This window comes from Rattus norvegicus, chromosome 3 (genome assembly GCF_021556685.1).
Source record: "Rattus norvegicus strain SHRSP/BbbUtx chromosome 3, alternate assembly SHRSP_T2T, whole genome shotgun sequence".
Taxonomy (NCBI): domain Eukaryota; kingdom Metazoa; phylum Chordata; class Mammalia; order Rodentia; family Muridae; genus Rattus; species Rattus norvegicus.
Window position 1 is genome coordinate 10,267,822 of NC_141536.1, and position 71,852 is coordinate 10,339,673.

Below are 71,852 nucleotides of genomic sequence, written 5' to 3' on the forward strand. Positions count from 1 at the left end.
GCCTACTACAATGATGAGAACCATTGGAAGCCTGTGCTCTGGGCCACATAGGGTTTGTTTGCCAGAGTTCAGAGAGAGATGGGCTCGGCTTATGATAAACAGCATGTAGTTAGAGTGTACTGATGAGTAATCTTGACATACAATTGGCTTATGAAATCATCACCCTGGTCGAAATGAGGAACATACCTGTCTTCTCTCTGAGCTTCCCTCAGGGTAGACAGCCAGCCTCCCAGCGCCCTGTGTTCCAGGTGACAGCTGTTTTGCGACTGTGGATTGGATCAGCCTCCTCTCTCTCTCTCTCTCTCTCTCTCTCTCTCTCTCTCTCTCTCTCTCTCTCTCTCTCTCTCTCTCTCTCTGTATACATGTGGGTGGTACATGTGCGTGTGCATGCATGTGGAATCCAGAGGACAACTTCAAGGGTCTTCAAGAACTCTCTGCCTCAATTTTTTTAATATTTCATGTGCATTAGTATTTTTCCTGCATGCATGTCTGTGGAGGGTGTCAGACGGTTGAGATGTTATGTGGGTGCTGGGAGTTGAAGCCAGGACCTCTGGAAGTGCTCTTAACTGCTGAGCTATCCCTCCAGGTCCCTACCTTACCTTTTTAGACAGGGTCTTTTGCTGGCCTCGCACTGACCTGGAGCTCACCAACTGAGTTCCAGGGATCCAGCTGTGTCTGCCTTCCAGCATGCCCACCATGCCCAGGACTGAACCCAGGGCCCCCTGCTTGGGCGCCACTTTATAGACTGTCTATCCCTCCAGCCAAGAATATTCAGTGGGGTTAAGAAGCCGCAGTTAACTTCCCTCAATGCCAGTAGCACCCGTGGCATCCTGTCTGTTTGCTACGTATTCCACCAAGCACATGTTGAAACTATTTGGAGGGAAATTTGCATATTGTGGAACATCTGTATACTTTTGTTTTCTTTTCAAATTATTCCCTGAACTATGTGGTGTAGCAACTGTTTACATAGCAATTACACTGTGCTGGGTGTTGTAGGTCACCAAGAGATGATTTTAAGCATCCAGGAGGATGTGCAAACTCTCTGTGCAAACAACAGGTGACTTTAAATAAGGCATTTGGGCACCCAAAGTTTTGGTTGGCTGCATTTTTTTTCACACGTGGTTCATTGGTTCTGAGTCACTTGCTCTGAATACTACCTAAGACTCACAAGGTTTCCTCTGAGTCTTTTTTAAAAATTAGCATTTCTATTGTTTCAATGTGAAAATGTCAGCTGGGCGTGGTTGTGTATGTGTTTTAATACTAGCACTTGGGAAACTGAGGCAGGAGGATCTCTGTGAGTTCCAGGCCAGCCTAGTTTACATGGCAAGTTCCAGGCAACCGGAAATACACAATGAGACCCTGTCTCAAATATATATATTATATATTAATGTGACATGTCCTTCTTCATAGAGTCATACATTTCAACTGGAGACTCATCCTCTCCAGCTTCAGTGTTGTTCAGGGAGCTTATGAAACCTTTGGGCCACATGATCTAGCAGAAGATGGGGACTTGAAGATGATGTCCGCTTTTGCTGACAGTCCACACTCTGTGTCCTGACTGGCCAAGAGGTGAAGAGTCTCTGTCTGCCATGCTCTCCCGACACCGTGGACTCTGCACACCTTCCCCTCACCCCACCCCTCATGATGAGCTGACATTGCAATTCGGAAAGCCTTCCTCCCTTAAGTTGCTTCTGGCATTTGGTCCCAGCAATGAAGAAGTAGCTGATACGATGCTCTGCTTGTGAAAGGGGTGGATTTTGGGGGCTTCTGCCTGTCAGTATTTGCCCAGTAGAAATGCTCCACCAGGAAACCGATTCAGACATATTATTGTTTGAGGTGTTTCCAACTCTCCTTTTATTTGGGTCTGTGGTCCATTTCTGGTAGATTTGCATAGGGTGCGAGGCAGAGGACGGAGGACATCTTTCATGCTGGGACATAGCAGCTTTTCCCAGCATCCCTTTCTCAACAGGAAATCCCCCACATCTTGGTCTAGCATCCATCTCTTCATCTGTGTATGTATTATCGAGTCTCCATTCTGTTTCATGGTTCCATTGTCTACCTTTAAATGAATACCCCATTGCCAGGTTAGTAATCTTGAGATGATAACATATAATTGTATTGATAACTCTCATCCCAGCAATGCAGAGCCCATCAAGTTGTGGGGCATTATTATCGTAGTGACAAATGAAATCATGTCACAGCTTTTGATTTCCTTCTCACCCCGCCCTCGGGGATTTTGGGGCAATTCTATATCTTGTGCTTTTCCATGAGAATTCTAGAAGTCAACATCAATGACGCAGAAGACTAAGACTGCTAGGATTTTAATTTGTACATTCGTGTGTGTGTGTATCAGGATGGCGTCTGTGCACACGCATGTTCACATCAGGATTAGGTATGTGTGCATGCATACGACGCCCACGTCAACCTCAGAAATCAGTGTCCTTTGCCAGGCTCTCACCACTTTTATTTGTATCTTTTTTGGGGACAGGATTTCTCCTTGGCCTGGATCTCACCTTGCCATTTCAGCTAGTCAGTCTATCTGGCAGCAAGCTCCAGGGATCCACCTGCCTCCACCTCCCAGCACTGGAACTGCAAGCATGTACCACCATACCCACATATTTTAAGAGGGTGCTGGGGATTGAACTCAGGACATCGTGGTTTTAAGCCAAACAGTGTTGTTATAAAAATATAAAAAATAAAAAAGCTGTCTTTTATCCCCACTAGGTCTACACTGAAGTGCCCCAAGATATCTGCTGGATATCTCAATTCTCAGTCAGTAAAGCCTCTCACCCACTTTGTTTCTTCCCACATCACACTGCCGAAGGCCTCTCTCTAAGCCATCAGCAATCTCTCTACCTATCTAGTTCCCAAGGCAGGTGTCCATGCCAGAAACACACATGCCAACTCTGTGGTGGCCCAGACCAGCTGCCCCACACTCCATTACACTTAAATCTACACTCGAAAGAACACACAACACAATAACCTTTGACCCAACTGATAAGATATAATTGCCCACCTAAACATACAAAGCCCGGTACTATCCATCCCTTAAGAACATTAGTAACAACTGTATCTTAACGACACCTTCCATGTTGTCTACCGGCTATCCACTCTCTCCTCCTCTTCTGTTCCTGTCTCCTCCTCTTCCTTCAAACTCTTCTCCCACCCATCCTTCCTTCTTATCCAATGACAGGCCTCCTTCTATCTTGTTCCTGCCCTCACCTGTACTTTACAATTTCAATGGGGAGAAGGTTCTGGTGAAGTCATCTGAGTCCTGAGCACTGACTAGGCAGCTGTCCTTGGGGCAGTGGAATTAGCATCAAAATACAGATAACTCGAGGGCAAACCACACCAAAACAGCTTGCCAGTAAGCTGTCTCTCTAGCCCCTGCTTTTGATCCTTAGTGCATTCAGTTCTCCACCACCAAAGTCATGTGAGCTGGGGGCATTTTTTTTTCTTTTTTGGTAGTTTGTTGAGCAAGTTTCCCTTTTCCATGACAGACCCTCTGGTGTCCCCAACTGTGCCTTGCTGGCCCCACCTTGTCAGGTTCCTTCTCCCTCAGTGTGAACAGGATGGGTGGCTTGCTTTGTTTGGTAGAGTACTGTAGGGTGATCTTGAAAGACCCCCAGAGAGGACCTTTCCCTCAGGAGGAGTCCCAAGCGCCCAATGACCGAGCCGAGTCCACTCGGATGCAATCAGCAAGAGGGTTTATTGGAAAACACAGGTACCTGCGGGCACACAGTCTCTTCGGAGGACTTGCGCACCCAGCAGCTCCAGCATGGGGCTTTTATAGGGATTGGGGAAGCAGAAGCGGGCATACAGAAGCAGATGCATAGTTACGGGGATTGGTGGATTCAAACGAGGCACATAGACATGTTCACATATGATTGGCTATTTCACATGATGAGGTAATACGGTATAGCTACACACATTGGCAGGTTTGGGGCGTCCTGGATGTCGGGGGCTGGGGGCTTATCTCTTCCTGCCAGGTGGCCTGTGAGTGGTACTCCTGGTCTGTTCTGCATTCCTTTCCTTTTATGGTCTGTTAGTTTTCACGGTGACTCGGCCCTAGGTATCTGGGCGTGCCTGGGCTCGTTCAAGCCTGTTGCAACTCTGAGTTAAGACTCATGGGGTGGGTCTTTCAATCTGGTGTGTGTGGGGTGTGTGTGTGTGTGTGTGTGTGTGTGTGTGTGTTCACATAAAATGGCAGCTCCTGTTTGGCAAGTCTTGCTGGTCTCACTTCCCGCTGACTCTGAAAGAGGAAGTAGCCCGTGTTAGTGAAGCCCATGGGGGCAGGAGGTACAAGCAGCCTTTAGGTACAATGGCATCTTCCAGTCAGCACCCTATGGAAGCTGAACCTGTCACTTCTTCAGCCACAGCTGGGCTCTGAGAAGCAGCAGACGGAGCACAGTGTAGACAGGTCCTGCTCCCCAGCTGATCTCAGAGATGAGGGAGTTTTGGTTGTCACCTTTGACCCTCAGTAGAGGACCCAGCAGAGTCATGGTATGGGCTTCAGACCCATGTGCAAGGCACAAGAGAGTGGAAATGTGCTGCTTCAAGCTTGTCCTTGCTATGACTGTCTACTGGTCACTTCCTGAGGGCTTCTGAGTGGGGGAATGGACTGCTATTGCAAATATGTTTCCATTTCTCTTGACATGACCATGTGCTTTTCCATTTCCTCCCGGTAAGATGAAGAACACCATTGATTTCCAAATGGTAAACACACCTCCCCTTTCCAGACTAAACCTCAACTGCCATGATGCATCCTTTTTACACACAATATTGTTGGGTTCAATTTGCTGAAATCTTGCTTGAATTGTTGCAGCCATGTTCACAAAGGTTATTGATCTATCATTACTCTTTTCTTGTGGTAATTTTTGTCTGGCATTAGTGCGGGGGAAGGCTGGCCTTGGCGAATGAGTTGGGAAATAGATGTAACTTCTTGATTTTCAGAAAATAGTGGGGGAAGAATTGCTATTATTATGTCTGGATGGCTTCATCCTTAAAGCCACAGGGGCCTGGGTTTCCTCCATGGACACTGTTCTCTTCATTGATCAAGAAACTACCTTTAGAGCAATGCCACACTGCAGGAGTGTGTGTGTGTGTGTGTGTGTGTGTGTGTGTGTGTGTGTGTGTGTGTGTGTGTGTCTGGTGTGTCTCTGTGTGAGTGTGTGTATGTGTGTCTGGTGTGTCTCTGTGTGTGTGTATGTGTGTGTGTGCACGCGCATGCATGCATGCATGCATCTTGACCATCTTGTCAATTCCTTTTATCCATTTGGGGTTTGTTCAGTCTCTGTATTTTTTCTTAACATTTTAGTTATTTTAGTGTGTGTATGATGGGGGGGGGGCTGTCCGTGTGTGTTCATTCACACATATGCAATGCTGCACACATGGAGACCAGAGGTCAATTTTTGTTCTCCCCTTCCACTGTGAGGATCCCAGGACTGGACTCAGATGTCACGCATGGTAGTAATGGCTTTCATCTACTAAGTCATCTCGTGGGCTCTAGGCTGTGTCTTTCCTGAGTTTGAAAGAAAATAAATTGCTGTTGAATTTATTGGCACAGACTTTTTAGTAATATCTCTATAAATTCATTTAATACTTGCAGAATATGTATTCATGTTATCTATCTACTCCTAGGAGTGACTGATATTCTCTCTGTGGCTCTCACTCTTACTCTCTCCTGCTCCGTCACTCCCTCCCTTCCTCTGCCTCCTCCAAACCACCCTCACCTCTCCTCTGCTGATCTTGGTAGTCAAGTTGACATATTGAGAAGAAGGCATCTCAACTGAAAACATTGCCTGCACTAGATTAGTCTTGGGCATGTCTGTGAGGGCATTTTCTTCATTTCCAGTTGATATTGGAGGGTCCAGTCCACTGTGAGTGGTACCATCCCTAGGCTGGTAAGTCTGGGCTACATAAGAAGGGAAGGTAAGCAATCCAGTAGACAGTGGAACTCCATCAATTTCTGCTTCAAGATTCTGTCTCAATTTCCCTTGATAATGAACTAACTTGTAAGCCAAATACCCTTTCCTCCACAGGTTGTTTTTGGCCATGGTATTTATCTCAGCAACAGAAAAGCAAAGAATATATATATTCTGTATTCTGTGCATGTGTGTGTCTCTCTCCCACCCTGTTTCTCTCCCCATTCTTCTTTTAGTTTCTCTCTCTCTCTCTCTCTCTCTCTCTCTCTCTCTCTCTCTCTCTCTCTCTCTCTCTCCAGGTTTGTAAATTTTATTGACCTTCTTGGAGAATCAGCTTTGGTTATATTGCTTTTACTCTACCATCCCTATCTTTCTCATTACTAGTCATCATCTCTCCCTTTGGATTTCATTTGCTCCTTATCCCGGTGTCTGAGGTAGAAAAGGACTCCCCCTCCTCTTCCTCACAAGCCTTTTCTGCTTTGACCTCCCAGGCTACTTCAGTGCTGCTCACCAGCTCTGAGACCTCATGGGCTTTTGTTTTCATTTGGTTTAAAATCGGTTGACATTTCTCTTTTGATCTTCTCTGCTCTCTGTGGTATTTAGAAGAAAGTTATTGAGTAACCAGATGTTCGGGGAATTTCTACAGGTTTTCTAGAGATCTTTCTTCTCTTGGTATTTAGAAAGTCTGTAGAGGTTCAGAACTTCCTCTGGGTGACTTACATCTGTCCCGTTAGTAGATACATTGTGTCACAAACACTAGCTGCAGAGCCTCCCTTCTCATCTCTTCCCCCTCCCTCCTCAGCCTCTGGAGGCCGCCTGCAGCAATGCTGGCAACATTTGGGCAGTTGGGCTGAGCTGTGGAAGGCATCTTCTGAGAGAGGCAGTGGAAGAGGGTGTGGGGTTGGGCAGGCCGGGACAGTGTGAACCTTGTGAACCCTCTGCCCCTGCTTAGAGCCTTGGCCTCCTCAGATGCAGGAGGGTGACAGAAATATCCCTAGGCTCCCACGATGGGAACTCGTCCTAGGGATTCAGGGGCTCCTTGGATTCCATTCTGCTCATGTGTTATTTTTGTGGGCAGTTTTGTACCCACCAAAGACTTCACATTTTCCTTTGTTGTTCAAAATGAATTCAATTTCTGAATACCTAATGTGGAACTTACAGTGACTAAATTCTGCCTTTATTTAAAAAGAGGGAGAAGGTATTTTTATGTGTGTGGTTGTGTGCTTAAAGGAGTTTATGGGTGTGGTGGTGCCACTCGGACCAGAGGACATGGTGTAGGTGGCTGTGAGCTGCCTCATTGTGGGTGCTGGGAACTGAACCTAGGCTCTCTGGAGCACGTGCTATAAAGCCTTAGCTATCTTTTGATCCCCCTTTCTCTAGGAAGATCCACGTAGGAACGCATCTCTTAGGTACTTCTAGTCTCTACTAGGCTTAGGATCTCAGTGGAAACCCTATGTTGAAGGCGCGTAGAGAGGAGAGATTGTTGTGGGATGCTGGGAGCACAGCCACCCTTCGCCATCCCAGGGACTGAGGAACCTAGGTCACTCACTTCTGTTTCTGACTGTCATAGCCTCAGAAGTGGGGACAAGAGCCTGAGTGCTGGTATCCCAGGCACTCTTGGCTGCCAGTGAGAATCCAGTCTCTCCGCAGGCCGGCACCATTGCTTTGCTGGGACGATGGACACTGGTTGCCTGGGGCAGGACATTTGCATCACTGAGGTGAAGTCTTCTGGCAAGTGTTGCTTCAAGGTCAGCACACAGAAGCTGTGTTCCAGAGGCAGCCAGAACAGTGCCTTATGCTGGTAGTCAAATGTGGTGGCATAAGAGTCGCCAGGTGGTGATGGTTTGGAAGGCAAGAAAGGGTCACAGAGAGCAGCTGAGGCTGCAGTTCCTGGAGAAGCTAATGGTGAAAGTGTAGCTGGCTGCAGCAAGAGAGGAGATACAGTACCATGGATGACCACCACCAACAGCGGTGGAGTGGAGCCAACTGGAGTCTAGAAGGCAAGTTGTATGTGGAGGACAGACCCAGAGAAATGACCCAAGCCCTCTGGAGGAGCCCAGTGTTGGGGTCCGGGAGTTGCCTTAACAAACCACACGAACACCGATCTCATTCAGACCTGGATAGTTTACTGAGCATTCACCCCAGGACTGATCGATCAGGGCTACAGACCAAACTTGGGAACTGACTTCCACACGGCTTTTAAGCCTGAAATCCACAATCTGTACCAAGTTATTCCACCCATCAGGATTTTGGAATAGGGAATATATTGGGGTATCATTATCGTAGTGACAAATGAAATCACGTCGCAGCTTTCAATTTCATTCTCACCCCGCCCTTGGGGATTTTTGGGCAATTCTATATCTTGTGCTTTTCCGTGCGAATTCTAGAATCAACATCAATGGTGCAGAAGACAAAAACTGCTAGGATTTGAATTTGTACGTTCGTGTGTGTGTGTGTGTGTGTGTGTGTGTGTGTGTGTGTGTGCGCGCACACCCATGTTCACATCAGGATGGTATGCGTGTAAGCATACGATGCCCACGTCAACCTCAGAAACCAGTGCTGCTGGGTGGTTGGGTCTGGCCCAAGCTTATTGTGGCTAATTATACAAAGCAGTTCTAGCTGACCTGTACTGTGATTGGTTTCCAAGAGCACCAAAGCACAGCGCATAACAGAATCTGCAACCCACTCAGGCATGAGAAAGTCTCCTCATACCAGTACATGAGAAAGTTTTCTTGTAACACTAGTAACCACATAAAATGGCTGGCTAGACAGTCAGCAGCTACCCAGACCTTAACCCCCAGAACATGGTGAGGAAATTCCACTGGGCATTGAATTACTTGCACGTTGAAGTTTGGTTTTGCTTTGTTCAGATTGGAACTATGCCCTGGTTCTGCCCTCTGGAACTAAGGGAGTATTTAAATTTGTTTTAATTTTCTAGGAACCCACGGTTGTGGATTTGGGATTTGAAAAAAGAGATGTTAGATTTTTAATAAGGAGACTAAACTTTGAAACTATTTGAATTAGTAAGACTGTAGAACTTTTTTATTTGTAAAATGCTTTACCTTGTGAAATTAAATTTCAAGTGCCTTCGATACCCCCCACCCTGGGTGGCATTCCCTGGGACACCTGCCCAGCTCTCTCCCCCTCTCCCTCTCCCCCTCCCCCTCTCCCCCTCCCCTTCTCCCCCTCCCCTTCACCCTCCCCCTCACCTCCACCTCTACCCTCCCCCTCACCTCCACTTCCCCCTCCCCCTCCCCCTCACCTCCTCCTCCCTTCCCCTCACCTCCACCCTCTCCCTCACCTTCACCTTCTCCTTCCCCTCCTCCCTTTCTCTCACCTCCACCCTCTCCCTCACCTCCACCCTCCCCCTCACCTCCACTTGCTCTTTTCTTTCTAGCTATCGACCCAGGAAGCAGTCCAACCCAGACCAGTCCCTCTCCTCCTGGAGGCTTCTGGATCCCCAGTGCAGCCCAGGACTCCATAAAGGACCTCAGGAAGGTAGGGAAGGGTGGACTAGTGGAGGGGTGAGTGGGTGAGTGGGTGAGTGGGTGAGTAGGTGAGTGAGTAGATAGGTGAGTGGATGGTGGAGTGAGTGGGGGGGAGTAAGTGAGTGGAGGAGGGGGTGGGTGAGTGGGTACAGGAGTGAGTGGGGGAGTGGAGGAGTGAGTGGGTGGGAGAATGACTGGGTGGGTGGGTGAGTGAGTGAGTGGGTAGGTGAGTGAGTGGGTAGGTGAGTGAGTGGGTAGGTGAGTGGGTGAGTGAATGAGTGAGTGGGTGGCTGAATTGGTGAGTGGATGGGTGGGTGAGTGGATGGGGGAGTAAGTGGGGGAGTGAGTGGAGTGGTGGGTGGCTGAATGGGTACAGGAGTGAGTGGGGGAGTGGGTGGGTGGCTGAGTTTGTTGTCAGTGTCTTAGGTCAGGTTGGCCAGGAAATCCTGTGGAGCCAAGGATAGTCTTAAGTCTCCATCTTCCTGTGCTCTGCAGGACTGAGCCAGGCACTGCGTAGTCCCAGCTTAGGTAACGTGGAGCTGGTCAAAGCCGGGGCACCCTGTACACTAAGTATGGGCTCTTCTTCCGAGCCCCAGCCCCAGGCCAGGTCTGGGTCTCTGAATGTGCACAGGCTCTCCTGGGATGCTGGCTTCTCCAGGAAGTGCGAGTGTTTGGAAGCTGTGATTAATTGAGGTTATATCTTGAGAGATGCTTGTTCAAAAAACATTTACCTTCACAAGTATGTGCCGTTGTTACAGGAGACAAAAATAAATGATTAAAGAGAAAAACACTTTTTAATCTGTCAAGCTAGAAAGTTTCTCCCCTAAAGTGTTGTTTTTAAATTTTTGCTTAACTGAGTGATGAGCCAAAAATAATTTTTATAAATAAATTCCAAATTTTAAGCTTTGATGTAATTTGTTTATGAGCATCTTAATAAGATTTTAAAAAATATTTATAAAACGGCCAAGATGTGTAGGAGAGAAATACCTTCTGAAACTAAACTACTAAGGTACGCACATGGACAAGTGTCTGTGGGTCCTTGGTTGGTGAGGGCGAAGTTGAGGTTCTTTCCCCACCCATGCTCTCTGGTCCCATGTGCTACCTCTTCTCCAAATCATAGGTTCCTTGGCTGGTTTGTGCAAACTGGGTTTCCATCATTACAACAAAAGACCAGAGGCCATTAACCTCTACCATGCTGGCTGCCTTCCACTTCTACAGGAAAGACTTATTTGGGCTAATGGGTTCAGAAACTCCAGTCCACAGTCAGTTGGGCACATGTCGACCCAGTTGGCATGTGCAGGGGAGCAAGCCACTTACATTATGATCAGGGAACGAGAAGGAGAAGGAGTCCCACAGAATGCTTGAAGGGCACATATCCAGTATTAAAAACAGAACAAAACTCCAGGTAGACCCCACTTCTGGGCTTTCACACATGGGCCTCTGGGAGACATTCCACATCTAAAGCGTAACACCTGTCCAGTGACTCGGTATCTGGGGGGATCGATAAGAAGTACAAGAGGCTCCTTTGTCAGCTCAGTGCTTGATTGGGTTTGGGAAGCACTCCATTGCTCCTCTGAAATGGGATCCCATTTACTATGGCTTAGATATAAAACACCATCACGGCCTCATGCATTTAAATACTCTCTTCTCAGTTCACGGTATACTTTTAAAAGGTTCAAAAGTTTACAGGTTGTGAAGCTTACGGTGGAACCCGGATGGGGTGAGTTGATTGCTGGAGGCAGGTGTTGGAGTTTGCTTTCTTTGCTTGACCTAAAATTTTTTAAAGATTTTTTTTTAGGTCTGTGAATGTTTTGCCTGTATGTGCTTGCAATGTCTATAGAGGCCAGAAGAGGGCGCCATATCCCCTGGAACTGGAATTATAAATGGTTAGGAACTACCATGTGGGTTCTGGGAATCCAACCTTGGTCCTCTGGAAGAGCAATGAGTACTCTTCACTGCTGAGCTGTTTTCCAGTCCCAAGGGCCTTGAGGCTCCATAGTTTACCTGCTTCCTGTTTCCTTTCCTTGGCTTCCAGATCCACCCAGACACCAATAAGCAGTCCCATGTCCCTGCAGACTTCCTAACATGTTGGACTGTAGCCTCGCCTCCTAAGTCATGATAAACTCTTCCTCAAGTTGCCTCTTGTTAGGTGTTTGGTCAAGAGAGAAGAAGAGTAAGAACAGACCGGTCCAGGCAGTGTTGGCAAGGCCTCAGGAGAGAGGCACACTGTGTGCCGTGAGGCTCTTTAGAGTCCACCGCTGATGGAGCTAACTCACTAGCTGGCCTCTCCTCACTCCATCTCTCCTGCTGTGGCAATGTGTGCTATGTGGACCACTTTCCTAGCCCTTGGCTTCTCCTTTCTCTAATCAACTTCCACCTGAAGTTGACCATTACCCGTCATTTCAGGAAGTATGACAGTGGCCCAAGTGTTAGCAACAGAAGTGAAAACCCAAGCCTGAAACAGCCCCCTGCTCCCCGCCATCCTCCAGGACAGCAAAAGTGCCCCCTTCAGGAAACTGCTTCAGGCCCCTGACTTCTCTTTTCCTCCCCACAGATTATACAAATTAAACCTCTGGCACACATCACAAGCTCCGGCACCCACAGGCACCACACCTTCCTGAGAATGCTCCTGTTTCTATGAGTCTTCTGCACCTGCTCTCCCCAAGACGAGGGCGTTTTACAGTAGCACCCCACAAATTTTCCAACTGGAAACTTCAGGGCAGAAGGAAGGATGAGCTGATTTTTTTTTAACCAGCGTGGCCCAAGTTTTCCCCACAATTCTCCAGAGTCAGGATGTGCTCCCCACCTATCAGGTTTGGGTGTATTTCTAAGTGTGTGTGAGTGTGTGTGTGTGTGTGTGTGTGTGTGTCTGTGTATGTGTGTGTGTGTGTGTGTGGTGTGGTGTATGCATGTGTATGCACAGGTGTGTGTATGTGTGGTGTGGTGTATGCATGTGTGTGCACATGTGTGTGTGTATCTGTGTGTGTGGTGTGGTGTATGCATGTGTATGCACAGGTGTGTGTATGTGTGGTGTGGTATATGCATGTGTGTGCACAGGTGTGTGTGTGGTGTGGTATATGCATGTGTGTGTGTGTGTGGTGTATGCATGTGTGTGCATGTGTATGTGTGTGTGGTGTGGTTTATGCATGTGTGCATAGGTGTGTGTGTAGTGTGTTGTATGCATGTGTGTGCATATGTGTGTGTGTGGTGTGGTGTATGCATGTGTGTGCACAGGTGTGTGCTAGTGCATTCACTGAAGTGTGCACATGAGAAGATCAGAAGTCACTGTTCGATGTCTTCCTTCCTTTTTGAGCCAGGGTCTCTCACGGTGCCTGAAGCTTGCTGCTTGACTGGCTGGCCAAGGAGCGCCAGGAGGGCCGCCTGCCTCTGCTTGCTCAGCGCTGACATCACATCACCATCATACCTGATTTTACGTGGAACCTGGGAACTATTTCAGGGCCTCAGGTTTACCCAGCAAGCCATCGCTCCAGCCCTGGGCACTTCACTGTTGGAGCACAAATGCAGACAGCTCACATACCAATCCACACCCAGGACACCCACCTAGGGGAAGAGGTGTAACTTTATACGACTCCTGCTTCCGTCGTGCTGGGGACTCTCTGGTCAACAATGTTTGTGGGAGATGCCTTCATACAGAACAGGGCAATGTGCTCACTTTGATCTTTAGTCCTCTTCCTGTGGGAAGGACAAATTCCTAAACCCATCAGGCAGGCAGAAGATGGAGCCTCGCTATGAATGTTCAGCCGACATTTAATGGCTCCTGACTCTTTTATGCCCCGTAGAAAATCCCAAGGCACGCTGCCAGGCTGTACCGGGGGCAGAGGTTGCGGGGAGGATTGTGGGGAGAATGCAATGGTGACCCTGGGGTTTCTGTCACAATACTCATACGCTCTCTTGCCGGTTCATGGAAGACTTCATAGCAGGTCTCTTTTTGCTTTCAACCTACAGCCCAAACCTCGGTGCTGATAGTGGGCTGCGTTAGAAGACTCGTGTCTGATCAATGTGTTGCCGGCAACAACTTTGAGGGCGGATGCGTGGAACATCCTTTATGGTCCCCAGGGGAGAGCTGGAAAAACAGGATTCTAACAGAATGTGTTTATTTTTCTTGGCGGCCTGGCTAGGTGTTACAAGGAAAAGAAGAGCTTAGCAGTTGGCAAGCAGGCATAAAGCCAGCTGAAGGCTCCAGGAGGCCGAGGGCTTTCGTGATGGAAAATGCCTGCACAGTTCCAGATTCTTAAAGAATGAGAAGGAAGGTTTCAAGTGGCTGTAGGTAACCAGCCTTTTTATATAGTGACTCGGCCTTGCCATAAAAAATCCCCCCTGGCTGGGAGATAGCTAAAGGCTGTTATGCAAACCGGAGGGACTTGAGTTAGAGTCCCGGAAACATGGAAAGAGCCAGGCATCGTGGTGCACACTTGTGATTCCAGTGCTGGGCTGTGAGTTTCTGGCCAGTCAGAAGGCCTACTTAGCACATGCCTTAGGGCTTCATTGCTCTGAAGAGACACCATGGCCGAGGCAACTCTTACAAAGTAAACATTTCATTGGGGCTGGCTTACAGTTTCAAGAGGTTCAGTCCATTATCATGGCAGGAAGCATGGCAGCCTCCAAGCAGGCATGGTGCTGGAGAAAGGACTGAGTTCTCCACCTTGATTGGAAGGCAGCCAGCAGGAGACTCTCTCTTTTGCACTGGGCAGACCTTGAGTACTAGGAGCCCTCAAAGCCTGCCTACACGGTGACACGCTTCCTCCAACAAAGCCTCACCTAGTACAGCAAGGCCACACCTGATAGTGTCGCTTCCCTGAGCCAAGCATACTCAAACCCCTACAGCATAGTCTAGGGGAAGAAAATGAAAACATCTCCAAAAAAGAAAGAAAGAAAGGAAGGAAGGAAGGAAGGAAGGAAGGAAGGAAGGAAGGAAGGATGGGGGACCTCAGAGGAGCAACACCTGAGACAGTTCTCTGACCTACTTATGTGAGCGGTAACCTAACACACTTTACATGCATGTACTTCCTCCTGCCTGAGCCTGGATCATCTCAGGGAGACGGCCTCAGGACAGTAGATACAGAGAGAAGCAGGGAACACGGCCCACTGACTTAACAACTATCTCAAGGGAGCCTGGGTGGGGCTAGGGGAAAGGACTACATGTTGGGCCTAATCTGCTTGTCATGATCGGCTCTGACCATGCCCGGGCACCAGCAAGAGTGCGTTTGTGTCTATCCCGGAGTGACAGGTGCTTTGTTCAATGCACTGCATCTGAGAGGAGGCCAAGTGGAGGAGATGGGCGCCCCTCTGAGCAGGCCCGGAGCTCGCTGGGCTTTGTGCCAGTGCTGCCTCCACTGTGTGCCTCAGCTGTTCTTCAGTGGTTCTGAGCTACTTCTGCGGTTGTCATTGTCATAGCGACTTGTCAGCCTGCAACATATGGGTGGGGGGGCGACCAATGGTGTGATTCCTGGAGCTGTGCGGAGACTCTGTCCCTCCTACCCACCACCCACCACGCCATGTGTCAGGAGTCCCAGCCAGTAAGGCGGCAGAGCTGGGCACCATCTGAAACCCCATCTGTCCCAAGTCGGCAACTAGGACTCATGGAGCTTTGTACTGCTGTGGTATGGAGTCCCAGCCCCTCCGTGGAGTCGAAGGGAGAGTCACCACATTTCATAATAAAAACTGAGATGCTGCCTCTGGGTCTCCTGTCCACCCAGACCAGGGGCCTCTCAGCGCCTATGACCCATATCCACCAAGTCGTTGCAGCCTGCAGGCACAGGCTGCTTGGCAGGAGAGCCTGTCTGGGCAGGGAGGCCTTCCCACAAAGGAGACTGCATTTTCAGAGGAGATCTTTGTGTGGGCCTAGGTACCTTCACAGCAGGATGTCCAAAGCCACACACTGGGCTACAAAAGGAGGTTTGCTCAGGTTGGCAGCTCAGATAAGGGACTTGAGATCAGAAACATACCCTAACCAAGCCTGGCCAAGCTCCCATCACAGGGCATGCTTGGCTGTGGATACAGACGTGGCCATCCACACTGTTCTGCAAAATGGCAGGGGGTAGACGTTCCGGGTCATGAGAACAGGAACTGCCTGAAACCTTAACCTGGTTCGTGTAAGCTCGGTTTCAGTGACTCCTCTCTGGGAGGATTTCCCTACCCAGTTTCCTTCTGGGCATCACATCCCTGTAAAACAGTGGTTCTCACCATGTTGGTGGTGATTCCTTTGTGTGTGTGTCAGGGGCAGGAGGGTAGAATGACCCTTTCAAGAGGTCACCTAAGACCATCTGGAAACACAGGTACTTACATCGCAGTTCCTAACAGCAGCAAAATTAGAGTTATGAAGTAGCAACAGCAATAATTTTATGGCTGGGGGTCACCACGACACGAGGGTCGCAGCATTAGGAAGGTTGAGAACACTGCTCTAAAGTGAGCTTTTCTCTGGCAGCCAGAGGATCAGTCAGCTCTTCTTTGCCCCATAATCATCTGCGGTACTGAAGGTCCTGAATGCCCATCACATCCAGGAAGACTCAACCAAAACAAACCAAAACAAACCAAAACAAACCAAAAACCCAAAACGAAAAATGTCGTAGCCCTTCCAACCAGATTCTAAAAGCTCATTGGTTAAGAGCACCGGCTGCTCTTCCAGAGGTCCTGAGTTCAATTCCCAGCAACCACATGGTGGCTCACAACCATCTGTAATGGGATGTGATGCCCTCTTCTGGTGTGTCTGAAGACAGCCACCGTGTACTCATATATGGTAAATAAGTAAATCTAAAAAAATAAAATAAAATAAGGTGGGATAGAGGAGGACACCCAGTTTGGCCCCAGGCCTCCACGTGCATGGTTGCACATGTAACTATACTGTATACACACAAAGGCCTGTGGCAGGACATCAAACAGGCCACATGTCCAAAGGACCCCAGCCACCCCTTCAGTGACTGGTGACAGAGGATATCTGCCCCCTGACATCGGGACCTGGCAGTTGGGGCCTGGCAGTGGCCCGGTGTAAGCTGAATCTGGCTGATCCCACAGCAGTGACCGTGCGTGTTTTCCCAGTCAGCATGCCCACCAGAGAACTCGCTCCTAGGAGAAGACTCGAGTGCAGAGAGAAGCCTGCAAAAACCCGCACGTGGAATGCTATCTATGCAGGCTCCAGGTCCTCGATAAGAGAGCGGCCACTTCCTCAGGTGACTTAGTAGCTATTTAAAATGCTAAATATGCAAACACTTGTAACCTGGAAAATAACTGTAAAGTTGAGAAATAAAAGCCACCAACTATATTACATAAAATTCATGATTATGTATACATAAAATAAAACTTTGTATAATTTCACAGGCATCGGATAAAATAAAATGCTAGGTAAAATAAACCTTTCAAAAAAACTTAAACTACGATTCAAATCAGAACATAGAGCTGTCAATGTCCATATTCTTTAATGAGATAGAAGGGGTCAGGGGAGGCCAGATTCCTTCTAAAAACAAATGGATAAGACCCAGAGGGACGGAGAACCAGAAGGGAACAAGGACCCAGAGGGAAAAGGAACTCAAGGGGAGACTGGACCTAAAGAACAGGGACCAGAAGGGCAGGGACCCAGTGGGATCAGGGACCCAGGGGAGCAGGAACCCAGGAGCACAGGACATCCAAAGGGACAGAGACATAGAGAAAGCAGGGATTTGTGGGAACAGAAACCCAGGGGATACAGAAATCAGGGAAACGGGCAACCCTGCAGAAGAATACCCATAGCCCAGAGTCCTGATTTAACTGAGTCAGGACCTTCAAAGACTTCAAGCTTCAGGAAGTAATGCCAAACCCTCCTGGAACTAACAGTGATGTCCCTATCGAAGACCTAGGTGCCAAAGGGGGACTCAAAGGGACATCTTAAGACTGAAAACCAAAACCCCAAGAGTTTTTCACATGGCAGGGACTCTCTACCTGAGGAGCAAGGCTTTCATCTAACTTCCTGGTGGAAACAAATCTATTGAATTGACTGTGCTTACTCCAAGTGCTTGGCCTTGAGGTGTGAATTAGGAGAACATCCTCTACCCGACATACCCAAGGCCCCCTATTCTACCCTCAGCTCTGCACAAAGATAATCACATAAATCAAAATAAGGTGCCAAAAACCAAAACCAAACAACTAAACAACCACAACAGCAGCAGCAGCAGCAGCAACAGCAGCAGCTGCCAGTGGAGAGTCCTACCACAAAGGAAGATAGCAGTTATATTAAAGTACTGGAGATGCTCAGCTAGTCAGGGCTTGCCTTGAGAACACAGAGACTAAGTCAGGTAAGGTACCCAGAACCCATATAAAAATGGGTGCATCAGGGTTGGGGATTTAGTTCAGTGGTAGAGCGCTTGCCTAGCAAGTGCAAGGCCCTGGGTTCAGTCCCCAGCTCCGAAAAAAAAAAATGGGTGCATGGATTGGAGTGACGGATCAGCATCCAAGTTCAACTCCCAGCACCCACGTGGTGGGTCACAACCACCTGTAACTCCAGTCCCAGGGGACCTGATGCCCTCTTCCAGGCGTGCATGTGATGCATAGACATGTATGTAGACGAAACACCCATACATAGAAATAGAAAAATAGACAATCTAAAAAAATCATTTTAAGTGGATGCAGTGGCATGTAGCTCTAATCCCAGAGCTGAGGAGGGAGAGACAAAAGAATTCCTGGAGTTTGCTGGCCAGTCAACCTGGCCTAACCAGCAAGCCCCAGGTCTTAACAAGAGATTCTGTCTCAAATTATACCCATATATCTGTTTATCATCTGTATCATCTATCTATCTATCTATCTATCTATCTATCTATCTATCTATCTATCTATCTATCTATCTATTTATCTATCTGTCTGTCTATCTATCTATGTATATATTTATGTATATATCTATATGTATCCATATATCTATGTGTCTATGTATCTATGTATCTATGTATCTATATATCTATATATTATATCTAATCATCTATATACCTATATATCTATCTATATAACTATAGTAATATTTCTATAGATAGATATCTATATAGAGATAGAGGGATAGATGGATAGATAGATTATGGATGGATGGATGATAGACAGACAGACAGATAGACAGATAGATGGACAGACAGATAGATGGACAGACAGATAGATGGACAGACAGATAGATGGACAGACAGACAGATAGCCAAACCAATACATAGTGTACGATACAGGATGACTGAAGAATAGCACTCTAGACTCACCTCTGAATTAATATGCATGTGCAGCACACACACACACCACACACACACACACACACACACACTAAATAAATAAATAAGTGAAAATAAAATGGGACAATTTAAATATGCTTATGCATAAAAAAGACAAGCCGAATTTAAAAAATAGCTATATGAGGGGCTAGCCTCAAGGGAAGAATTTGGTCTGTGCAATCATGAAGACCAGGGCTTGGGTTCCAGCAGTCACGGAACAAATTACACAAATCAGAAATGCATGTAACTCCAGCTCCCAGGGAGCCAATGCCTTCTTCTGTCCTTGGCACGCCCCTGCACACACATGTGCATATACTCATACTCACACACAAACATACATGCATACATTAATAACTAATTAAAATATGCACTATGATGTTGACGACTCCCACGTCTTGTGATGAGGACAGCTGCCATCTGTTGCTGCTAAGGAGGGTCTTTGTGGAGCTTGATGCATTCTCCTTGTGCTGAACTGGGACTCGCTCTGGTCTGAGGGTCTTTAACCCCAGGCCACACATCCTGCAGCCACAGTGTGCCTCCATGCCATGAAGGGCACCTGTGAGTGTGAGATCATGACTGAGCCCTTCCATGACATCAACCATGTTCACTGTTTTCTGATTGGCCACAGCATTCTGCCTGCTTCCATGGGCGAGCAGATGCCTCGCCCCCTAACTGTGGCATTTCTTACTGAGGAGCTTAAATGAGCAGTAGCCTGTATTAGCATCTCATTTAGTTGCGATTTGCATTCCTCTGATAAGTATCATCTTCATAAACAAATTGAAACTTTTTTTTTTTTACAAATATGAGGGTGTTTTTAGAGGTCTAAATTATTCGCAGCCTTTTCACAGATACATAGGAATCGATTTTGTGCGATGTTTGCTCAAACCCATGCCTTCTTGGTGTTGTTCAGTGCTGCCTTTGGAACTCAGTCCCTGTGCATCTTAGACAAGTGCTCGACCACCAGCCTACACCTCCAGCCCAGACTCGCGCCTCTGCTGACCTGTTGGGAGACTTTGCTGTTATTATTACATTGTGTTGCACGGTTCCATATTCAGGTCCTCAATTCTAGGTGATTTCTCTGAGACCACACTGGCACCAGAGACCCACCTTTGCCCACCAACACCAACCTTAAAGCACGCCCAAAAGCACTGAAATGTACCCTAACTCCTGGGATCCATGTATGGACCCCCTACTCAGGCTACTCTCAAAGAGGCTGCCCTGAGATTAAAAAACCCCAGGCAAAATTCCACCTTCTTCCAGCCAACTCCCCTTGAAACAGCCAACAGCCCCAAACTGTACCCCACGCCCTAGGCTCCGTATTCCGGTCCACACCTCCAACTGCTTTGCTGGAGTCCCTGCTTCCACCTAGGAACCCAGATAGAACCACGCCCTCTGCCTGCCAACTAGTCTTAAAGCACACCCAACAGCCCTAAACTGCCCACCATAGCCGGGGCTTAATATTCAACTCTGGCTGCTGTTCCCCGAGGCCACACTGGCACTAGGAACCCCAGGTAAGAAACCGTCATTTGCCCACCCACTCTCCTTAAAGCACATCCATATTTGGGCTCAGGTCTCTGAAATTTTCCCAGAGACCACATTGACACAAGAGAACCCAGGTAAGACTCTGCCCTCTGCCCACCAACTCCCCTTAAACTACACCCAACAGCCCCAAACTGCACTCCATGTCCCAGGCTCCAAACTCTGGCCGACAATTCTGGCTGTTCTCCCAGAGGCCACACTGGCACTAGGATCCCTAGTTAAGACCCAGTCCCCTGCCTGCCAACTCCCCTTAAAGCATAACTAATGGCCCTAAACTGCTCACGATCCCGGGACCCCATATTCTGTCTCACTACTTCAGCTGCTTCCCCTGAGGTCACCCTAGCACTCGGAACCCCATGTGGGAAACCGTCTTATGCCCACCAACTCCACTTTTTTGTTGCTGCTGTCTGCTTGTTTGTTTGATATAAGGGCTTGTGAATCTCAGTCTGGCTTTAAGCCTGAGACGGCTGTGAACTTCTGATCTTCCTATGTCCGTCTCCCGAATGCTTGGATAACAGGGGTGCACCACCATGCCCAGTGCCCACTCTGAGAATCAAATCTAGCCTGTGCACACTAGTCGAGCGCTCTACAAACTGAGGCATGTCCTCAATCCTGGTTAGTTTTCTATTTTATTTTTAATGGGGTGTTGTGGGTAGGGTAACAGGCCTTCTGCTAAATATTTCTTGCCTGATGTCTGGATCTGTAACAAGCTTCCAGGGAACAACTGGGCTGGAACTCCCTAAGACTTGTGAGGACCCTGGCTTTTCTAAGCAGACCACGTCTATCTTCTGTCAGACATAGAGACCCATTCTAGGTGACAGATGGGACAGATCGCTAGCTGCTGCTGTCTTTGAAGCCGGACAAAGAAACCACAGGCAAAGAAGCCAGGGTGCCCAAGAAGCTAGAGGAGGTAGGAGGTCAGGCTCTCTCAGGCATCAGGAGAAAAGGACATCAGTGTGTTGACTTTCTACAGGTCTTATTATCTTTGGAACTGTGACCAATGGGACAGTTGTTTTAAGCCACTGAATGTGTGCCCGTATCACAAGCAAAGGGATAAACCTGATTGTGTAGAGTTATTTTCCTATCCTTATTTTCCTCCCTCTGTGTCTGATAAGCAGATGGTCTACTTTGAATACCCAACTTTCTCTTCCTCCTGCTCAGACCTCCTTGAGTCCTAGGGAGAATCTAGCCCTAGTCTGTGAGGAATACCTTTCCTCGTTTCTACCCGCCTCAGCTCCGACAGCTAGAATTGTGGTTTTCACATGTGCCCGGGGGGAGGCAGGCCCCTCTGCATTTTCCCCTCTGGCACCTCAAGCACACATCTCACCAACTCTGGGCACAGTGCTCACCACATCTGCTAGTCAGGGGAAATGCTGGCTCACAGAAGCTCTTACACAGAAAGCAGAAGGGCTCGTGCATGCTTCCAGCCTCTTAGGAGTGTTTTTTTTTTCTAGCACCAAGGAAACTTTTTAATGACCATGTAAATTGCTGTGAGCGAGCCATGAAGGGGACATGGAATGGGGACAAGTCACTTACGATAGCAGCAGAGCTGGAGGTCAGAGGTAAATGACCCAAGGGGATAGTTAAGGCATTGGCTGTTTATACATGGACTTTCCAACCCTTTCTGACTGTCTTAGACAACTCTGCTGGATGATTCAGATATGGTGAATTATTCAAAAATAATACACACACACACACACACACACACACACACACACACACACACACACACTGGAGACACCCGTCTGTCAGAAAACACGCAGCTTTTGTAAATTCAATTTTTTCTTTGTGGTGAGAATATAGGTATGTGAAGAGAGCCAGGTCAGAGGTCATGGGCTGTGTGGAATGTGGGCAATGAGCAGAGCCGGGCGGGGTGGCACACTCCTTCCTTGGCTGAAGAAAGATAGAAGACTCCTGTTGCTGGTATGCTAGAGTTTGGGAGGGGCACTCTCTTTGTGGGGAGCTAGATGAGGCGCACCTTCATTTCAGAAACCTTGTAGCTGTAGTTGTACCCTTTCCATGACTTCCAATTGACACCGTTTGCATAGCTCTTATGGAGACCCCTAAGGTAGAGGCCATTCAGGTTGGAAGTGTGACAATCAGAGTACCACCAGGCTCCATGGTAACGCACGGCACAGTTGGAGGATCCCTGGTCGTTGTCTTGGTCTTTGGTGGAGAAAAGCATGTTGTTTTGGGAAGTCAGGGAGTCACCTGTCCAGAAAGAACATGCATTAAACAGATGCTAGACTTGGTGGCTGTTGGCATCTCTCTCCCTAGCCACACTCTCTGCTCCCTTGGGAGCCCGCTGAACAGTAGCACCAGGACTGGCTCTCTGTCTCCTGCTGCCTGTGTCCCTCTAAGACTTCTCTTGACCTGGCTGTCTCTCAGTAGGCACCAAAGAATGGCCCCATACCTCCAGGCCTCCAGGATTCATCCTTTTCTACTTCCCAACTGGGCATAAGGTCACAAGGAGCTCACAATGGCCTTGGGTTCCCTACCCACCAATCACGATCGAAGCCTTCCTTCCCTGCTCTGTTTGTTTTTTTCTAAAAGTCCAAGGTAATATGGTGCAAAGTGGGTGCGTACGCTTCGGAGCTGTCACCAAGAAAGCTCCTGAGGATGGGACCTGCCTCACTTAGCTCTGAGTTCAGCAGTTAAATAGGCGTGGCCATGCCCCAAGGCTCCCCGGCTCAAACTGGGAATCTCTCCAATCCCCTGTCTCCAGGTATGCACGCTATAGAGTGCATTCTGTGAGATACACCTCCCAAACCACAAGTCCTTCTGGGAAATGAGGGTTGCTGTGGTTCGGAGATTTAACGTCCCCTAAAAGTGTTGTAAGATGAAGGCTTGTTGACCTTGTTGGCCTTGTTTGGGGGTCAGGAGACTGGATTGGGAGAGCTGAGACCTCAGTGGGTTAGTAACCGATAGATTCCTAGTAGCCCGTCAGGAGATGGTGACAATGGGGAGGCAGGGCCTGTTTAGGAGAAGAGGAACACTAAGACATGCCTTTGAAGGGTGTTCCCTTCAGCCCCTTTCTCCGGTTCCTATTGGCCCTAGAACAAGTGGCTTCCACCATGACCTCACCTTGGGTCCAAGTGACTAAGGATGAAAGCATGGGCCAAAATTAGTCTTCCTTCCTTCTGAGTTTACTTCCTTCAGTTTTCTGTCACAGAGTTGGAAGGCTGGCTAATTTGGGGGCCCAAATATGTTCTTTCTTTGTGGGAACAGGGCTTTAGCACCCAGGGAGAGATGACTATCTCCTTCTGACTTCATCAGAGATAGTAGTCAGTGGTCCTCAATCTCTATGCAATGGAGCTGGGCCCTTGGGAGTGCTAACAGACTACATCCCATGGCCTAAAGATGCAGATATTAGTATTTTGCTGATGTAGAACCTAGGTTCATGGCTCAAGGCCACCAGGGGGAGATGAAAAGCAGGCTCTTCTACTCCCAGAGTAGTTCAGAAGTCCCCACTTCACAGCCTGCCCCGCAACCCCCAAGCTCACCAGCACCACCACCGAGGAAGTTCCCCAGAATGAGCTTGTATTTCTCGGCCTCTCCCTGGATCTGGAAGGAGCTGTACTTGGCAAAGTCATGGTTGCCGTCGAAGTCTGCAAGATCCACCCGCAGCTCATTGGTTCCTTCAGGGAGTGGAGGAGGGTGGTTAAGGCTCAGCCTTTGAGGTGGAAGTCAGATATCGTACTGATCTCTATGAATGCTACTTGAACTGGGCAGCCCTAGGGAATTCACCTGGGTAGGTGCCAACATCTTTTGTTTACAGAAGTACCTCAGGGATGCCGTGTGTTTTAGGTTCCTCTGTCTGTTCTAAAAGCGGCCCCCAGAAACCCACCAGCAGCATTCCCTGGCATGACCCAGCATGCTTTAGTCTATGATTCTCCCAGAGGGCTGTACTCTAATGCAGTAGCCTGAACCTGGATGTGCAAGGTTTTAGCTTTTTTTTTTTTTTTTAACTGTATGCACAGAAGCAGACACAATAAGGTATCCTGGTAGTGGGTAAGAGACAAAAGGCTATGTGATTTTCAGTGAAACATCAGACAGGCCATGAGCTAGTGTTTTGTACCACAGGAGAAGGGACTTTGGGAGCTTGTTCTCTCTGTGACTTGTAGAGGCAAGGAGACTTTTGTAGGACCCAGAGGCAAGTGTTCTGAATGGATTAACAGCTAGAGATGAGAAATGATGTCCCCAAGAGATCTGCTGGATTGTGAGGTGTCATATCCCACAGTTAGAGGAGTTCCTTATTCCCTGTGGAAGACCATGGCTGGGATCTTATGCCATGGGGTGACTTTGCTGAACATTGTATACTCTAACTACCTGGGACTCCTCTGCCTCATGGCCCAGGTCTCAGGGTCCCTAGGTTACCACTCCGGCCGGCATTGCCTACCCTGGGTGGTTAAAGCATGGATGTTATCGTTCCCCAGCCAGAACTCCCCCAGCTGGCTGCCGAAGCCTTGCTTGTATGAGGTCCAGTCCCGAAAGAAGTCCACCGTGCCGTCGATCCTTCTCTGAAAGACCTGGGACGGTGAGGTATACACAGACGTCAACACAGGGAACCCAGCCTCAAAGCAGATCGGGAATCCATAATCCTCAGAACACTGGGAACCTAGTGCCGTAGATAGGCCATGGCAGTCCCCATACACCAAGCGGCAGCTACAAGAGTAGGTCACACGTCCCAAGCCACACAGGAGGAAGAAAAGTGTGCTGGCTTCACACAGGCCTCCCCTTCCATGTGTGCTGTCTTGCACAGGTCACCTGCCAGCATTTCTGATTCTCTGTCTTCAGAGAGTGAAGGGCTCCCTCTGAGGTACAAAGGGACAGAACCCTACACAGCTCATTTCCTATTAGCCATGGAACTTGGGTTCTGAGAGTTCAGTGACCTGGGGCTAACCAAACACTCACGGTCCAGCCTCCACCATCTGTGTCCATATCACACAGCACGGTCAGGGGCCTGCAGTCTGGCAGGTAGATGGTATACCAGCCAGTGAGAAAGTAGCCCCGGGTGAGCAACTCCTTGCAGGTCCGAGGTCCTGTGGATAGAAGCAGAAAATGAAGGTAGGACCGGAGCCCAGGTATGCTCAGAGAAGGTGAGGAACAAACACAAATTCACACAGCAGGGGCCTAGAAATGGAGGCAGGGACAGAGAACATCTGTATGGGGACAGGGAAGGCAATGTGCTCACCTGTAGCACATGACTGGGAGGGCCCGGTGTCTCCTGCATGGGGAGAGAAGACACTCTGGTCACAGATGTGAGGTCATCAGCTACATCCCTACTGGCCCCTATAGCCCCTTAAATACATGAGCTGAATAATTCCAGGACTCGCCTAGGCCCTCCTCCTCTTGGAGTACACATTCCAGCTACCTGGCTTTTCCTCTGCAGCTGTGGTAGCCCCTCCTGGCTCCCAGCATGCTTTGCTCCAAGTGCACTTAGACTATGCTCTGCCAGACTGTCTACCCAGGAGGCCTTGTGGGTGAGGGATGTCCTTGGCATTCAAACCCAGGCAGCTCTCCCTTGATTATAAAGAAAACATGAGATTGTGTCTTAAAGCTTCATATTTTTTTTAAAAAAAAATAAATAAGCACCAATTAGAAAAGAATTCAAATCAGTTTTGCTCATCACTCAGACAGACCACTAACAGGTTCTAGAATAGGAGCCCTCAGGATTTGAATATCCTGGCTCCTGACACCTACTCTACTCACTGCTCAGACACTAGGACCTCAGTCTAAGGCCCCTTTCCCTAGGCATATCTAGGTATGACAGACATGTCTCTACACAGAGCTTTGCACACCTCCCAAGACACAGTACAGAGGCTCACCTTTTTCTCCACGCACTCCCTTCTCTCCTCGGTCTCCTAAGGGAAGAGAACACAATACTGGTGCCCAAAGCATCTGGTCAATCAGGAGACCCACCAAAAGGGGCTAGCCACACAAGGCAGGCACTGGTTAGGGTCAACTGAGGAACTGGAAACCAGGGGCAGGGGGCAGGCAACCCATGCGGCCATCAGGGAAGAGACACTGGGACCTGGGTTGGGCAGTCCCTCCCCATCTCTCTCCAATCCCTGTGTTTTTATACGCAGATTGGGGTACCAAATTTAGCATCCCTCAACAGTCTGCCAAGTTGTTACCTTTGGGTCCAGTTGGCCCCGCCTTTCCAGGGTGTCCAGGAAGGCCACTCTCTCCTGTAAAACCAGACATACTTTCTGAGCAACGCATCCATCATTATCCCCCAGAAGGTCTTTGTCTCAGCAGCAAACTCCTGACCCTGTCATGCTGGCCACAGTGACCTTTGGGACCACAGCCAGGCTCACTGAGGAGGGTGCCGAGGGTAGGGTGTAGCCTACCCTATGACTGGGGAGGATGCAGTGGGGAGGGAGGTGTATCCTAACCCATGGCTGTGCACTGAGGCACTCAGTCACTAAGCTTTTGTTTGCTCCTTGTCCAAGCTGAGTGGACCAGGCCTAGGCCACAGAGACTGTACTGCGGAAGATGTCTTTAGAGATGCTGTTCTACTAGGTCTCTATAAGGAGAGGGCAAGCTTCTCCCACGGTGTCCATGAAGAAAGGTATGACTGTATCATGCTCACAGACCCAGTGCTGGCTGGTTTTTATGTCAACTTGACACAGGCTAGAGTCATTTGGGAAGAGAGGACACAGACTGAGAATGCCCCCAGCACATTGGCCTGTGGGCAAGCATGTGGGGCATTTTCTTGATTAGTGGTTGATATCGGTAGGCCCAGGTCATTGTGGATGGTGCCATCCCTGGGTTGGTGGTCCTGGGAGCCAGGAAGACAGGCTGAGCCAACTTTGAGGAGCACACCAGTGAACAGAATTTCTTCACGGCCTCAGTATCGTCTGCTGCCTCCAGGTTCCTACCTGGAGTTCCTGCCCTACCTTCCCTGAATGACTAACTACAAGCTGGGAGTTCCTCCCAAGTTGCTTTTGGTCATAGTGTTCTATTACAGCAATGGAAACCCTCACTGAGACGTCTCTGGCTTGATGGAAGCTGTGAGGCGGTCATAAGGTCCTTCTTGCAGGTTCTGATCTCAGGGCCACACTTGCCCCAGCACAACACTGGTCTTTGCATTTCTGCAGGAGCTTGTAGGCTGCAAACTTCCACTGTCAGGTGTGCCCAAAGATGCCACGGAGATAACCATCCTCTACAGATGGACCGCTTCTGCAGGCCTAATGACAATACAGTGCCCCAGGCACACTAGTTCTCACTTTGAGTCAAGTTAGCAATGCATGCCAGTAGCAATTTAGATATAGGGAAGTGAGATCCAAAGCAAGAGGTAAACAGCCCTCCCCATTGCTAGCTATCTTATCCTGGCCATGGGATAACCTCTTCTTCCAAGTCCCTCATCAGGGCTCTGGGGACAGATATCTCTTCACTTACTGGGATGACAGAGGTGAACAGACAAGTGGGACTCAGTCTGGGGCCACCCACATTGGCTTCAAGCCTGGCATCTTCTCGTAGAGGTGTCCAGGTTTGTCCTGTCCCCACCAGATCCACACCAGGCTCCACCTGGAGTACCCAAGCAAGGGGCTCTCCTGCTGAACCCCAGGGCATATCTGACTTAGAAAACAGGTACCAACCACCACTGTCCCCCAGTTGAAGAGAACAGTGTGCTTGAGGTCTCCACAAGTGGGAATGCTGTGGTTCAGGGTTCCAGTGACTGTACCCTGCAGCAGATCCCAGATGGAGGCTGCCCCACTCTTCGCTGGAGGAAGGGGCTAGTCCCTTTCAGCCGCTGTACTATCGTGTGAGGCAGGTGAAGAAGAAAGCCACGGTCTGGCTTTCAGGTGCGGCTGTGAATGTGTCTGTTGCCTAGATGTCTTACGGTGGCCAAGTGGAGCAAACATTGGTAAGGGACCAGGGGGCAGGGCTGCAAAGGGGCGGGGCTGCAAAGGGGCGGGGCTGCAAAGGGGCGGGGCTGCAAAGCCCTCTTGGAGCACCTAAGATGTTCCAGAGAAGCCCTCCTGTGTCTTTTTAGACTAGTTGGAGCTAGTTTTTGTCACTGGCCATTCTGTCAAGGTACCCGGTGTAAGACCACCCAGAGTTAGGGAGGGCCCGAGGTGGGCATCCACTGTTCGAAGATCTCCCGCCATTTCTGAAAACCTCCCATCATTACTGAAGACCTCCCTGCCCTTTCTATGACCCCTCCACCATTGCTGTCCCCTTCCATATACCCCCTTCCCTCCGCACACACCTCTATCTCCTTTGGCACCAGCCTCTCCCTTGGGCCCCAGGGCTCCAGGCAAGCCAGGGCAGCCTTGAAGGATGGTGAGTTTGTTGGAGCCCTCCAGATCCAGGACCTTCACCTCTGCAGAACAGCACAAGCATCAGTTGGTATTAGCATTATATGACGCCTGCCCTGAGGGCAACTGCCAGCTCAGCCATGTCTGACAGAGGGCTGAGGACAGAATCGCCAGCCTCCTCTGAAGAGGTGGGGCAAAAGTCAGGTCTTCCTTTGCTGGAGATGAGGTCCACCATTGTCCTGGGAAGCTGGGCAGACGGGAGGGGGATGCAGCATAGATCTATGTCTGGTGTCCGGGGACTGCGTGAGAATGAGCCCTTCGGTTACCAGAGCTGATCACCCAAGCCCCCTGTGTCTGTCTCCTCTGCCCCAAGTGGTTGTAGGTACTAGAGAGATGGCTCAGAGGTTTGCAAAGGACCCAGGTGTGATTCTCAGCACCCACGTGGTACCTCACACCTGTCTGTAACTCCAGGTCTAGAGGAAATGGTGCGTTCTTCTGGATTCTGCAGACACCAGGCATACACCCGGTGCACAGACATACATATAGGCAAAACAGCCACACACACTCAAAACTATGTTTTCAGGGCTGTAGCAAGGACTCAGTTTGAGAATGAAAACTAAAGTTTTGCCATCATTCTAGAATTTAGAGAGAGCTTTGGAAATGGTCACAGAAGAACAGTAGTCAATCTTGCTAGGAAATTGAGTTAATGTAACTTTTTCCCCTTCCAACACTTGAGGGTTGGTCATGCAATGACTAAAAGAGGTCTTCTAGGGGAGGGGACATGCATGCCCCAAGGCGCAGCTGGAACCAAACAGAACTTGCTACAGTTTGTAAAGTATTGTTAATGTGCTGACTTGCAAAGTGCATACCTTGGCAGAACTCTGGAGATATCAAAACAGGTCAGGGCTCATCTCAAAGACCAGAGAACTGACTTTGGATGCTTCTTGCCGGGTTTTGTTTTGTTTGTTTGTTGTTTGTTTGCTTTAGATTATAATTACAACATCTTTCCTCTCTCCAAGTCCTCCCAAATCCCCTTCCCATGATCAAATTCATGGCCTCATTTTTCACAAATTATTATCGTATATGCATACACATATATGTATATTTATATGATATATATGTGTATATATACATATGTACATATAATATATTTATATACATATAAATTCCCAAACAACCCATTGAGTCTATATAATGTTACTGGTGTGTGTGTCCACAGAGCCGACATCAATTAGTAGGAAGTACCACCCCTCCTGCTCCCAGCATTCCTTAGTTGCCTGGAGTTCTTTGTGTAGGGTTGAGGCCTCGTAGGCTTTTCCATGTCCAGTCTCCCTGCTGGGCTCCTTCCCTGTGGTGGGCTGTGCCTTGCTGTCTGAGTCCCTTCTCTAACCATGCCACCACTCGAGACAGCCATCCTGTGCTTAGGAGCAATATCCCCAGGGAGGACAGAGCTGCCCAGGAACATTCTCCAACCCCAAATCTTTCTCTATGTGTACCAGCAGACTCCGGGGTGCATCTGTACCAAAGTTACCAAGGGCATGTGGCAGCCACAGATTAGAGGACCCTAGTATCGCTCTCCAACATCCCTAAGAAGATGGATACACCGGCGTCATCGTCATCTGTAAAGTTTCTGAGGTCAGTCTGAAGGCCTCGGGGTTGGCAGCCACAGATCCACAGAGTCTCCACCTGACCTGGTGCTGGTCACTCAGAGTCTGTCCTTAGAGGGTGACACTGAGCTGACAGGAGCTTCTCAGGTAAGGTGGGCACAGGAACACTAGATGGGTGTTGAGTGGGCAGTTACCTGCTCTCAGGGACTGAGTGTGTCTCACCTGGGCAGGTGTCAGCAGCATGGAGGGTCAGCTCAGTGACACACAGGCTCAAGACGAATAGTGCAGCAGATCCCAGGACCATGGCAACTGCTCAGCTCGCAGCCCCTCAATAGCTTTGCAGGGGTACCCTGCTCTTATAAGGCAGGAACCCTAGATCCCCATCTTGGGCTCCAATCCCCAGGAGACAGTCACTTCCTGGAGGCCTCTGGTTGCACAAGAGAACCTAAAATAGTCCCAAGGGCATGTCTGTTCTTCCAGTGAGGCCTTTTGAGGTTCACTTCCCCTGCAGAGGCATCTGAGCCCAGTCAAGGGTCCCCTCTATTTCTAAAAGACCTGCCTTGCTGGTGGCCTGAGCCCAACATAGTCCCGCAGTCCCTTCCCAGTTTCCATCATCCTCTAAATCATGTCATGTGGTCAGGTAAGATTCTGGAGAACAGACTTCAGGACAGTCAGGAATGAGCTGCTCAGTGGGGATTTGATATGGAAAGGGAAGTCTTGACATCCCAAGTGCTTTGTTGTCACCGGCTAACATGGTGGAAGACCTTACTGGCATTTATAGAACTGAAGTCCCATAGCCTGCAAGGTCAGACACTGAACCCCAGTCTGTATGAGATCCAGCCAGTCAGGCTCTTCGTCACACCCGCAGGTGAGACAAGTCTTACCCCCCAGCCCTCATCCTCCACCTTCAAGCTAAATTCTGCCCTTTGAGTCCTGTACCCTGCATGCTCAGCCTAAGCTGGCAGCAGTCACTCAACTGAAAGGTGTGCACATCTGATGTCATCAGAGTGTGACAGTGGTGGGTGGTGGGGACAGAGTGCAGAACAGATCACAGCTGCACTGTTCGTGCCAGGAGGATAGACACAGGGACGGCAAATGGCAGGCTGACCGACTCAGCCACCGCACAGGCCGGGATCCAGGGCTTTGGGTTGGCCCACCCCAGCATCTACCTCTGAACTGCTGGAGTGTGTGGAAGGGTCAGTCCTACAGGTCCAAGGCTGCTGCCTCCACGACAAGACGTTTCCTATGCTTTGCACTGTTTTGTTTGTTTGTTTTCTTTTGCAGGGGAGGTTGCATGGGCAGAGGGCAGATACAAAGGAACGGGTTGACGTGTTGTGGTGTAATTAATAAGGCGCATGACTGGTTCCCACTGTTTCTCTGTTACCGCTATCACACACTGTCCCCTTGGCAGGTTGTTGCCACACCTGTTACCATCACGTTCCTTGGCCCGTGCTAGCATGGCCCCACGCCATGCTAGCCCACGCCATGCTAGCCCCAAGCATTCTGTAGCCTAGCACGGTTTCCTGTCACAGACTCTGCTCACACTCCCAACAAATCAACAAACTGGGACCCAACAACCAGATTTATATGTTAAATGCTCAATGTCCACACAATTAGCTTACAACTGACTGATAAGGATATAAGACACCCACCTAGATACGATCTAATTTGTTCATATAGACATACAAAACCCTGTACACATCCATCCCTTAAGAATAGTCATAACAACCTGTAGTATGTGCAGAGAGGAATCTTAACATCCGCCGCCATGTTCTCTTGGCTGCTTCTCCTCTCCTCTCGCTCTGGTCTCCTCTCCTCTCTAAAACTTTTCTCCTGCCCACCCTTCCTTCTCGTCCAATGACAGGCCTCGTGCTATCCTGTACCTGTTTTTACCTACATAATGACATCAACCTACATTGATGAATGGGATTGGGGTATGGGATGTTAAACTCACCAAGAATCAATAAAAAGTTTTTAAAAAATCAAGAAAAAATGAACCTAGCAAAACTCTGGGAAGCCTGCAGGAGCATCGTTAACAAATGTGGAGCACAGACTGCGCTGTTGAGAAAGCAGGAGCAGGCCTTCTGTGAGTCTCCCAGAGCTGCTGAGCCATGGCAGGCAGGGCTGAGGCTCAGCCAAGCAAGCCTCTCTGTGACTACTAGTCGCTTCAGGGTGGAGATTTACCTGGGGTTTGGTCAAGACAGAGAGAGGGAATAAGTCTTTGCCAGCTGCCTCAGCTGTCACTGCTCCCTCTGCCCACCGCCAGGGGAGATGTCACCAGTACAGTCCTGGGACTGCTGCTGAGGTGCGGCTATGACAACAAAGAATGTAAATGGTGTGGTTTGAACATGGGATTTAATTTCCTGTGTGGGAGGAGGATTACAGGAATCAAACTCCTCTGTAGTGTTTGGAGGTGAGGCCTCTGGAGGGCAGCTGGGATTAAAGAGACGTTTCGGTTACTTTTCTATTGCTCTGATGAAATGTCACAACCAGGACAGTTGACAAAAGGAAGTTTACTTGGGGCCTACAGTTCCAGAGGGTGAGAGTCCATCATGGTGGATCACAAGCAGCAGGTGGAGCAGCAGCTGAGTGTTCACATCTCAGTGGCAAACAGGAAGCAGAGAGAGGGCACTGGAGACGGCAGGAGGTTTCTGAAGCCTCAAAGGCCACTCCCAGTGGCATAATCCAACACAAACAACTCCACCAGCTGCTGATTAAGTAAGTATTCAAAAGCCTAAGACTATTGGGGGGACATCTCATTAAACACATAGTAAAGGTGTCAGGGAGTAAGCTCCATGATCAATCCTGGTGGCTCTATAGGAAGAGGGATGACCAGGATACATACATGAGCAAATCCACACACCCACATGCTTGCGAATATATGTGTACACATACCTTCATGCTTGTACATACACACATGAATGAGCATGTGTACATGTGGACATATGTGTATGCACAATCATAGATACAATTCTTACATACATGTGCATTCTCCGATGCATGTACATACACAGACACACATATAAACACACACAAACAGTGTCAGCAAGACAGCCATCCCTAGATGGAGACCATGGAATTTGCATGCCCAGGGTCATGAGCCAAAACAAATCTTTTTTTCTTGATGCATCACATGTTCTGTGGTTTGTCAGTAACAAAAGAGGGGCAAGCACAGTCAGGTTCTGTCACATTCAAATACTTTTAATTTGGCTGCATGAGGACCGCTGAGCTGACCTCTGGTAATGGCAGTCTGCATATTCAGGACTGACGCTCCTACTGGGGACCAAACAGCAAAAGGTCAGGCTTGCATGAAGGCACAGCCACAACTGCTCAGCTCAGGGAGCATAGAACTTGAAGAAAGAAGAGAGACTTCTGGCCTCTTTCTGCCATGAGAATTTGCCAAACTCAAAAGCTGCTAGACACCTGCGCGGTGCTAAAGGTCAGTGCCAGGGACTGAGAAGAGTTTGGGTTTGGGATCCAGAAGGGCTGCACCCTAGAAATAGGGTGAGCTAGCCCTCAGCACTCCTATAAACTGCCTCTGAGATGTGCGCCAGGGGGAAAAGCTCACTTCTAAGGACATCTTCGATCTTTCCAGGTGGCTCGTGCCCATTGGCTGTTGGCAGAAAACCTTTATGGAGGGAGAGGGCAGCAGCATCCTGGGCTTCACAAGATTGAGAGAGAGAGAGAGAGAGAGAGAGAGAGAGAGAGAGAGAGAGAGACAGAGACAGACAGAGACAGAGACAGACAGAGACAGAGACAGAGAGACAGAGACAGAGAGACAGAGAGAGAAACAGAGAGAGACAGAGAGACAGAGAGACAGAGAGACAGAGACAGAGAGAGAGACAGAGAGAGACAGAGAGAGAGACAGAGAGAGACAAAGACTGTGTGTGTGTGTGTGTGTGTGTGTGTGTGTGTTTGTGTGTGTGTTCTCATTTAAGTAAACACTAGAACAGGGTGAGAGAAAACCAGTCTCAAAAGAGGAAAAGCAACAGGTCCAAGAACTAGTAAAGAGAATGCAGGAAGCCAAACACAGAGGCCACAGGTACAAATCTGCCCCTTAACAGTAAAAGCCTGAAGCATCCTCTGAAATGGGAATGCTGAGTCCTCACATCAGATCTTGTGAGGGGATCTTAGAGGTCTGTGCTCATGGAAGTCTGTTCTGTGTTCATGGTTCAGGAAGACCATATCACTTGTCCCCTGAGTGAGCTACATATTCAATAGATACATCTACATGCTTGTACACACACATGCACACACATGTGCATGTTCACACATGTACACCCATACATATAATTATTTATGTGTACATATACAGTTATGTACAGTTATACACATATATATGTGTGTGTAATACAGAGATACACACAGACACACATGCATGCACATATATACATATATATATATATACACACACACATATATATATATATATATATATATTTAACTCCCCTCGCTTGACACTGGACAAGATGGATTTAAAATGTACAGAAAAGCCATGATACCCTTGAGCAGGAGCAAGAGATTCTGATGTCCCCGGCCAAGCACCGAGCATCCCATAAAGCAGCAGTGATTTAGACAGAGCTCTGCTGGCTCAAGAATACACAGTCAGACAGTAGGGCCAGCCACAGGTCCAGAAACAAAGATGGTCTGTCCTGCCCTTTGATCTGTGCCAGTGGGAGTTCTGTAGGAAAACAGGGAATGCAATCGCTGCATAAATGCTGTGAACAACTGGACATGCGCACAGAAAAACATGAAGTGAGAACTGACTTTAATCATACAAATACAACCGATGTCGGAAGAGTCAGAAACCCAACACAAGTGGTAAAACCCAGCGGCTTTAGATCGTATCGTAAGTTATCAAATCGCCTCGTCGGTGTCTTATACAGGATAGGAAACCGCCAGCCATGAAAGGAAAATGTAAAATCTGGTGTGAACTGTGGTGAACAGCATTTGTTTACAAAATACACTGGGGTTGGGGGTTAGGACCTGAGACCTGTTGACGCATGTGTGGCAGAGAACTTGCCCTGGTGTAAAGGGGCCTCCCGGGAGCCACCCTCCCCTGGACAGTGGCATGGTGACCCTGAGAGATGCTTATAAACATGGATACTTCATTCCGATAGAAACAGCAAAGCACACACGGCACTGAGAAGTACAGTTAAAATCACGAGGCATCCACTCAATCAAGGATGAAATATTTTCAAAGAAGCAAACTATACAAGATTTTGGCGAGAAGCAGGGCCCCTCACCCACTGTCATGGAGGACGCACATGACACAGACACATCTGAAAGGCGCTTGGCATCGTGTCCACAATTCTCTGTGACCAGAGAACCCAACATCCTGCCATGGCGGCTCAGCTATGCCCAGCAGGAAGATGCTCGGACACACTAGATGGACAAGGGGCCCACCTGCTGTAGGGGTTCCCACTGGGGAAGTGGACAGCAGCAGCCACACTAACACACACAAACTACCACACACTAAAGAAACAGATTCTTAAAATTCCAGGCAAGTGTGGGACAGTGGCCCATGTCAGGAAACTTGGTAAGGTCGAGTGGGTCCGAGACCCCGGCACCCAGGCTCCCTACGCCCTACTAGATGCTTGGCCTGGAACACATGACCACACTCCCCACGTAAGTCACACAGCCCAGAACTGAGTTATCCACACTAATGAGGTATCTAGAGGCCCTGAGGGTTAGCCAATAAGCTTCCCATCCCGAACATTTTTCCCTGCAAAAGGTATTTAATCTCCCTGAGTAGTTGGTATGCACCCATTTTCCATGATGAACAATCAAGAAACAGCTTGGAACCTAGGACTTTTGTTAAGAATTGGTGGGGAGCATGGAGAAGGCCTTTGTCTACTGAGCCACACTGTCTAAGTCTCCCACAGAAGGCCCCTCTGCACTCCCAGACAACCACCACTAAGCTAAAGGACTTTCACTGATGAGCTAAGGAGGAAGTCTCTATTCCCCTAGCACTCTGCTTGTCATCATCCTTATCCCCCAGCCCCCAACTCCATTTCCAACTCCCCAATACCCAGTGACGCCTGGATGTTTGGGAGTTTGGTAGCCATCGGCCCCCTGGGCTCCTCATCACAGGTCCAGGGATCTCCGACCCTCCATTCCCAACTCCTCAGTGCAGGTTTTCCAAGGGTTACTGGATTCCTGGGAGTCAGAGACCCCTGCCTCCAGTCTCCCACATCCTAGGGTGTTTCCCCACCCCCTGAGCAGTGCACCAGAGCTTTGCTCAAGCCCAGCACCTGACAGAGGCTGCACAGAGTAAATGCCGGCTAGCACTCTGAATTCTGCCTGCCCAAGCAGTGTGTACCACACCCCAGTGTCAGGGCAAAAATCAGACCCATAGCTAAGGAGATGGCTATGGTCAAAGGGCTTGCCGTGTGCATGAGAGGGCCCGTGTTCAGGTCCCCGGCACCTACACAAAAGCCAGGTGTCCCGGGTGCTTCTGCAACCCTGTCTCAAAAAGTGAGACGTCGAGCCATTGAGAAAGACCTCTAGGCTCTACACACACCCACAAAAGAAAGATAATTTATTCTTGAATTGTGTTTGTGCAAAGTTCAGGAGTAGAGAGGAATTAGAGACTATGGTTAGTGGGAAGTGGAGAAAGCAAGACTCCTGCCTCCCAGAGGGGTCTGGAGTGTGGAACTTGACAATGGGCCCTGGAAGGCCGGGCGGGGCTCTGTTCAGTTCCATGGACTTTGGTGAATGGATGTTTTGGTTCCCAAAAAGTCAGAGCAAGGAACAGACTGAACTCAGGTATGAAGGACAGCCTTTAATGCCTCCTGGGCAAGTTCCAAACCAACTGTTAGCAGGAAGCCTGGGATATGCAGGGACCAGAGACCCTTTCCAGATGCTCACTTACTGGAGACTGACCAAGTAGCACCTCCCACTCGGGCTCCTAGTGCTGGTGCTGAAGCCAGAAGAGAAGGACCAGAGGCCCCCGGACACGAAGCGTTCCTTCAACAAGGACCATGCCCATGTAGCCTGGGTCACTGACCCCTTGCATGTGGAAAGAGTCTTCACCTGGAAAGATGCAATGGTCCCTCATTCCGTGAGCTATGGTATAAGGGGAAGGAGGGAAGGGTACTTTCAGCCAGGTGACAGGGTCTGGGGGAGATAAGTTAGCCAGCCGTTCCTCTCAGGACCACAGCTAAGGCAGTCAGCCACTTCATCATGAACGCCCTCTTCTCCGGAGTGCCTGGACTTTTCCCATCCCTTTTCTAGGGACGACCATTCCCATGAAGTATGAAAGACTGTGGGAGGGACCTTTGAATTGCCCCATCTCTGAGCTGCCAGGACAGCTATGTCTCCTGTGAGGACATTTGCCTTCAACCCTACTGTGCTATGGAGGGAATCTGCTAACTTCAGAGCCCAAGGAAAAGGGTTGGAGATCCTCTTGCCACCAAATTTGGGATAAATTCCTGTTTGGGAGGAAAAGGAATCAAGTCTCTTGAAGCATTCCCAGTATATACATTCATATCTGCGGGACGCCTTCTCACCATCCTTAAGACACTCACCCCACCCTCCCTGCCTGTGGATTTAATTGGACTTTCTCCCTCCCTGGGTTCCCAAGTAGCCAAGTTTCTCATTCTCCTGTCCTGAGGAGTCAGGCTCCTAGCTGCCAGCGCCTGGCTCTAGTGATGCGCCATTAAAATCTTGAGATCTTTCTGTTCCATTGCCCCTGGCTGAGGACCCTTCAGCTCAGAGGTCCTTAAGCCTGACTCCCCTCCCCCACCCCTGCACCCCGGAGATTCCTCCTGGTTGAGTCTTACAGAGAGCCCTGAGCAAGCTCTGAACATCCTGTTCTCTTCTCCCTTGCCTCTGCAGACAAACACCAGTCAGAGGTTCAGGACGTAGGCAAAAGTCAAGCAGCTATGTGGAAAACACCCAGAGTCGTCACGTGCCAAGGAGTTTGGTCCCCAGGTGAGGACCAGAATGTTGTGGAGCTGTAGTGTGTCCACACATCTGTCAGTTCACAGCCGTAAGATCACAAGGGCCCAGGGATGGGAGCTCCTCCATGGGCCTCCGCTGGTGAGAGAACCAACAGAACACAAGCCATCCCATTTGGACGCCGTAAGCTATACAAAGAGCAAAGTTCTGGCTTATACCACACTGGGCATGAGCATGCAGAAAGAGATAGCCAAGCCACAATGTCTAAGCCCCTCCGTGTCCCCCCAGAACAGACAGGTTCAGAGAAGGTACACGGTAGCTGTCAGCCTGGGGCGAGAGAGAGTGGCAGGGGAAGGACCAGTTAATGGTCTGGGGGGTGCCTTTCAGTTGATGAACATTTTCTAAATTATTATAAAATTGTAGAATGTGATGACAGCCCGTGAGTGTAAAAGGTAGGAAACTCCACTTTACTGAACACTTCAAACGGATGGATTCCATGGTACTTGGATTCTGTCTTAATGAAGCTGTTAAAGAATAAAGGGACTGGGAGGGAAGAAGTGGGTCAAAAGGCCTCCCACAGGCCCCAGGTCCTGGGCCAGGGCTCCTTAGACACTGCAGGTGTCTGTGTGGGGGGTGGGGGGATGCGTGTGTGTATGTGTGTGTGGTGTGTATGCATGTGTGGTAAGTGTGTGTGGTATGTGTGGTGTGTGTGTGGTGTATGTGGTGTGTGTGTGTGTGTGTATGTGTGTGTGTGGTGTGTGCATGTGTGGTGTATATGTATGTGTGTGTGGTATGTATGTGTGGTGTGCGCATGTGTGGTATGTGTGTGGTATGTGTGGTGTGTGTGTGTGGTGTATGTGGTGTGTGTGTGTGTGATATGTGTGGTGTGTGTGTGTGGTGTGTGTGCGAGTGTGGTGTGTGTGTGTGGTATGTATGTATGTGTGTGTGTGGTATGTGTGGTGTGTGGGGTGTGTGGGGTGTGTGTGTGGTGTGTATGTGTGTGTGGTATGTGTGTGGTGTGTGTGCATGTGTGTACACATGCTCTAGTGTGCATGTTTACGTATGTGCGGGTATGTGTTCACAGGTGTCCATGGGCACGTAGAGGTCAGAGGTCAGACTCCACTGTCATTACATAGTTGCTGCTCACCATTTTGTTTGTTGGTTTGGTTTTTGTTTCTCTTTTTTTGGAAAAGGTCCTGACTCGCTATGTACTCTGGCTGCCTTGGAGTTTGGCTTAGAGAATAGGCAGGCCTCAAATGCAGAGAGCCACCTGCCTCGGCCTTCTGATTGGTGGAGTTAAAGACTTGCACCACAATGACCAGTCTTTGTTTGGTTGTTTTATTTTTTTTTAATTGTGTGTGTGTCTGTCTATCTTCTGTGTCTGTGTGAGTGTGCATGCACACATGTGCACATGTGTACATGTGCACACTCACATGATGTATTATTCCTCTGGCACCCAGAAGACACTTGTGGACCCTGATTGATTCTTTCCTTCTACTGTATGGGCCCAGGACTGAGGTCAGCTTGTTAGACTTGGTGACAAGTACCTTTGCCTACTGAGCCACCTTGCTGGCCACCATCTTGCGTTTTTGAAACAGAATCTCTCCATTAGCCCTTCTCCTCTCTTTCCTAGTAGGCTAGATTGGCTGACTAGCGAGCCCTGGATCTGCCTGTCAATGTCTTCATTGTGTTGGGATCGCAAGCATGAGGCAAAGACACCCAGTTCTTCTCTTTTCCCTTATGTGGGTGCTGGGGCTTGAACTCAGGTCTCCGTGCTTGCAAGCATGCGCTTTACTAAGCTCTCTTCCATCTTTCTCTTCTCCCTCTCTCCTTTCCTTCTCTCTTCTCTGTGTCTTCTCCCCTCCCTCCGGTCCCTCCCTTTCTCTGTCAGCTCCCGTTCTTTTACCTTCCTTTGTCAGGAGCCCACGCTGTAGTGACCCTGCCTTTAGAAAGCCACTTTCCAGCTTTGTAGTATTGGGAAGTGCTCAGCAGCTCTGGGTGGGGGGCAGAGGGTGTGAGGGAGGGTACCTGGCAGTGCCAGACTCAGAGAAGCAGAATTCCCGGGGGAGTCGCTGAGGTCAGCCCAGGTCGAGAGACAGCGGCACCTGGGGCTCAGCAGGAAGCATTCCTCACCCACGGCCTGTTTTAATTTCCCAGAGATAATAACAGGGCACAGAGAACCTGCCAGGCACCCGAAGACAGATGACCAGTGCTTGCAGCGTAATAGTCTGTGTCAGAGAAAATTGGAATTTATATCTCCTGAGGCAGAGATCTCTTCACACCGCGATGCCTGCGTCCCTAGAACGCTGGGAGTCTGCCCTGGGCTGCTCACTGGAGACACAAACAAAGACAGAGTGCCGTAGAGGAGCTCTGCTCCCCAAGTCCTATTTTTAATATCTTAATTGAGTCTACAAGCCCTAGGACAGTGCGGAGCAAACAAATCTCAAGATACACTCTTCCGGCACTGCCTGGATGAAGGTCACGTTCACCTTCCAAAGCGCAGGTGCGGCGAATCAGACAAGCGAGGCTGCCGCTTTCCTGGGGTTTCGCTCTGTCTTTGTGATTGTTCTTGCTTAGCTCTCCGTGTTTTTAAAGCTTGTGAGCAAACTGGAAAAATCCAAGCGTATGTCCCCACCTGAGTTAACCTAGTCATTCTTAAAACCCCAAATCCGTCTACAGCCTTCTGTTCCCACGGCCCAGAACACAATCTTCTCTGCACTTGATTTAAGCACGCTGACAGGCCTCTGCCTGCACGCCTGCACCGAGGCAGCAGTGGTACATGGCGTTCATAGATAATGCATGAGCCAAACCTCGGTGGATGCAGGGACCGAGAGCATGGAGCTGTGTGGCTCCTGTGTGCCATCCTCCCTGGAGCTTTGGTTTTGGAGCCTCTGCACAAACACCTTTACTCCGGGTAACAGAGTGGGAAGAGGCTTTTGTCCATGGAAGTGGATTTAATTTTTAAACTCGCATTAGGACAGGATTAACCTTGCTGAAGGGTACTGCAACATGGCCAGAATGGATAAAACTCATCCCAGTATGTACTGTAGGCGAGAAACACTGGTGCAATTAAACATTTATGGTATGTAAATGCCTCCTCTCAGCCTCCTTCCTCCCCACGGTCGTCTCTGAGGTGCAGGCTCTCTGCCCTGCGAAGGGAACACAGGCTACAGCACAGGCCTGCCCACGTGGCTTTCTTTCCATCCTCCTACCACACTGACCCTGTTCCAGAGACAGGTGGGTAAGCTAGCAGGTTTGTGCACACATGGGTGTGCATACACACATAGGAGGGCAATCCCTGCCAAGGCTCCTTAGAGACATGCTCTCTGCAAGCCGGAGAGTGCCTGGTGTGGTCTCTGTCCTGTCCTGTGCATTGGAGGAACTGGAGGTTAAAAAAAACAAATCCCAGAGAAGATTCTGATTGGCTGGCGATCGCGTCTGAATCAGGTAAGGATGGAGCTTGTGGAGAAGGTGATGCCTCCCACTAGTGAGCGAAGGCTGACCCACTTGCTGAGAGATCCTTCATCTAGGGAATCCTTCAGTCCTGCTCCATGACTGATCTCTCGATACTCCATCTAGAAGTTTTCAAACCTGAGTAGAGAGTTGCACAAGCAAGTTATTACTTCTTTCTCAAGCACTTGATTTTTTTTGAAATTTCTCCACAAACTTTCTCAATAACAGGCATTTCAAAAGAACTGGCAAACGAGAACTGAAAGTAGGCTGTGGTCTGTCCTGTGGTTTCCCCAGCAGAACTCAGATCTCTGCTCCAACTGGTGGCTTAGCTGAAACGCCCGGGAGAAACTGCTGTAGTATACCAGCCCCAAGCAAACTGGTGGCAGGTTCCTCCTCTCAAGGGCTGGACAGCAGGTGTCCCCTGTGACTCCTGGGGAGTTGCACAATGTGAATTCCCTGCGACCATCTCTCTACACAGTCCTCAGAAAACACCAGGGAGGTCATGTCACTACCTGTGCACTAACCATCACCATCTGGAGAGAACCTGTCCCTTCTGAGTAGGGACAGGGGCCTTAGCAGCTCCTGAATCACCCCAGTAGCTCACAGCAGTGAGTGAGGAAGACCTGGTGTCCCCTGGAAGCATGCCAGAGAGCCTGGGGCTGCCTCTCCCTCTCTCTCACTCTGCTTGTACTGGCTACTTTTATGTCAACTTGACATAAGCTAAAGTCATCTCAGTTGAGAAAATGTCTCCGTTAGATTAGGCTGCAGGCAAGCCTGTAGTGTGTTTCTTAATTAATGATTGCTAGGGAGCTCACAGGGCATTGTGGGTGGGGCCGTCCTTGGGCTGGTGGTATTGGGTTCTATAAGAAAGAAGGTTCTGCAAGCTATGGGGAGCAAGTCAGTAAGCAGCACCCCTCCAGGGCCTCTGGATCAGCTCCTGCCTTCAGGTTCCTGCCCTGCTTGAGTTCCTGCCCTCACTGCTTTTGATGATGAAGTGTTATATGAAGTTATGGTGGAAATAAACCCTTTCCTCCTGGAGTTGCTTTGGTCATGGTGTGTTATCACAGAAATAGTGACCCTAGCTAAGACACTGCTCCTACACCTGTGTAGGGACAGGTTAGTTGCTGCAGGGCAGTGACCCCAGCGGGGGACATCTGTATACACCTTTCAACCAGCCTTAACATAAAGTGTCTTCAGCGGCCTACGAAGAGTGAGTGGTATCCAGTAAGGGGTTAGGACGGTTCCAATCCCCTTCCTAGCCCTTAGCAATGGGTGTTCGTCACTCTTCTGTTTAGAGGATGCAGAGACTACCCAAGGAGGGAACACAGACTAGCGTAGCCCCTGTCCCTCATAAGACTGACTCCCTGTGTGGGGCTCGTTGCTTTAAGTTGTTTCAAAACTTACTTTTCATGATGGTTCTTAAACACTTTAACCTCCCTTTTAGCCTACCACCCACCAGAGGTAGTGCAAAGAAAGGATATGGGGGGAGTGGACCTGTTTAGAAAGGTTCTTTGGAGCAACTCCCGTCTGTATTGTCAGGAAATCAGCAGTTCAGCTCACAGGTCAGCGGTGGCAGCTCGATGGATCCACTCACAAACACTTCAAGGATACACCAACCGTCCAGTTTGGTAAAGTTGGGATAACAAACACGTATTGGCAGTGGTGGCACTACCTAGCAGAGACAGCCAGGCCTCAGCTTTGGCACGAGTTGGCACAAGGGACCAGGAGGGACGCCAGGAGAAGTTCTTGGCTGTGCCTCTCTCAGTAAAACAAAGAACAGCAAAGACTCAAGACCAAGAAGCATTTAGCTATGCAAACCAAGCCAAACTCAGCCTCCTTCTCTGTCTGTCCAGTTCTTTTTACTCCCTCCAAACGTCACGTCTTGCCTCAGCATGTGAATCTGTCTCAGCTGACATCGCTCTGCCAATCAGCCCGAGTCCAAGGAAGGGGCAAGAGAGTGCAGCACACCACCAGAAGTCTGGCGGGTGCATTTCTCTCTATGGAGTCCTGACAAATGGAGCTCAACTACACGGACCAACACGTGAGCTGTTAGCAATGAATGCTTCATCATGTGTCCTTTCATGTGCTTGTTTTAGCAGAACATCTTTCCCTTGTGTCTGCTTCAGTGAAAGTGTTCCTTCACGAGTCTACCTGAGCCTTTCACCTGTGTGCCTACAGGAGAACACTCTTTCATGTGTTTGTCCCAGCAAAACACCATCCAGTACAACTGACTTTCCAAAGAACTCTTAAGTTTCCACTTCAGAGGCTCGCCTTTTGAGTTAGCCTCTGACACAGCCCATGTAAGGACTGATACACTGGCCTTTCTGGAAGGAATTGCTTTGTACTTCTTGTGAACAGGAGTCTGAATAGAACAATGGAACCAAGGAGATGGCCTCTTAAATCAAGGCACATCCCTGGCTTCCTATCCAGCAACTCTCTCCCTTTGTCTCCTCCCAAACCCCGAAGGATGAAGGCAAACCTTCTGCTAGGTGCTTTGGGAATTCTGGAAGACACCCCATCCCATCTTCCAATGTGAGCTGGCTTTCTCCTAAACCAGAGCTCAGGTCCAGCCTCAGCAAAAGTATGTCTCTGGGCCAGTGATGGAAGTCATCATGCCAACCTCCCTTTGAGATTCTCCTCTTGACTTTCTTGAGGCCAGACTGATGTCCTGGGAGCAAGGGTAACACTAAGCACCTGACCTGGACATGACAGCAGTGGACATAGTTAAACAGGGACTCAGGAAGGGGCATCTCAGTGTGCCCCTGCTCTGCTCTTGCTGGCAGATGCTAGGACTAGCCAGGGAAGGACTCTCTGCTCACTAGACCACATGCTCCCTGGGGCCCAGAGAAAGAGGCCTTTGGTTTTTCCCTGCCCTGAGCCCCAGAGATCAACTGTCCTCTCTGCTTTCCCTGAAGTCTGTCAGCCTTGTGGATGCTTGCCTAAGGGTGGCGTTGTTCACACAGTTGACACTCTTCAACCTGGGCAACAAAGCAAAGGCTGTCACCACCAGAAACAATGCGAGGAGCCCTTAGGAACCAGTCTGCTCCTGCAGGCCTCGGGTTCCCATTGTTAGGGGGCGATGCTGCTGCTGAATCTAAGGGCAACGAGTGCTGCAGACCTGGAAGGCTGGTGCTCCCAGCTTCTAGAAGTTTCCAATGCCTTGGAGTTGGTGCTGCCTCAGCCACAGGGGTAGAAAGACCCCCACACAGCCTCTCTTCTCAGGCCATATCTAGTCTGAGTCCACTTACTGAGCTATAGATGTTTGCTTTTCTTCCTCCATCTACAGGGTCCCACCCCAACCCTCCCAGTTGGAGCTCTACCATGTTATAGAACCGCAGCCTGGAAGGTCCCTGTGTGACCCTCACCCCCAACACAGAACCAGGCACAGAGAGACTAGTGTGTGTTGCTCCCCTGTGCAGACTCTCCTCCTACACCTTCCTGTTAGGGCTACCCGATAGTCTCAGAGGGCCCTACTGCTGCAGCCTTCAGGCCCGTGTCTCCTGTTTTTCTGACTTTGCCCTATTCCAGTGTCTCACCTCACTCCCAATACAAGTACTAGCAACAGCCTCCTGAAAACCCAGTCCCATAGACTTCCATGGGCTTCCTTGTGTGCTTCCATATCTGATGACTGCTATATTTCTTTCTCCTTTGTCCACCCAGTCACTCCCCTCCTGCCATCCCTCCTGAGGGAGGGCATGTTGAACTTTGCCCTCTAGATTGCACATGTGTCTCTGAGATGGTTATATCAGTCTCCTGCTTGCCACCATCTGGAATCTTGTGGACCTAATCTCCCGGGCTGATGGTCCTGGATTGTATAAGAGAATAGACTGAGCAAGCCATGACGAGTAAGCCAGTAAGCAGCATTCCTCCACGGCCTCTGCATCCATTCCTACGTCAAAGTTCTTACCTGGAATTCCTGCCCTGACTTCGCTCAGTGATGGAGTGTAACCTGAGTGTTTTAAGCTGAAATAAACCCTTTCCTCCCCAAATTGCTTTCGATAATGGTCTTTTATCATAGATATAGAAACCCTAACCAAGATGAATGTGTGTGAGTGAGAAGGTAGATAAATGGGTAATGAGTGGATAGGCAAATGGATGGACAGATGGATGGATGCAGGGACAAATAGATACGTTGATAGGTAGGTGGGTGGATGAATGCATGGATGGATACGTGGATAAGTGGATGGGTTGTTGAGTGGGTGGATAGCTGTATAGGTAGGTGGATGGGTTGGTGGACAGATGGATGGGCTGACAAGTAGATTAGTGGGTGGGTGTATGGGTAGACAGGTGGATAGATGGATGGATGGTTGAATGAAGGTTGTTCTTAAGAGGTTCCTTCAGCCCTGAAAATGACTCAGGGGACTGAAAGTATGGCTAGGTCTTGCTTTGGTGCTAAGTCACCTGGTTCCAGATGAGGACAGTGGTCCTGTTTTGGCCACTGACTTCAAGACATCTTTCCCTAACCCTGGCTTGTTGGGGAGAAGCAAAAACTGCAGCTAGAGCCACTGCAATGATTCCTAAAGGGACCCCGTGGCACTGAGGGTGGAAGGGACTTGACCTGGTAGAGCAGATGAGGTTGTGACATCTGGACCTGGCTGGATATGGGAACCAGACCAGTCTCAGACTCTGAAAATATAACCCAGAACTAAGCTCCAGGGTCTGGTGACTTGGGATTTCCTGCTCAGTTCAGTGTTGCAACTGTGTGCAGGATGCTGCCCAGGGTTCATGCTTACAAACTATGCAGAACACTGAGCACACCATGATTCGCTGACAGCTTTCGAGCTGGCTCAGAAGAAGCTTCCAAGACTAACTCCACCTTCCAGAGGCCTCGCAGTCCCAGGTGAGGACTGGGAACAGGGTAGGATCTGATTCTCCATGACAGCTGGGTTCCAAACAGCTGCAACCCCTTCTTCGCCCCAGGCCAGTGGCTTCTCTCCCAGTGGACAGTTTCCTGCTGCATCCATCACAGACCTACTCGGGGTGGTCTAGGCAGAGAGACTCTATGCCCAGTGGCCTTGACCTTGCCACCAAGCACAGACTTACGGAGATGAACAGCTAAGCAGTCAGCCACAGGACAGGCAGCCTCCTCCATCCATACCACCAGGACTCTTCCCGTGTATGAGTTTCTCTACTATGACCCAAGTAGCCCTCCCAAAGAGCCCTTCCATTCTCTTGCCCTCTTTGCTGGATCCTGGGCCTGTACACAGTCAGTAGGTTCCCTTCAGAAACTTCCTGACCTCCCCCTGCATTGGAGAGTGTGTAGTGAGTACAAAAATAAAGCACCCACTATGTTGGGTAGAGATTGGTGCTTGCAGAAAGATAAGATGAGACAAGAAAACAGAAGGGGACAGGGTGCTCCACTGAGATAAACAACCATTGACAACTGAACCACAAGCCAAGCACTAACGTATGTTCCTATCCCAGAAGCCTACCTGTTTTTAGAGCAGTCTCAGTCCTGGCTTACAGACAGAATTACAAAGCTCAGAGAGGGTGTGCAGGTGGCCAGAAGGCACACAGCAAATGGCATGCATTGAGCCCATTTCTCCTTTCTCAGAGCTTTCTGTTTCCATGTTAAGAGAAGGTCAACCAGGTGGAACTTGGCCATGTAAGGTAAACAAACACCTACAAAAAGGATAAGAAAGAAATGTTTTGGGGTGTCCACAAGCCAGGGTGACTCTCTTCTCTTGTCTGCGTCAAGACAAGAAAGAGTTTGCTTTCCAAACTCCTGCGGTGGGGTCTGTTCTTTCAATGGCCAAATATAATAAATAAAAAATATTTGACCTTGTTTTTGAAAGACATTCAAGTGCCACCTAATCTGGTGGCCAGAACACTGAGTGTCAGGTCCCTCTAAGTGCCAATTTGAATTAATGAATGGTGCCATGAATTGAATGTGAAATGTCCCCATAGGCTCATGGTTTAAACTCTGAGTCCCCAGTTGGTGGCCCTGTTCCAGGAGGGGGTGGGATCATTAGGAGAGGAGGCTAATAGGTCACCAGAGGCAGGTTTTTTGAGGTGTGTTGATCTCAAACCCTTCTGGTCATCTGTGATGTGAATAGTTGGTTCTCCCACAAGTTCCCACTGCCACGAACTGAGTCACTACTGCCATGGTGGGTGGAAACTCACTGAAACATTTAGTCAAAAACAATCTGTTGGGCTGGAGAGATGGCTCAGAGGTTAAGAGCACTGGCTGCTCTTCCAGAGGACCCTGGTTCAATTCCTAGCAACCGCGTGGTGGCTCACAAACATCTGAAATGGGATCCGATGCCCTCTTCTGGTGTGTCTGAAGATAGCAACAGTGTACTCATATACATAAAATTAAAAAACAAAAACCTGTCATGCTTCAAGTGGTTTCTGTCAGAACTTAGGGTCACAGTGAGGTCAAAGTAAGCATTACAGATGGTCACAAAGTAAACTCCCAACCTGTCTCCCACCCACTGAGCTCCCTAATACAAGCACACCAGCTCAAGAGTGCTACTCATAGATGTTAAAGGCCTTTGTTCTACTTTGTTTTCTGTTGCTGTGATAAACACCATGACCAGAAGCAATGTATGTAGGGAAGAAGGCTTTGATTTCAGCTTAAAGGTTACAGCCCATCACTGAGAACTGATGGGTCGTGGCAGGAACTCCAGGCAGGAGCAGGAAGTACAAACCATGGAGGAATACAGCATGAAGAACACGGCTTGCTCACTCTTGCTCATGATTGGCCAGCTTTCTTATCGACAGTAATCTGGGCCATCTTCTATTAGTAATGGAAAAATGTTTCACACAGGTACACGGGCCAATCTGACAGAGGTGATTCCTCACTTGAGGTTCACTCTTCCTGGAACACTCGGTTTGTGTCAAGTTGACAATATAAACTAAACAGCATAGGCTTTGACAGTCTTGATGACAAGCCCTCAGAGAAGCAAGGATGGACACCCAGTGGTCACCACCTCAGAAAGTGTCAGTAGACACAGTACCTTGTCTTACTGGTCATGCCTAGGGACAAAGGCTAACCAGATGATGGGGTTAATCCTGTGAATAGCCCATACCTCCCAGCCGACCAGTGCATTTCTGCCAGGGACCAAAGACACTTTCTGTTACTTGAAGGGACACTTTCAGTTCTTCAAGTGACAAAGAGCCACTTCTGCCCTCCTCCCCTCCCCCCATGCCTTCTGTGATCTGAGGCATCTCTATTCAAATGCTTTTGTTTCTCAATTCCTGGAAGCCTTCAGTTTCTCTGTGGCTGTGGGAAGCTTGGATTTGCTGCTGAGAATCTGGGCTGTGGCTTTGGGGCTCAAAAAAGGGGGGAACCATTTCTCCTGGGAGGCGCGGGAGGAAAATCATTTTGGTGACTGTAGGTAATTAAGTCGCCACAGCGCTATGGAACATGCATTATATTATACGATGATTAATCCCTGGGACAGCGGGGAGATTTTTCATCTTCAAAGCTCTCCTCAGCTCCTCATTAATCATCTCAGCCCCAAGGAAAGAGAAGCAGCTTCAGTTTCTAAGAGGGGAAACTGAGTCAGCTGGGTTTCTCTGACTCCTCCCACCCCTGGGCGGAGACAATAGGAGGCCAAATGCTACCAGGGCCGCCAAGGGCTTTCTCCACAGTTGTTTAGTCCTGGCATCAGCCCGTTTCCCACCCTCACCGGGACCTGCATGAGAATCAATAAAAAAAAAATGTTATTTTAAATGAAAAGAAAGCAGCCCGGCTCCACCGGTGGGGGCTGCCAACGCCCGTCGCTGTTCTCATCTGCTTTTGTTCCCTCTGCCTGAGTACCTGCACATTTGCAGCGCGCAGCCTCTATGGGAAAGCAAAGCATCGCCCAGTTTTCTCAGTGAGCAGTTTAAAGGAAAGTGCTGTTTTTCTCATAGCCGCCTTCCTTTGCAATTGGGACATCGTGCTATAAATACAGCCCATCCTGCTTTGCATTCAAATTGTTGTGAAAGTTTGGGGCTGTAAATAATATGTTCTAGGTGCTCGAGACAGAATTTTTATTATTTTTTTCCCTCTCAGTTCCTGGAGCCCGTGATAAATTAAACATTTCTTTTGCACTCCCACCATGCAATACAAAATACAGGGTTGATTGCTTCACACCTGACATCAAGCGTAAAGGTGACCTGTAGGTGAGCAGGGGGTGGAGAGCTGTTCTGTGTGAGGGGAGGTTGGGGAGCAGGGAAAGGAAGGTGCTGTTCTGAACTCAGTCTTCCCCTTGATGATGGTTCTCTCTGAATGACCTTCTGATAACAAGAAGGCCTCACACCCAAATATCTCTTTCACACAGGGGAAACTGAGGCTGAGAAATGTCTGCTGCAAACACATCCCTGCCCACTATGACTAGAGTGTAGCCCCCTTCCCTGGCCTGCAGTGCTTCTTCTCTGACTGTGCTGAATGGCAAAAGCCACGGTCTGTGAGCCCAACCGAAGCAAGCTGCCCAGCACTGTGGACAGGCGGATCCCACTGGCCGTGGCAGGTGGGCCCTTACTGCGAAACTCCCTGCGTAATCTCCAGCCTCAGTTCCCTTCCCTTGAAATGAAGTAAAAAATAGAATTTCTTAGGCCCTGGGAAGGAGTGAGGAGGGTCTCTGGTATGCTTATGGGGGAGCAGCTATGACTAAGACCCCATGCCCAGGAGTAGTACCACTCCCTACACTGTGGAAGACACATGCACAGTGCTAGGAGATCCAGCCAGACACAAAGCCCATAGGTGTCATTTCTTACTCTATAAGCTGCATCCAACAGACAGGTCTAGATAGGACCCTCGTTGTGGATACAAGAGGCCTCATCCTGGCATAACTGAGCTGCATTCAGACCTCAGGCTAAAGAAGGGGTGTGTGTGGTCAAGCCTCTGCTCTCTTCTGATGGAGACCGCTGGTGCTTTCACCAATGGATGTGTGGACAGACACATGAGACTCATAGCGCACACATATCCACAGACTCACAACCCATTTGCTCACTGCCTCACAGCACATGCTCACATATGAGTTGATAGCATGCATTCTCTCAAGCTCACACGCACGCACACCCATGGTCTTGTACACACTCCCCAGCATACTTTACCTACCACCCCCTCTCAGGCCCGCCAGAAGCTTCCCCTCAGGCCAGAGCAAGATGTATGAACTCCCTAGGGCAGTGCCACACATGCCCAGTAGCAGCCACAGAAGACAGTCATTGCTAGGGAGAGTGTGGTCAGGCCCAGCTAACAGGACATATGGGTCCCAGCTCTGGGGGCACAGCTGCCGTCTGTCTTAGAGGACTCTGAACAGACAGGAACAGGCTGAACTACTCTGGGTTGCTCCTCCGGCACAGACAACAAGACAACCTGCTGTGCTTTAGTACACTTTGCCAATCAGCCTGAGGGCTAGCAGGCTATAGACCCTGTGTACAGCTGAGGAGGAAGGGAGCTAGGCCTCCACACATAGCCCCGGCTGCTGTGCCAGACACAACGGTGTTCTTCTTTTCAAACGACCCACCTGCCACAAGCTCCTTAACCTGTGATCTCTCAGGCAGTACCAACAGGGTGGAAAATTCTAGAATGTTCTTAGTGTCATGAGGAACACTTCCGGCTATCTCAAACTGGCCTGCCAGGGCTGCCTACACCACCGTCTGCAAGAGACCCTGGTTCTTCAAGTGGCACCATGATCTCAATCGGGTGTTATGACATAGGGGTCAAGTGACTGTTGACCTTGAAGACTCAGCACTTGAAGAGCTGTTAATCCATCCCATCCTGTTCCCAACCTCAGCACATTGAAGGCCTATTTATCCAGCTCCTATCCCTCTGGTTTTGTTTGCCTTCCTTGAAGCAAAACCCTTCTTGTATGAGGCTGGCAGCCAGGATCACCTGGCTGAGAGGCTGTGTCCAGGGTGTCAGGCCATTGGACTGCCCACCTGTGGATTTTCCTAGAAAAAAAACAGGAAGCCGTCCATCTCACCTTGTGATACTCAGACAGATCCCCACCTGCTCCAGGTGGCCCAAACTTCATCTTGGCTAGCAATACCATGGGACAGTATGCTCCCAGGCAGCTCAACCCTTGGGGTCCAGAGAGACCCATTGACGTCCACAGACAAGCTTCTTGGAGCCTCTGACATGGCACCCACCAGAAGCCTTTTCACCTTCAAAATGTACTTGGGCTTGCAGTACACACACACACACACACACACACACACACACACACACACACACACACAAACACACACACACACACACACACACACACACTGTGTCACCTCAGCTCTTTGTCAGAACAGTGTAAACCCAAGAAGCACTTCTGATTGGATCTACCGTCTTACCCATCCTCACCTCACCTGTAAGTGGGGGTGATGGGACAAATCCCAAACTCGTGCAAAGAGCCAGGGACAGGAAGTTCAGGGAGAGTGGGCCCTGATGAGCTTAGCGGCCTTGAGAGCTATGATGAGCTTATTACAAATACCATGCAGTTTGCTGTGGTAAGACTGGAAAAACACAGCACAGAGAAAAGAGACATCAAGAGCTAGCAATACGCAGCGACCATAGACACTTCAGAGCCCGCCTCCCCATCTGTCTGGGAACCTCTGAGAGTCACTGAGTCAGCCTCTGGATGGGGCCTCACGTCAACAGTGGGTGCTTTCCTGTGACTCGTTTCTCTTCTTTCATGATGCTAGGTAGGTCACATCCACTTTCCCATCACAGCTAGGAGGCTTTTTATAAACCTCTATGTAGCTGTGTGGGTTGAACCTCTTCCTTGAAAGGGCACAGGTCCTCCTGCTCCAGAGCCACTCACGCTGATGTTGACATTGCTAAGAACTGAGCTTCCATGGAGAACGACGCTGGGTCATGCCCCATGAAGATCTGGCCAAACTCACCTGAAGATTGGGCTCTAGCACTATGGCTTCCTGACATCTAGATCGAAAGGGCAGACAACATACACAGACCTTTGAGTAACACAAGGGAATCTTGGGTAAGCTCAAACCTGCTGCTCAGAAATGGAAGCGGCATCTCCGGCTCTAGTGAGGATTCTTGAGGCCCTGAGGCTCCCCAGGGGCGTCCTGTCCAGCTCCTGTGACTGAGTCACACCAAGCTATTGTGGGCCTTGCTTCTGATGGAGAACAGAACATCTGGAGCAGCCTACCATTGAGCAGCAGGGGTGAATGGTAGGAAGCCATGCCTGCCCGTCCCTTCCCTGCCATAGGGGTTGCAGTGAGAGACTTCCCCAGAAGCTTGCCTGTTCAGAGCGCTGTGGCTGGCCTTCTCCCCAATGGCTTCAGTCTGGGATGCTGCATGCCTGGATCATCAGCTAGGGAGTCCCAACTATGGAGAGGCAGAGCCTACCCACAATATTAGTCAGGGTTCTCTAGAGGAACAGAATTGAGAGAGAGTGTGTGTGTGTGTGTGTGTGTGTGTGTGTGTGCACACGCGCGCGCGCATGTACATGTGTTAGAATGGCCTACAGGCTGTGGTCCAGCTGGTCCAACAGTGGCTGTTTACCAATGGAAGGACCAGGAATCCAATAGCTGCTCGGTCCGTGAGGCTGGATGTCTCAGCCGTTCTCCAGTGTACACTGGAATCTCAGAGTAGGTTCTAACGCCAGTGGAGGAATGGACTTGCCAGGGAGAGCAAGCAAGCAGAGAGCAAAAGATTCCTTCTTTCGTGTCCTTTATAGAGTGCTGCCTACAGAAGATGTGGCCCAGATTAAAGGTGGATTTTCTGCCTCAAAATATCTGAATTAAAGGCACCTCTTTCTACCTTAAAAGATCCAGATTAAAAGTGGGTTTTCCCACTTCAAACAATAATAATAATAATAATAATAATAATAATAATAATAATAATAATAATCGTCTTTCACTGGTGTGCCCAGCCAGTTGGGTTATTCCAGATGTAGTTGACAACCAAGAATATCCATCCCACCCATGAGTCTGGGTGGCTCCAACCCATCTTTGGTCCCTGCTCACAGATGACATGCCCAACTACGCAGTCTGGCACACATCCAAAAAATTCCAGGTGCCCTCCATTCTGCCTTCTTGGAGATATCAGGGCTGAAAAGCAGTTGACATGTTCCTCCAAGAATGAGAGCTAGGAGGTGGGAGAGCTCCTGAGTCAGTCTTGTCATGGGCTCAGCCTTTTCTTCCTGTTCCCTGATGCTATGAGTGGGCTTTGCAGGAATTCCCTGAAGGGGGCGCTGCTATAACTCATCGTCTCCTGCCTCTGCCCTCAGCTGTCCTAGAGGGAAATAGATTCTGAAGGATCCATGTTCCCCTGTGCATAGCCATGCTGTGGCCTTCCTTCCTCTTACATACCATATCCCCCAACGTCTCCTGAGGTTCCAGATTGCACAAACCTCTCTGTGTTTCTTCATGCCCCAGCCAGTCAAGGGAGCAGATCTCCAAGGCAGGGGTGGGATTCTGATGACCCTGGGGTCCTGGCCAGGGCTCAGAAAGAGACCGTAAAGACTCCCCAGAGAGTAACAGTGGAGCCTGGGTTCACACACCCACTGCAGCCACTTTGTGCAGCCCTGTGCATACCAGGGCCTTGTGTGCCTTGGGTTAATTGTGTGCTGGCTGCACAGCCATCGCTATCATCCCCTTCCCAGGAGACCATCAGGAGCACAGCCAGGTTTTGTCTTGCCCATCAGTTCTTGCCGCTGGACACCTTGTAGAAACTCACAGGATGACTGATTGAAGAAAGTGGACCCTTCCCATGATGGCTGTGGCCTGGGGTAAGAGACAATGCCTGCCCATAGCCTTTCCTGACTGGGGAGGTATACTGAACATCTAGCCACTTCCTGCCTATGTCTCTACCCAAGACAAATGCCAAACTATGCCCACATGTGAAACTACGTAACATCAAGTACTTCTCCGTTATCACCAAATTGACATACCCATCCACGTAAAAACAGATCAACAAATCCTGATACGGAAGGTCATGCCATACAATATCATGCAGCCATGAAAAAGAACATATTGCTGTGGGGCTGAATCTAAGTAAGTATGCATATGTGTGTTTGTATTGTATGTATGTATGTATGTATGTATGTATGTATGTATGTATGTATGTATGCCAGACACAACAAAAACTCTGAGAAGCCATTTCCATGAATTCTAAGACTAAAGGCTCAGTCATGGGGGTGGACATCAGAAAATAAGTGTACTGCTTGGGGAGGGGCCCCTGGAAAGCATTTCAGGGCTCTTTCTAGAGCCATGGGAATACTCTACAGTCAGGGGGTCACGTGAGTGCCTCCAGTGGCTGTGCTTATGCAGATCTGACATTATATTAACATAAACAGAGGTAGGGGCAGAGTGAGCCTTACTCCATGCCTGGGGCGTGCCTGGCTTCTGCATGGCTCTGCTTGCCTCTGGGACTGCTTTGCCCAGCATAGCTAGACCTCAGGCCCCTCCCCCAAGCCTTCGGGATGTAGGCCATGGGTAGGTGTAGAGTTTTTCTTGGATTTGATGCTGTTTTGGGTAGCTTTATTCACATCTCATAGATTTTACTAATTTAAAATACACAAGTCAGCGTATTTTAGTATATTCTGGATCTAGGCAGCCATCGGCACAGTCTCATTTGAGGACGCCTCATCCTCCCCCAACTGAGAAACTGCACTCCCAGCGCTGCCCCACCCCACAGTCCTGACTACCTCCTCCTTGCATTTTCATAGATCAGTGACTCCACTTAGCAAACTCTTCAACACATGTTCATGGTGCAACATGTGACAAGTGTGTGTGTGTGTGTGTGTGTGTGTGTGTGTGTGTGTGTTCAGTGATAGTCTACTGGTTATGTAGAAAGCTTTCCCGACGACTCTGTTGATAGATTTTTCTGGCTATGATGAGTAACACTACTGTGGAAACTCAGGCTGGGTTTTGATCAGCTCCCTGGGACATGTATAAAGGAATGGGCCTGCTGGGTTGAATGGCGATTCCATCTCCAAGTTGTCTCCAAATTGGCTGTCCCATTTCATATTGTCACTGCACATCCTCAGGGGTCCCACCCTCCCTGCTTCCTCTCCAACATCATTTCTTGGTTGTCTTCGTGCTTATAGCCACCCTGGTAGACATGTGATGGCTCCGTGCAGTAATTCAGATCTGCGTCACCCTGATGGTTAATGTTATCACATCTTCTTGTGTGCTTATTGGCCGTCTGCGGGTCTTGGGAGAAATGTCTCTTCAATTCTCTTTTCTTTAAATGTTGGGTTATCTCTCTGCTAATTATTGAGTAGAAATTATTGCTAATCTCTGCTAATTATTGAGTTCTCCATGTCTTCTGGGTACAAACCCTTTACGGCAAGTGGGAATGCAGCCTCTGTCTTCCTTCTGTCTGGTGTGTTCTCACTTTCTTGTTGCTTGAAACACAAAAGGTTTTCATTTTCATAGAGTCTAATTTATCTTGGGGTTTTTCTTTTGTTTTGTCTGTTTCTTGCACTTTTGATGTCACATCAAAGAAACTGTTGCCTAACCCAAGGTCATGGAGACCAAACCCTACCTCTTCCCTGCTGCGTATGCACAGGGACCAGAGGACACTGAAAGTCCTGCCCTACTACTTCCCACCTCATTCCTTTGAGACAGGGTCACTCATTAAGCCTGGAGCCTAATGTTTTCATGCTACACTGAGAGCTAATGAGTTCTCAAGATCCTCCTGTCTCTAACCTACTCTGATCTCCATGGCTGGAGTTGCAGGCATATGTGACCATGCCTGGATTGTCATGTGAGTGGAGAGGCTCCTTCAAATCCTTACACTTACAAAGCAAATACTACCGACATCTCCCCCCAGCCCCATACTTAAGGTTTTGATTCACTTTGAATTGAGAGAGAGAGAGAGAGAGAGAGAGAGAGAGAGAGAGAGAGACAGAGAGAGACAGAGAGAGACAGAGAGAGAGAGAGAGAGAGAGAGAGTACTTGTGCTGTGACTTGCACATGGAGATCAGAGGACAGCTATCAGTTGTCCTCTCTATCCACTGCCTGTGTCCTGGGGAATGAACTCAGGTTGTCAGGCTTCCCAGCAAGCAATAGTTCCTTTCTGGTATTGGGCTCCTAACTGAAGACCATTTGGTCACAAAGGTGAGCATCTGCGTATGTGGGACTGTTGTACTGTTGTGACCACAGTACCAAGGGGACCTGTGGGAAGGTGGTGAGTACTTTGGGCTCAGTGCATCATGGCAGAGAGAACATGGAAGAGCAAAGGAGCTCACCTCACAGCGGCCAGAGAGCAGACAGGCAGGAAGGGGCAGAGACACGATCTGCTTTCTTCAGCTGGGCCCCACTTCCTAAAGTTTCCAGAACTTTCCAAAATAGCATTATCAGCTAGAGATAGAACGGCCAGCATCCCGACGAGGACCCTGTTCTATACACACACACACACACACACACACACACACACACACACACACACACACACACGTTCACATGCATGCCAGGACTTGCATGTGGAGTCAGGGGACAACTGTCAGGAGCTGGTTCTCTCCTCCACTCCATGGGTCCCTCCTGATGGAACTCAAGCTATCAGGCTTGAAGGCAAGAGCCTTTACCTGCAGAGCCATCTCACCAGCTAGGGTCGATTTAATTCACCAAAGTTAAAAAGGGACCCAGCTAGGGTTCTGAAGGATGCTACCCTGATTCTGTAGCTACACTGAGAGGACAATGCCAGTTCTAAAACCCTAAGTTATCGTTCAGGGATGTGAGGTATCTTTGTGTGACTAAGTTCCTTTGTTTCTGTGAACAGTATTTTAGAAATTTTGGTCTACAAGTCTGGCATTTTAATTATTTTTGTTCTTTGTAATGTTAACACGATGGAATTTCTTTTTCTAAGTTTGCTTTTGGATTATTACAGATGCATAGAGGAAAAAAAATCTAAGACCTTTATTGTTTGGGTTCTGGTTTGGGTCTTTTTGAGACAGGCTTTCATTGCATAGCCCTGGCTAGCCTGAAACTTACTGTGCAGACTGGAGAGTGGCCTTGAACTCACAGAGCTCCTTCTGCCCCAGCTTGCCTTGTGCTGGGATCAAAGGTGTGTGCCGCCATGTAAGTGGACAGCAACATGAAGGATGTTTATATCCTGACCTTGTATCCTGTTGTTCTAACTCCTGTGTGCTATTTCTTAAGTAATATGTTAGGGAGACTGTGTCATCTGTAACCTGAGTCTCTCCTCTATTGCTGTGTCTGCGATCAGAGGGAGACAGAAGGGCGGTCCTCGTGTGGCTCCCGCTCTCACATGGAAAGCAGTCTACCTTCCTGCCGTGGGTGTGAACAGCTGTGGCACTGGGCCCAGAGCCACCCTCCACTCACTGCAAACCTCAGAATGGCTGCAGAGCCACCCTCCACTCACTGTGAACCTCAGAATGGCCAAGAGAGACCCCCGGGACCCTCTGCTCCTCTCTGCCTCTTTCAGGCCTATGTTATTTTTCGTGAAGTTATGACAAAAATACTCTGACAAAAGTCATCGAAGAGAGAAAGGGTTTGTTTCAGCTTGTGGTTCCCCCAGACAGTCTTCCTTGTGGGGATACAGGGCAGCAGGAGCCTGAGGCAACTGTCACAGTATCCTCAGTCAGGAACCAGATGCGGCAATGCCCGCTCAGCTGACTTCTTCCCTTTTTGATGCAGTCAGACACCCAAGTCTAGGGAATGGTGACACCCACTTCTAGAGTGGGTCTTCCACCTCTGTAAACCTAATTTGGATTGCAGGTGTGCTCTGCAGCTTGTCTTCTAGGTGATTCCAGATCCTGTCAAGTCATCACAAGGGCTGGCCTGGCCCTCTGACTTCATCTTTTCAAGATGTCAGACATAGTCCACCAGCTTTGAATCCACCAGTTAACAGACCAAATCCAGGTCTCCCATGCCCCAAATCTTCAGGGCAAACTAATCCCCCAGCCAGAAGTGTGTGAGGCCAGAGGCTGCTGGATTCACGGTATGCAAATGCCAGGAAGAGCATGCGGATGCTGGCCCTTGAGGATTTGTGGCTGTCAGGAGCCTTGGGAGCAGAGTGTCAGACAGGTGATGGAAGGATAATGACAGTAAACTCTCTGGTTTAACAACCGTCAAGTGTCAGGGGGAAAAATGAAGTCTGGGGGCAACACAGACTCTAGCAGTGTTTCTATTAAACGTCTTGCAAATTTCATTTCTTCGATGAATATTTATTGAGCTCCTGTTATGCGCCTGAGAGAAGGGAAAGCCTCGCCCCTCTTCCCTCAGAGAAGAACAGAGCTGTGGCTGGCGGCTCCGTCCTGAAAGCAGCTTCTGAACCAGCTGCTGGGACCAGGATTGTCTCTGGCTGAGAGGGTGGGCATAGAACTTCCTTTCTGAGAACTCTGCCGTGGCTTAGGGCTCCTGGAGTTGGAGCCTAGGAGTCCTGCTTAGAGAAGAGAGACAGCAACTGGCAAGGCAGAAGGAAGGAGAATCTCTGCTCGCCTCTATCCTCAGAGCAGCCCTAGTCTGGGGATGGCACAAGATCTTTATCGTGCCAAGCTTAGCAGACGCCAGAGCCTGGATAACCGTAGTCGCGGCCACCTGACGGGACTACGTTGGAGAAGATGACTAGCACATTGCTCCTACCTTCTCTGCCAGCTCGGTCTTCAAACAGAGCCCTAGATTCACAGTACTGGGACTTCATGGAATGCCAGAACGGAGGTGCGCACACTGACCAAGCATGGATGAAATTGGTGCTGACCCATGTTGATGAGGCCCACTGGGGACTCCAGGGCCTGACTGAAGAATCCTGCAGACAGGTTCTCTTCTACTCACTCAGGGGCTACAGAAGGCCTGGCCATGAGAGCTACACATAGCGGAGTGAGGAGACCACTTCGGTCCAGCCTGTAGGTGTCCAGTCTTGTGGGTCCCTGCTTCCTGGGCTACAGCAGCTGTTCCTCTCTGCTGCTGGGGTCATCTGGGCAGTAAGTGGGGAGGCTTGGCCAAGACAGATGCTACATACCCCCTGCAGCAGCGAGGGAAGCCTACATCTAAGGGAGACACAAGCTGTACCCCAGGCTCAACAACACTGGGTCTCTCCTGTCCCTTGCAAAAGGTAGAACGATATTTTCTGGAAGGCTTTTCTCTTCTCACCAGAACCAGAAATAAAGATAAAAGATCTTCTCTTCGGATTATAATTGCTGTGATGGGACAGGGCGGGAACTGCAAGGACCAGGAACTGATGCCGAGGCCATAGAAGAGTGCTGTTTACTGACTACTTGTGGCTTGATTGGACTCTTTTCTTATAGGATCCAAGACCAGCCCAGGAGTGGTACCATGCACAATGGACTGAGCCCTCTCCCACCAACCGCTTATTAAGAAATGGCCCTACAGGCTTGCCTGCAGTTCAAGCTCATGGAAGAGTTTTTTCAGTTGAGGTCCCTCCTCCCAGATGACTCTAGCTTGTGTCACTCTGATATAAAACTAGCCAGCACGAGTCTAGAGGGCCTTTTATAGACGCTTTTGTTCCCTACAGAATCGCAGAACTACACATTTAGACCAAGTGTGTGGTCAGCCTCTCTACAATTGAGTGCAGTGTGTGCGCGTGTGCGTGTGTGGAGCGCGGACACGTGCACACGCATCTGTGTGTTGTCCACTTATCTAGGAAGGGGTGCCTCAAGTGAGAAAATGCCTCCATCAGATTGAACTATAGGTAAGCCTGTGGTTAATGGTTAATGATTGATTGATGATTGATTAATGTGGGAGAGCCCTGCCCACTGAGGGTGGTGCCATTCCTTTGGGCAGGTGGTCCTGGGTGCTATGAGAAAGCAAGTTGAGCAAACCATGATGAACAAGTCAGTAAGCAGCACCCCTTCCTGGTCTCTGTTTCAGTTCCTGCCCCCAGGTTGCTGACTCCATTTTTCCTGATGATGGACTGTCCTTGTGAGCCAAATAAACCCTTTTCTACGCCTAGTTGCTTTGGGTCATAGTGTATAATAGAAAGTGGACTAAGACATGTGTACATGTGTACAGGTATGTGTATCTGCACGTATGTGCCTGAGCATCCCACTGAGTGTAAGCATGAGAGAAGGTGGGTAGCTGTCAGCTGACTTCACTTAAACAGCAGAAACAGAAGAGAGGAGGGGAGTGCTGGCTGGAACATTCACAGACACCTTCCGGTCTGATTGAGAGCAAAGCCCACTCCTGTGGTGTTTTCTATGGAGCTAAGTCTAGAAACTTACCCATGTGTGCTGATGTCCGTCTCCCATGCATGGTTTTATGACTATCATCTTGAGAACAGAGTGTCTGTGATGACCCACATGAGCTCCCAGGAAGGGATGTGTGTCAGTAGATCCTCACCAGAGGAGACTCTAGCCACTCATCCATCTCCCCTCAGTCCTCTAATTCCGCCCGACTGCACATGGTTTTAGCGGGTGCTAGTGTACGGAAGGCCAAAGGTTGAGTGAGTTGGGCATGAACCTCAGGCTGTGATGTGACCTTTGGCACTATGCCTGCTGGTGTCCTGCATGATCCTGTGAGAATCCCTCACTTGTATTCATGTAACTTAGGAGTGTAAGACTTGGTTAGAGCCTTCCCTTTGTTGCTTCTCTCTGCATCTGAGGTAAATAGAAACAGACTCAAGGAAGTCATACAATGCCATATTATGGCTCCTTCCTGGTGACTCAGTTCCTTGCCCCGGAAGCACTTGAACTATTGAGCCTCGAAACTCAGGAAATAGAGTTCTCCACCTCAGTGAGCCTCAGTGAGAGTGTAGAAGAAATGGCTGCCGTGGGACCCAGTCTATGGATGGATGGGACTTCTAGGTGGAGCACAGCACCAGCCACTGGCTGCACAGGTGCCTGGGGCTGGATAAGCAGGTGTCTGAGCTGCAGTACCTCCTTCCCTGCCTGATTGTCTCTGGGGGTCCCCACTGCTGTGGTACAGATGGAAGGCCCTATCCCACCCTGAGCCCTAGCGAACCATTAATCCTCTCTTTGGCTTCTACAGTCTGCTTCCTGAATATGGGGTTGGATGCAGCAATCCAGATGAGGAAGGTCTGCCTGGACCCAGGGCTGACTGCTGGGTTAATTTTCCTTTCAGATAATCAGAGCCCTAAGTGAGGGTTTTCTAGGCTTCCACAGATGCTTAGCCCCCAGTTCTAGGAAAGATGGAGTCTAGGCAGCAGTCAGGCAACCACAGAGACACAAGCCCGAGGCAGTCAGAATCATAATTGCTGGGAGGGACGAATGGGAAATGGCTTCAGGGCCTGCCTGAGCCAGGAGCCATTGGCCCAAGTGGCTTCTTTAGGCCACAATTAAAACACACGGAAAGAAGAGGCACTGGCCTCCTGGGAGCTCCACTGCTGTGTGTTCTAGCATATAGCGGGAGAGAAGAAATAAAGACATCTCTGTCTGCAAGAGTCTGGGGAGAGGAGGAAGGCTGGCACCCTGGCTGGGGCCACAGAGTCTGTGGAAAGCTGGCACATCCCTCCCAGTCCCAGCCCTGCTCTTTAGGATGTCAGAGGGGAAGTGTAATTAAGGCCACACAGCTGTGAGGGATTAGTATTCCAACCTGGAAAGCCTGGGTTTTAATTAGTAATTAGGCCTTTTCTGCAGAGCCCAAAAACAAGCAGGGGTTTGGTGACCTTTCTCCTGAACGCTCTGTGGCAGCCTGGCTGACAGACTGATACACCTAGGGGCTTTTTATAGAGAGGTTTGGATGAGAGGCACAGAGAGGGGTGGAAGTAGCCTTGCTCTTCATGGTGGGGTCATCAGTAAGGGGCTTCTGCAGAGCCATATTCCCTATCTGGCTTTCCAGAGCTCACAGCCAGCACCCCCACTCCCCCAGTCCCTCTGGGCCCTGGAAATGACAGGTGTGGTGGCTTCTCCAGAATGAGCCCAAGGTCACCACATTTCCCTCAGGAGTGACCTTGAGTCCCTGCAGATGGGAACCAGAATGGGTCTGTGTCAGCAGGGAAGTGAGCAGGGCCTAGAGGAACATAAGCCCTTCAGCTGAGCGCCTAGAATTGCATGGCCCTTCCGCCCCTTCTTGGTTATCTATCCCCGTGTATGAAAAGATCACCAGGCTTTTTCTGTCTGGTCTGCCTCCCTACCTGTTCCCAAGATGGTAGGAGAGCCATGAATCACATGGGGCTGATGGCGGAGCTATAACCAGGGCCCAGGGCTACAGCTCCTGACTACTCTGCCCCAAGACAGGTCTCGGAACCCTCCTGTGAATGCTTGCTTAGTCCCTGTTTGATCACATTCCCCAGCCACCATCATAGGGACACACTTGCACCTAGGGTGTATTGGCCCACATGGGCACGAATGCCTTCACACCATCCCAGGAAAGCATGTGCCCCAGGACACCACTTGGGTCTATCTTACGCCTCTCAGGGGACTCAGACAAGGTCCTCATTAGCTCTCATCCTCCTCGTAGGGTCCTATAGCTCTGACCATGTCACAGGACATGGGCATTGATGATACTGCCAAGTGTTTGTATGCACCCTGAGAGAGGACAGACCTGTTTGGATTCAATATCATGGTAACGTTAAGGTTGTATAGGGACCCCTGTGTGTGTATGTGTCCCACTCATGAAGCCAGGGGGCAGGTGACTCTGAAGCATTGTCCATGGTGGGTCATCGGTCAGCACCAGCTTAGGCAGTTACACAACTGGCTGTATGCAGGTCACAATATCCTAGATAACATAATGAGTGTCACAGGTCTATTCGTGTATCTCATCCTCGCTGTTCATCCTCAGCAAAGAGCCCGTCCCTGAGACCTATCAGGCTAGTCCCTGGGTGACGGTAGGAGAGAGGAGCCCCCCCCCTTCACCAGAATAATGCAGTCTGAAGACTTCACAGTAACTCGGAAGTGAGCTCTTCCTTCCAGCACCATATAAACTTTAATTGGGCTTTTTAAAGGTCACAAAAACAAATACTTTCTCATTAAGAAACCATTTGGGCATGCTCACACCACGCAGGTGACTGTCAGCATAAGTAGATGGTAGGAAACAGTCGACTCCTGCACACACGCACACCTTGCCTGGTGTGCCCCGCCTCTGGGAAGCTGCCACAGTTGCCACATCTAGGCATGGGGCTACTGTTACCAGCCATGAGACTAAGGCTGGCACTGTGGGATGGGCTGAGGTAAGAAGAGTGCCTCGGACACACAGCCCTTCACGTCTCCAACCCTTGCCTTCCTCTGCGTCACAGACTTGCTGGCTTTTTGGCATTCTCAGATGGGGAAACTGAGGCCCAGTGGGGTTAAGTCATCTCCCTTGATCATTCAGAAAGTAGCAGGTCCCAGGCCAGTCTCTGTAACTCCCAGGCGCCACAGCACTGTTGTGTCCGGTGAAGCTTCCAACACTTCATTGCACTGGCAAGTGCAATCCTTGCTCTCGTTCCACTCCTCATGTGCCCAACACGTGCAGACCCACGCTGCCTTGCCCACGCCTTGGTTTCCTGTGGTTCGCCACGGAGCACGATTCCTCTTAAGTTGCCTGGGATAAAATGAGTACCTTTCTGCTGCTCTTCCCGCTGGGGGACTCGTTCCCAAGGGGGAAGGATGGGTTTCCAGGGCTTGACAGTTACAATAACACGAGACACGCTGCTGTGTCAGCGAGTGGGAATGAAACACCTAAAATGGGATCAGGGCAGCTAATGAGGGCAGTGCGGTGGGGATTCAGGAAGGACACAGGAATCTCCCAAGGGTGCTGGAGGGACAGCAAAATACACAGGCTGGGGTGACCTGGGGGAAACAGCTGCTACCAAAGGGCACGGGACTTTAGCAGGAACCTACCTCATGGGACCTCAGAGGTTCCTGGCTCCACAGGGATAGGACAAAGGTCCAACCTACTGAACTGTCTGTGTGGCTGCCCGGCCACCACAATGAAGCAATCAGGCTGGCAGGAACCCTGAATCATCTGTGTTTGGGGTCTCAGCTTTTCTCCTAGGTGTTCAGATGCTGCCTCTTCTCCACATCCTTAAAGGGCCTTCTCACACCTGTCTGCTCCATCTGTCCCCCTCTGAAAGGACACTGGAACCCCACCCTGTCTCTAAAAGTCACTTCTAAGGTACTGGGGCAGTCTCCGGTGTGTGAATTCAGAGGCTGCAGTCCTACTTAATGCTTCTTTCCCTGGGTCCACCTCACTCGCTCACACGCCATCCCAAGCCTGCTGGGTTTGAACTGGTTGGATGAAGGCCGCCCTCCAGGAGCTGGTGTGCAGAGGAGAGGACTGGAGGCATATCAAGACTGGCTGCGACACGGCGTCTTCAGTATTGAACAATAAAGCCCCAGAGAATCCACAGTGACAGGTAGGAGCTGGCACGCAGTGGCTCTAAGGCTGTTCTGTTTAAAATTATTTTCATATTTGTGTGTGTGTGTGTGTGTGTGTGTGTGTGCTGGGGTGGGATGGGGTGGGGTTTGTGCCACAACACAAGTGTGGAAGTCACAGTATAACTTGCAGGAGCCCGTTCTCTTCCCTCGGGTGTCCAACTCAGGTGGTCAGAGAGCTGGCATCAAAAGGCTTGACCTTTCTGGTTCCAATGGTTCTGTTTTAGACCAGAAAGTCCTCCAAAGTGACACAAAGGCCTGGCTCAGATAGGCAGCTCCACTGCTGGAGCACGCCAGTCACCCCTCCCCACATACTAGCTTCTCCTTCCCCACTGGATGCAGAGTCCATCCCAAGGCTGTAGAACAGAAGTGGGTGGGTGGTAAGAAGAACTCGTACAAATGACCCTGGAAGATGGACCAGGACTCACGCACCAGGAAGGAGGCCTCCAGCTTCCGCTGGACCTTCTGCCCACAGATGGGCCTTCCTGGGTCATTGATACTGCTCCCTGGATGTGTAATGGTTGAGTGGCCAGTGGCTAAAGCCTACTTAGAATGACTTTCCAAGGTCCACTTCTCCCAGAAGGAGAGCAGGTAGGAGGCACCTAAGGGCTTGGATAGTTTAGCTCCTGTCTAAAGCGGGAGGGAACCCAGCATTATGGAGACCATCAAGGCTTACCCCACACTCACCTGCTACAGCCCATGGTCATTACAACAGAAATGCTAGCTTGTCCCTCCCCATGGTCCTGGGCCCTCCTTTCATACATGTGAGGATCTTTGTCTTCCTGTACGATGAGGCTAGGGACAGCCTCCATGAGCCCCACAGACCCTGGATGGTTCTGGTCCATGTATGGCCTTTAGCGGGGTCTTTAAATGGTCTATGTGCTTCCCAGAAAGGAGCTGCCCAGGTGTTTGAGCCCAGGCAGAGAATAGCAACCAACGAACTGAAGCCACCAAGGCCCAGTGGCCCAGCCAGCCTCCTGGAGACCCAGACTCTGATGCTCAGTGTTCCAATGGCAACATGGGCAGAGGGCGAGTGCCAGCCCCAGGGTACCCAATGATACAGGGAGCAGAAAATAACAGCAGAGTGCCCACAGGAGCATGGGTACGGGGGCTCTAACAACATACCGAGTTTCCATCCTCTGCCCCAAGCACATGCCTGATCAATGTCTGAGACAAATTAAAATGCTGTTCAGCTGAGCTCACTTTGCAGCTTGACCTTGAAGAAATGGTCTTGACCCCTGAGTGGATCCTGCCTGGAGCAAACACTGCTAGCTTGCAGGGGTGTGAGCCCTCTGTGCTACTGGGGGTATTGACACCTCCAGGGCCCCTTCCCTCTCCTCCCTGCCCTGCAATTTCCCCCTGAAGTTTCCCTATCCTGAAGGAAGGAATTAGGAAAAGTGGTAACAGCCAAGAGTTGCCCCATCAGCTCGGAATCGAGGTTGCAGCTGACAGACCCCAGCCCAGTGCCTGCAGCTCAGTCACGCTTCACCCCTGCTCTCTCTCAGTGAAGCCCCAAAACGCAGCCTCAGCAAAACCTGCCGCCTGGATGCTTGGATTAGCCCATCATCTGATTAATCATGGGAGGAAGGGCGGCTGAGGAGGCGAACTCATCTTTTCCATAGCTGCCTTCTCGATATTTTAATTTTCCACAGTGCTAAATTCTGATCCCCTTCCCCCGACACACACAAAGAAGCAGACATAATTGGGACAATTCTCTATTATATACACGGCCTCTTAGTCAAACCTAAGGTATGCTTCCAAAAAGCAATTGTTGGCTATTTAATGGTTCAGAACACCATGATTAAAGGCAAAATGATGGCTTGAATTTCAATCACCCAATCTCTTCCCATGCCCAAAGGCCAGCCCCATCCTTACTCCAGGGGCAGAACACACTGTCACCACACCTTGACCCTCAGACCCTGGTATCCATCACTGTATTTGTCAGAGTCACCTCAAGGCAATAGAATGCCACACGGTGTCCATAATGGGAATCACCCCCGCCCACTAAACCGGCCCACCAACCCTGCCCGCTAACTCCGCCCACTGACCCGCCCACTAACCCCACCCACCAACCATCTTCTGTAATCTTGATCTTAATGAGCAGGCAGGGGTTTCCCTGGGGAAAGGGTATAAAGGTCAGTTCCAGAGCCCTCTGGGTATATCTCAGCCCATCACTGCCCCTAGTCTCTGTGAGGATAGGGAGGGATGGCCATGTACTACCTCCTCGGTGGCATCAGCCTGGGCCAGACAGGTCCAGGTCTAACTGGCTAGAAAAGACTGCCAGTGTCAGGGAACTGCAGCCTCATCCAGGCTGCTCAGCTGGAAAAGCCAGAACCTGGCCCAGGATGTGCAGGGTGAGGGCAGAGAGTCTGATACGAGACCTAACTTCAGTGAGAGTTCCCAACAGAACACATCTTCAGTGTGGGGAAGGGGAGGAGAGGCTCAGGCTTGCTTCTGTCCTGGGAACAGAACACTGTGTAGCCCACATGGAGGCCACCTCCTCCAAGCAGCAGGAGAATGCCAGTCATGGCTCGCTTCTTTCAAATGCTCCAGGTGGCCCAGACCCTCAATCACGGCTCCGATAGAATGCACAGTGGTCAGCATCTGAGCCCTGGAGGCTACTTGTCTGATCCGGTTTCATGCCACACATCTGAAGCCTATGCATGGACACAACGCACACTTGAGACTTGTAATTGCCAGGACTCCAGCCCAACTCTCCACCCTACTTTGCTCGGACCACTCTGCAGTTCTGCTCTTGCCCTCCAAGGAGGAAAGGCCTCCAAAGGCCTGGCAGCCGAGATGGGCTCTGTGCACCCGGAAGATGCTGACTACTCTCCTTTACAGAAATGCTTGCCCTGCAATATTCTGTTAGAGCCTTCCCCTCCCAATATTCACACACAGGTACCTGATGCGTCCCCTCGGCAGCCCATGTCTCATTGCTCAGTTGTCCAATTGCCCTCTTAACCAACAGTTTTGAGAGAGGAGGTCTCTGACACATTCACAGCATGAGACCTAGGAAGCTCTGAATGAGTCGACGAATCAATGAGTGAGTGAACAAGTGCATGAATGAATTAGTGAAAGAATGAATGGAGTGAATGAGTCAATGGATGAACGAGAGTGTGAAGGCTGAACTAGTGAGTGAATGAACAAGTGCATGAATGAATGAATGAATAGCGAATGAGTGAATGAGTCAATGGATGAATGCGTACATGAACGGCTGGACTAGTGAGTGAACAAGTGCGTGAATGAATTAGTGAATGAGCCAATGAATGAGTAAAAGGATGTATTGACTGCATATCAACTCCATATAAGCTAGAGTTATTTGGGATTAAGAAACCTCAACTAAAAAAGAAAATGCTCCCACTAGACTGGTTGGTGGGCAAGCATGTGGTTCATTTTTTTCTTGAGGGATATTGATATGGAGTGGCAAAGCTCACTGTGGGCAATGTCACCTGTGGGTTGGTGGCCCTGGGTGCTACAGGTCAGCAGGCTGAGCAAGCCACGGAGAGAAAGCCAGTAAGCAGCACCATCAGGTCTCTGCATCAGCTCCTCCCTCCAGGTCCCTGCCCTGTTTGAGTTCCGGTCCTGACTTCCTCCCACTTGCTGTGGAAGCGTAAGCTGGAATTAAACCCGTTCCTCTCTGAGTTACCTTGGATCATGGTGCTTTTTTCACAGCTCTGGAAACCCTAAACGATGAATGGACAAGTGGAGATGGAAGAGTGGCTGAAGGAGTGAATGAAGAGACAAACGAGGAAGAACGGGTAAACGAGGAGGTGTGAATGAATGAGTGAGGAGGGATGAATGAGTGAATGAATGAGTGAGCCGGTGAATGATACATGATCTTGCTCCCTGATGCCTCCCTCTATCCCAGCAGTTCGTGGTGTCCATCCACTCGGGAAGAACTGTACTGGTCCATGATGCCCAGTGGTGCTATCAATATCAAACACCCCGAGCCTCTATCAGTCTGTTTCTTTAATGAAGTGGCATTAAACCACACACAGTATCTGTCTTATTAAATTAAATCAAGTTCCTCGTGGAGAAGCTGAGCTCGACTGAGCTCTCGGCAGCTGTGCACGGGTTCTTGAACACTTGGGCCGCATGGAACGCTCCTGCCTGGCCTCTGTGACCACCAAACCCACCTTGTGTGCAACCAGAATGACCTGCCCCGCCCCTGGCCTCTCCCTAACCCCGCTGCCAGAGAACAGGCCGGGCTCTCCTGGAGCGCCGCTGATATTGACTTAGAGGGGCAAGGGTGGAATCGTTTATCATTCAATTAACGGTGTCAGCAGAGCCATTATTTAAATGACCAGCTGCATGTGTGATCAATCTTTAATGAAACAATAATGTGCTTCCCGGTTAGTATGTGCCAGCTGCCCCGAAACCCTCCTTGGTATGAATAATAAATGTGACGGGCTCTGCCAGCGGGCGTTGGTGGGATGATCCTCGCAAGATAGTTCAGAAGAGATCAGCGGTGCTGGGAGGAGGGGCTCTAATATGCACAGCGCAGAGTCTGCTCCGGCACCACGCTCTGCAGCCATCACCAGACAGGGACCAGATCCACTTTGAGGTAGGCACTGTGGCTAAGTGAGGCAAGGGGCAAGGGACGAGCCTATTCTTCCGGCTTGGACTCATCAGGCAGGAACTCTAACTCAAGGGCAGCCTCATCTCCCTGTAATATCCTCCCCCCCGGCTGGCCCCCACACTCCATGCCTGAAGGGAAGAAGTTGGGCAGGTTAGGTCCCCAGGGGCTGTTCTATGTTTGTCACCCAGCCTGTGGACTACTGGGGAAAAGAAGGGTGAGCAGGTGAGTGGGCAACTGCAGGGAGATACCTGGGGCTCCCACTCAAGTGCCTCCCCCAGCTTCCTCGCTCCACCTGTGAACACACAGGTGCTGGATGGACAGCTGGCAGGCTGCCAGGCAGAGCCAGTCACCGATTGGTAGGACAGTACCCTATGGGGATCCACTCCCCAGGCCCTTCATCCAAAGCTCCCTCACGTCTCTCCTGGGGACTCCAGGAGAATGTCTCTGCCTCATCCTGCAAATGAACTCATTACAGCCTATTTTCCAAAACAAACCTTTCATAAATAATCAGGTCAACTTCGCCACGTTTGCTCGGATGCTGTCAGCTTTTATAAGCCTTACTTATCACCATGGTAATTAAATAGCTAATTGTGAGGCTCGCTTACTGCCTGGCTCACCTCGGAGGGCTGGGGGCTCTGTCTGTCTTCACAGCCCCATTTCCTCACGCCCAAGCCAGTACCAGGCGTGTTGACATTGTGGAAATAAATATTTGTTGAATAAATACTTCTAGAAAAACCTTTATTGGTTAAAGCAGAAAAAAAATTAAAGCAGCTTTCAGTCAAGAGAGAGCAGCCACAGCCGGAGCTTTTCTCTCTGGAGACAACTTTAGAGAACATGGAGAATAAGGGAGAAAAAAAAACTGGACAAAACAGATCTAGCAATGGTCTGCACATTGGATAAGAAGCAACTCACACAGAAGACATGACCAAAGCTTTCCTTTCTGCCTGAAGAAAGTCTTCAGGTTGCAGGGCAGCAAGGGGAGTCCCGTGTCTCCACTACAGAGTGCAGGAAGCAGCTGAGGGTCTGGGAAGGCTAAGAAAGCTGGAGTCCCTGAGACAGATGACCCAGCAGGCAGTGGGAGCTGGGGTGGTGGCTCAGCGAGTAAGACTCATGCACAGGCGTGAGAACCCTCAGTGGCTTTGTGAAATGTCAGGCGTGGCCATGCAAGTCTGTAAGCTCGGGATTGAAGGACAGGAGAGGACACAAAGACAGAAGGGCTGTTGGGGCTTGTTGGCCTCCAGCCTAGCAAAAATAAGTCCCAAGCTTAGGTTGAATGAGAGACCCTGTCTCAAGGGCAATAAAGGAAGATGCTAGACATCCTGTTCTGGCCTCCCCATGTACACCCATGAAATCAGAAGAGACCCGAGTTTCCTATGAACCAGCAGGAATGTGTATCTAGGCTACTGAGGTCAAAGAGAAACCAGTCACTGGGAGCTCAAGCAAAAGAAGAAACTTGGCTGGTCCCCTTAGCCGGCGAGTGAGCCCATAGGCTACAGGGCACCTAAGGCAGTCATGGGAGATGTCTTCAGGGTCAGAAACATTGCCTCTATATTGCACATTGCCCTAGGTTCATCTGGGAAACGAGGAAAACACGAACAGTGAGGACCCAGCTCATGAGGGTTTGGAGGGGAGCGATGACTGTCGGGAACTTGACTAGAATCATTAGCATGAAATTTTGCCCAAGAACTTTGGCCTGTGCTTAAGAAGCTGTGAGAAGCTAAGTTGAGACGTGATGGACCACTGTGTTTAGTGGGAATTTGGGGGACAGGATGGAAAGGCAGCTGTGATTGTCACAGGTCCCAACACCACTGAGGAGCGCCTCACACTCTACACTGGAGCAGTAGAGAAGGCAGAGCCACACCCCTCAGAGGCTTCCTCTGTGAAGAACATGAGAAAGCCTAACCCAGAGGGTTTCTCTGCCCCTTACCCAGTTGTTTCCCAGGGGCGGGGCAGGGCTGCACCTTGGGCGGGCAGCAGAACCTGGCCATGGCATCCAGGTGGAGGACAAGGAAGATGCGAGGTTGAGGGAGGCGTGGAGGCTAGCTGAGGGCAAGCAATCTGTAGCAAGGCCATTCCGGCAGAGATGCCCCAAGTAGCTGTGTGCAAAGCTGGAAAGGTGAAATCGACGTCACAATGGAAATGACAAGATACTGGTGAGGCCAGGACTATAGACTGTATACCAGGGAGAGAGCAGTGTGCATGGACTGTGCTCCAAGGGATATGATGACCTCTTCCGGCCTCCACAGGCACACACAGGCGTGCACGCTCACGCACTCACACACACAAGGAAGAGAGAGAGAGAGAGAGAGAGAGAGAGAGAGAGAGAGAGGTGGAGCAGGGAATGACCATCAACAAACCCTTGGAAGACAACACTTTAGAGTCATACGTCTAATAGGAACTCACATTTGAATACAGAAATCTCTGAGACCCAGTGCAAGTCGGCAAACAGTTAATTAAGCGAATGGTGAAAAGATCTGAGCAGACAGTTTCCCAAGCAAGCTATCCAATAAAGAATGTGCAAGTGAAGACGTTCAATATCACAGCAAAACAGATAAATAACACGGCCGACATCATTGGACACTCATCACCAAGAGGTATCCTGGCTGGTGGGATAAGCATGAGGACCTAAGTTTGACACCCAGAGCCATGTATACTGGGCTTGGTCATAAGC

At 49.7% G+C, this 71,852-nt stretch overlaps 1 protein-coding gene across 1 annotated transcript; it reads right to left on the bottom strand.

Annotated features, from left to right (window-relative positions):
- Nucleotides 1-21,948: 21,948 nt before the first annotated feature.
- Fcnb (ficolin B) lies at nucleotides 21,949-30,391 on the bottom strand. The gene is given in 9 exon segments (NM_053634.2): nucleotides 21,949-22,395; nucleotides 23,688-23,822; nucleotides 24,584-24,713; nucleotides 25,099-25,226; nucleotides 25,379-25,411; nucleotides 26,013-26,048; nucleotides 26,322-26,375; nucleotides 28,403-28,516; nucleotides 30,281-30,391. Coding segments are annotated over 9 exon segments (960 nt in total). The 5' UTR covers nucleotides 30,363-30,391; the 3' UTR covers nucleotides 21,949-22,147.
- Between the last annotated feature and the right edge of the window lie 41,461 nt (nucleotides 30,392-71,852).